Source organism: Oncorhynchus mykiss, chromosome 1 (assembly GCF_013265735.2).
Source record: "Oncorhynchus mykiss isolate Arlee chromosome 1, USDA_OmykA_1.1, whole genome shotgun sequence".
In the NCBI taxonomy this organism is placed as follows: Eukaryota; Metazoa; Chordata; class Actinopteri; order Salmoniformes; family Salmonidae; genus Oncorhynchus; species Oncorhynchus mykiss.
The window spans coordinates 62,223,369-62,295,457 of NC_048565.1; positions in this window are offsets into that span (position 1 = coordinate 62,223,369).

A 72,089-nucleotide genomic window follows, 5' to 3' on the forward strand; every position below is an offset into this window, starting at 1 on the left:
TGATTCAAGCTCGGAGGACTAAGCCATTTTATGTGGCTAAGATCTTTCAGAGGAGCATTTCTTCCAGAGAGGCCAGGTTGGAAATCCAACAGCTGCGCTATTGGAAATAATTTACTCGGTCTGGGCTCATCTTTAGTGAAGTTCTCTGTCATTCCGATGGCTCAATTAAAGCTCTGTTAATCACCACCCTTGAATACCGCAATGGAAAATGATCAACCCATGTAGACTGTACTCTTCTGATCTGAGATAAGCTTTTTAAAATGACCCGGAAGATTAAGTGCAAAGTGCATTCTACATTACGCAGAAGGAAACTATTCACACCTTCATCTGTGCACACATAAACACACGTGCCCAGGCGCTCTCTCTCTCTCTCTCTCTCTCTCTCTCTCTCTCTCTCTCTCTCTCTCTCTCTCTCTCTCTCTCTCTCTCTCTCTCTCTCTCTCTCTCTCTCTCTCTCTTTTCACACACATAGTAAGTGAATATGAGAAAGGGGTCGGACGCCCATCCCCCCTCCGTCAACCTTGCCACAACCCCAAACTCCTGAACTCACTTGTACATTTTAGGCCCCGATAATAAACCAACATCTGCAGAACTTACAAGTGCTTTACCAGAGTTAATTGAGTAAATTGAAGCAAGCTGCAGCGCAGTGGTGATCTATGATCCCCGGTTGAGGGCCCAGAAGGGAGACAACAGATTTACTGCGAGGACAGTGGGCGGCCTTTTGTTCAGGCCCTGGTTCATGGGAAGTTTGAGGTCAGCTGGGATTAAAATATCCCCAAGAACAAATGGTGTAATTTGAGTGTAATATAAGGAGCCCTGTGCCAGTTTCTACCAGGGATTCCAGGTGTGATTTATTAGATTTTAAGCCCCATGTCCCTTTTTCACTCCCTGTCTGTCCGTCCGGCCCCCCGTCCATCCGTCCGTCCTATTATTTAGGATTTATAGATAACAGGAATATTGGCCCTTATTAATGGATCCTTTAGTTCTGGATGACATAACCGAAACAGAGGGAGTCGTGCAATATGAACACAAACCAATACCAAGAGGTGAAAAGTCAGGCAGCCTCCAATCTGGGTGACGACGCTACTAGAGACTCCTCTAACTTTCACCTTGAGAGTCTCAGTGAGATTGCAGTGCTTCACTCTTCTGAAACTACAAAGGAAAAGAAGTACGGGGTCATAACTAGGCACATTGGTGACTGGGATTGGGGGATTGACCCCTTTGCGGGAGTTTCTCAGGAGCACTGAGCCAGCTGGCCAAGGTGGAGGTGGTGCTGTCGTGCGGTGATTACATTAAATTGAGCGTTCAGAAGAACCACTCAACCCACTGGCCAAAAACTGGTTAAATCAACGTTTTTTTCCACGTCATAACTATGTGACGACGTTGAATCAACATAAAGTTAATTGCGTATTTTTTTCACGTGACTTTTAACTTAAACCCAATGTCATGGTGACATTTTTTGTTGATTTCATGTTGAATTCACATTCGTTGACAAATGTAAATCAAATATAAATGTTGAACTAATGTCTGTGCCCAGTGGGAAGGACCCTGGCAAAACGTGGAGATGTGATTGACAATGATAGAGCAAAAAATACGTATGTGTGCTGAAAGAACCAGTGTGCACAAATACTACTCAAAATCCCCTCAATTGTTTATTTACTCTCCTCAGCCCACTGTTGGTATTTATGTTTAGGACATTCATTCATCCTTGTCTGTTTTTACATCAGGAGATTCATTGCGGCTAAATTACATTACACACACCAGTGCGTTTACTTTTACGTTGGTTAAAATGTCAAATTATTTGTATTTTTGTGCCTCTGCAAACCCAAATAATCTTTATATTTCCTGTCTCTTGTGTAATATTATGAAGTAGCCTCCATGACATCTGTAAATGCAGTGTGTATAGACATCTACACCAGATAATCACCACTCATTAAGTGGTGATATAGCAACGGTTGATTAATCCAAAATGAATGCAGCTCCTCTCCCTCCAAGGGTTAACGGGAACACACACATCTAACAGAGAAAAGGAAAGACAACAGTGTCATCCCGTACAAAATAATCAAATTACAAAATCACACACACACACACACACACAAAACCCCATCTGTCTAATAAGGGCAGACACAAGCCTAAATTGCAACGTATGCTAACATCCTCGAAGATGATTAAACAGTTATGTCAAATTTGGCTTTATTCCCAGCTCGATTTTACTTCCAGATCTTTTGCATGTTTCTCATCGTTTAATGTGAAGGCACAAAAGGATCATTATCTCGCACCAAATGAGAGGCTGTGTAGGCTGCGCCAATCAACTCCCCCCCATGCGTGGATGCTAAAGATAATTAACCACGTTGTATCATTGGGAGGTTAGCTACACCGTCTCTTCAACCCTTTCACACTCTCACTGAACAACCAGCCTACCTCTGACTCTGTACACAGGGCCACACAAATGGAGAGAGAGAGAGAGAGAGAGAGAGAGAGGGAGAGAGAGAGAGAGAGAGAGAGATAGAGAGAGAGAGAGAGAGGGAGAGAGAGAGAGAGGGAGAGAGAGAGAGAGAGAGAGAGAGAGAGAGAGAGAGAGAGAGAGAGAGAGAGAGGGAGAGAGAGAGAGAGAGAGGGGGATAGATAAAGGGAGAGGTGGGTGGAGACAGGAGGAAGAAATAGCGGGCCAAACTCGTTTTCCGCTTGAGGGGTTAGCTGCAGAGAATGCTCCTCCACTAGGTAAATGATTAAGGGGGGGAGAAACCTTTGCTGCTTTGCCATTATGTACTTCAAAGGTCTCCAAAGGCAGGTTAAATGAAAAGCAAATGTGTTACCCTGCTGCTCAAATACCTAAAATGTTTTAGCAGGTGCAAGCAATGAAGAGGTGGGCAGTGACAGCAGTGCCGTGGCTGCACCTTGCTTGGGAAAGCCTCCAGGACCCTCCTCCTCTTTAGATGGAGAGAGAGTGAGGGAACCAGGGGAGGAAGATACTGACTGGTGTCCTGTGGCTTCCAAGTTTCTGTTGAATGTTCGCACCACTCTAGCTGACCTTTGGCTAGACTCAGGTGAGGTGAGGCAGCAAGTGCTCTACAATATAGTGTTGAACTCAATGAAGTAGTCAATGAAGAGCATTCATTTATTGTTAACAAACTATAGTTTTGGCAAGTTGGTGCATGACACAAGTCATTTTTCCAAGAATTGTTAACAGACATGTTATTTAACTTGTATCACAATTACAGTGGGTCAGAAGTTTACATACACTAAGTTGACTGTGCCTTTAAACAGCTTGGAAAATTCCAGAAAATTATGTCATGGTTTTAGAAGCTTATGATAGGCTAATTGACGTAATTTGAGTCAATTGGAGGCGTACCTGTGGATTTATTTCAAGACCTTCCTTCAAACTCAGTGCCGCTTTGCTTGACATCATGGGAAAATCTAAATAAATCCGCCAAGACCTCCAATTTTTTTTTTTTTTTTAGATCTCCACAAGTCTGGTTCATCCTTGGAAGCAATTTCAAAATGCCTGAAGGTACCACGTTCATCTGTACAAACAATACTACGCAAGTATAAACACCATGGGACCACGCAGCCATCACATCGCTCAGGAAGGAGACGCATTCTGTCTCCTAGAGATAAACGTATTTTGGTGTGAAAACTGCAAATCAATCCCAGAACAACAGCAAAGGACCCTGTGAAGATGCTGGAGGAAACAGGTACAAAGTATCTATATCCACGGTAAAACGAGTCCCATATTGACATAACCTGAAAGGCCGCTCAGCAAGGAAGAAGCCACTGCTCCAAAACCGCCATAAAAAAGCCAGACTATGGTTTGCAACTGCACATGGGGACAAAGATCGTACTTCTTGGAGAAATGTCCTCTGGTCAGATGAAACAAAAATAGAACTGTTTGGCCATAATGACCATCGTTATGTTTGGCAGAAAAAGGGGGATGCTTGCAAGCCGAAGAACACCATCCCAAACATGAGGCACGGGGGTCGCAGCATCATGTTGTGGGGGGTGCTTTGCTGCAGGAAGGACTGGTGCACTTCACAAAATAGATGGCATCATGAGGAACGACAAATATGTGGATATATTGAAGCAACATCTCAAGACATCAGTCAGGAAGTTCAAGCTTGTTCGCAAATGGGTCTTCCAAATGGACAATGACCCCAAGCATCCTTCCAAAGTTGTGGCAAAATGGCTTAAGGACAAGAAAGTCAAGGTATTGGAGTGCCATGACAAAGCCCTGACCTCAATCCTTTAGAAAATGTGTGGGCAGAACTGAAAAAGTGTGTGCGAGCAAGGAGGCCTACAAACCTGATCCAGTTAAACCAGCTCTGTCAGGAGGAATGGGCAAAAATTCACTCAACTTATTGTGGGAAGCTTGTGGAAGGCTACCTGAAACGCTTGACCCAAGTTAAACAATGTATAGGCAATGCTACCAAATACTAATTGAGTGTATGTTAACTTCTGACCCACTGGGAATGTGATGAAAGAAATTAAAGCTAAAATAAATCACTCTGTCTACTATTATTCTGACATTTCACATTCTTAAAATAAAGTGGTGACCCTAACTGACCTAAGACAGGGAATTTTTACTCAGATTAAATATCAGGAATTGTGAAAAACTGAGTTTAAATGTATTTGGCTAAGATGTATGTAAACTTCCGACTTCAACTGTAGGTGTTCCTTTTGCCTAGGTGTGAAAGAGGCGGTGTGCAGTGCGATTGAGATTGCGTAATCTGTGGATCTTTTGGGGCAGTATGCGAATTGGAGTAGGTCTAGGGTTTCAAGGATGATGGTGTTGATGTGAGTCATGTCCAGACTTTCAAAGCACTTCATGGCTACCGACGTGAGTGCTGCGAGGCGGTAGTCATTTAGGCAGGTTACCTTCGCTTTCTTGAGCGCAGGGACTATGGTGGTCCGACTGAAACATAGGTAGTACAGACTCGGTCAGGAAGAGGTTGAAAATGTCAGTGAAGACACTTACCAGTTGGTCCGTGCATGCTCTGAGTACATGTCTTGGTAATCCGTCTGGCCCGTGGCTTTGTACTGGTAATCCGTCTGGCCCCGCGGCTTTGTTGACCTGTTTAAAGGTCTTGCTCACATCGGCTATGGAGAGCGTGAGCACACAGTTGTTCGGAACAGTTGGTGCTCTCATGCATGCTTCAGTATTGCTTGAGCATAAAAGGCATTTAGCTCATCTGGTAGGTTTGCTTCACAGGGCAGCACGCGGCTGGGGTTCCCTTTGTAGTTTGTAGTAGTTTGCAAGCCCTCCCACATCCTACGAGCGTCAGTGCCAGTGTAGTAGAATTCAATCTTAGTCCTGTATTGACGCTTTGCCTGTTTGATGGATCATCTGAGGTCATAGCACGATTTCTTATAAGAGTCCGGATTAGTGTCCCGTTCCTTGAAAGTGGCAGCTCTAGTCTTTAGCTCGGTGCGGATGTTGCCTGCTTCTGGTTGGGGTATGTACGTACGGTCACTGTGGGGACGACATCGTCATCCCAACCGATCCAACCAGGTTCAACCATATTCAACATTCTCTTTTAGAAACAGGAAGCAATATTATTTTAATTTCATGAAGTTAAATTCCACATTTGAAATCTCTACAAAATATGATGTTTTTTCTTATTTGAAAAGTGAAATGGATCTGAAAATGTTATTTTAATATCAATTAGGATGTCACATGACATACATAGATACAAATAAAAGCAGAAATCATACGTTATGTTTGCCTAGCAGTTCACCAACAGTTGGCACTGCTTGTCAAGTCTAACTCAAGTCCATCTTATTTTGCCTTTTCCATATCAGCATCATTCATTACATGATCACACTATTAATATGACCACACTGTTAATGCTAATTACAGTTCTCCTGCTGACAAAGCTCAGTAATTACAGTTTCACAAAATCTCATCATAGGTGTCGAAAACAACACATTTGTATGCATCAGGTCAGAAGGGCACTTTCTTCCTTCAGAATGTTTACATTATCAGAGGTCCATTCATGTGGATGGCTGAACCTATTTTTGTCTCAGTCTTTCACACTGTACATAGATCTTTCTACTGTGTTATTGACTGCACGTTTGTTAATGTGTAACTCTGTGTTTGATGTTTTTTGTCGCACTGCTTTATATATATATAATCGAATAATAAAATTCACATACAGTCCATACACATTAACTCTCATGGTAAGCTGTGCACTTTGCGAGGATGTTGACGGTAAAATTCTGACAAACAAATATTCTCCTTGCGATACATGCTGCTGCAGGTCAGAGTAAAGTTGGATCACTGAATCTGTCTGCATACGATGAATAAGAGAAGGAGGATGCGGCCAAGGCTGCTCTTTGTTTAACTTCCCTTCCTCGTAGTCTGTCTGCCATTTGTAAATCCACATCCGAGCAGGACAGGTGTTGATTAATCCTCTCGACATTTCCCCCAGACATTCTTTCACTCTTATTGACATTCTTACTGCCACCAAGCGAACACAGGGAAATGAAAGAGCTGCCCTGGTATTTTGGAAGCTCCTCAGTAGTCCAACTTACGCGGGCTAGCTGCTGTGATGGCCTACATTATGGAGTTTATGGGCTGTGGTGTGTGTGTGTGTGTGTGTGTGTGTGTGTGTGTGTGTGTGTGTGTGCGTGTGCGTGCGCGTGCGCGTGCGCGTGCGCGTGCATGCGTGTGTGCGTGTGTGGTGTGTGTGTGTGTGTGTGTGTGTGTGTGTGTGTGTGTGTGTGTGTGTGTGTGCGTGTGTGTCTGTAGGGGGTGGGGCTGCTCTCTCCTGCACGATGGGAGAGGAGTAAAATAGCTGCCCCTGTCTGGCTTCGCCACATGCCAATCTCGTCATTACCTCTTTACACGTTACAGTGTGTCTGTCAGACATGATCCAGCATCACTAGATCTAATGTTTCCATTCAGTGTAATAACACATTTTGCACAAGCAAATTTAAATAATACTGCAGTGGGCTAAATCAGGTTCACACAGAGTGTTTCTTGGTAGTCTTAAACAAATCTACTTTGAAACAAAAGTATAAACCTCACAAACATAATTTAAAAAAAGAAGACACCTTTTCCATGTCAGATATGAAATGTATTCAATTTTGAGTTTGCATCCCAGTATTACACTTTATATACATATACATACTGAAATATTACAAAAATATTAAAAAGGCTTGACATAGAAACATCATAACATTCCACTCACGAGGCCACTAGATTTGGTCATTTGACAACAATGAAAATAGACGCAAGACACAGAAGAACAAGAAAATATCAGAGGAAAAGCACATCAGTGACAAGTTGGGATTGTAGTCACAATCTGGATGTTTTATTGCCTGAGGAGGAGATCAATCTGTGTCTGCCAACCAGCATCTTCATGCACACAGACCCATTTTGTGCCAATGATGAATGTACAGACCTGCTGAGCCACAGGGTGCTGGCTTAAACATGACACTGTACACATTTACAAACATGCAGCTTTTCAGTTGTTACTTTATTTGGTAGGCAGCATAAGAGGTCATAACTGTGGACACAGTATTTGTGAATCCTCTCGGAAATCCCGCAATGTGTATGGGATGGATGGTTGCTTGTGTTTGTGTGTCTGAGTGTGTGTCTGCGTCTGTGTCTGTGTGTGTGTGTCTGTGTCTGTCTGTGTGCGTGTCTGTGTGCGTGTGCGTGTCTGTGTCTGTGTGTCTGTGCGCGTGCCCGTGCGCGTCTGTGTGTGTGTGTGTCTGTGTGTGTGTGTGTGTGTGTCTGTGTGTGTGTGTCTGTGTGCGTGTGTGTGTCTGTGTGTGTGTGTGTGTCTGTGTGCGTGTGTTCGTGTGTGTGTGTCTGTGTGCGTGTGTGTGTGTGTGTGTGTGTGTGTGTGTGTGTGTGTGTGTGTGTGTGTGTGTGTGTGTGTGTGTGTGTGTGTCTGTGTGTGTGTGTCTGTGTGTGCGTGTCTGTGTGTGTGTGTCTGTATGTGCGTGTGTGTGTGTGTGTGTGTGTGTGTGTGTGTGTGTGTGTCTGTGTGTGTGTCTGTGTGTGTGTGTCTGTGTCTGTGTCTGTGTCTGTGTCTGTGTCTGTGTGTGTGTGTGTGTGTGTGTGTGTGTCTGTGTGTGTCTGTGTGTGTGTGTGTGTGTGTGTGTGTCTGTGTGTGCGTGTGTGTGTGCGTGCGTGTGTGTGTGTGTGTGTGTGTGTGTGTGTGTGTTTGTGTCTGTGTGCGTGTGTGTGTGTGCGGGACTGGCACAGCAGTGATGAGCAGCAATGTGTGCTGCCGTTGTGAATTTACTGTAACTGTGATATGCCTGACTGTGGTTGACTCCACACAGGAGCTGAAATTCATTTCATGGTGGTGGTTCAGCAACAGATAAATCCTTCTGTTCATTACAAAATAAATACATGAGGGGGAAAGAAAAAGATCTGTCAACACATTTTTTATATAACATTTTTTTTCTGTCTCATTACGATTTCCGAGCTGTGTTTTCTCCCCAAATTCAGATGGAACATTGGGCTCCAACTAATTTAAAAAGTTGGATTGCATGTTGAACTTACGCGGAGTACTTAAATGTCCAATGCAGCCGTTTTTAGCTCAGTATCAAAACAAATGTTGGCTAACAATTAAGTACCTTACTGTGATTATTTACCATTAAAATGCAATTTCTCAATTAAGAATGTTGCTAGGACTGTCTGGGACTGGTCTGAGTGGGGAGTGGAAAACTGTAAACGCGCTGTTATTGGCAGAGAGATTTTGGAACTGTCTTTCTTATTGATCTATTAACTAATTTATCGCCTGGTGCTGTCACCATCAGGCCAAAACTCCATCCCACCAAAACAGGCTGAAATTTCAGGCTGTCTTTTCTAACAGCTCTTCCACTAAAAGAGAATTATCATAATTTTCACAATTTCACAGTATTATTCCAACCGTATAGTGTAGAAATGTATATAAAACACAGGAAAATCACATTTTGACTACACTAGGCCTTTAATGCTATAGTTTCTTGTTATTTATGTCTCTGGTATTCTAGTTGGGAGCTACCTATTAGCATGTTATGTTGTATATACCTGTATGCACTGGGCTTCTGACAATGGTTATTGGGGAATGTGGATTTTAGTTTGACAATAAATGAATCGCAAACAACAAACAAAAGTGCCATCCCATGAGCATGTGCAAAATCTCAATTTAAGTAGAATGTAAGGCACTGTTTCGAATGTTAAGATGTTTATGAAAGCGCAATGGAAAACCTAGATGATTTCTGTTTCACACTGCTGGAATCATGTCGCAAGGTTGACTTGTGAAGATCTATTGGACTCCCTCCTCCCCAAGATTGCTAGCGCAGTGTTCAGTCTGACAGTTCAAGACTATTTTGAGAGGGATCGATTATATTTCATTCCTGGGAAAATTGTGTGCAGTTGGAAAGAGTTGCAGCTCGGGGCGGAATATTATGCAAAGAGGCAGCAACCTAACCAAAGTGTTTTTTCTAGGGTCAGGTTAGGAGTTGATGGAGTAGTGTGAGGAATCTTGGCTTCTGCACTTATCTGGTGTGTGGAGCGTGGGGCACTTCCCTCCCTCTCTCCTTCGTTTGTCCTCTATCTCTGGAACCAAACTTATCAAAATAATGTGGAATAAGATCATTTTTTTGGCTTGCGCCTGACAAACTGATATAAATTTCAATCTTTCTCTGACAGAAGTTTTAGTTTTGCCAAGAGTGCAAAAAAAAGGCAAGAGGGTGGGGGTGGGGGGGGGTGGGGTGGGGGTACACACTTCTTCTGAACAAAAGCGAAAATGCTACCATGGGAAAAGAGTAGTTGGCTGGAAAGACTGTGTTCTTGAACCACATCGTGTTCTAACAGACATGATTGTGACTTGAGTGACTTGACATTCTTTACTAATTACATCTACTACTGCCAACATGTTGCCTCTCCATTACTGGTCCACGAATCAGCAACTGTACAATGTATTTAAATCACTATTATATAGTGTTTACATAAGATCATTATTACCACCTGTTGTGAACTCCAGTTCGCAGCATGGTGAGAATATTTGGTGAATTGGATCCAGGCCCTCTCTAACATGATACAGATTCAATGTGTTTGAGACTGGGTCTCTTCAGAGCTCGCACGAGCTCAGAATACCAAAACCGAGCTAAACCTGCCGAGGTGGCTAACCCGTCTGGCTGGGATGCCGGTCCATGGTGTGTGCCATCTCCCCGGCCTGGTCCAGTTTGGCACCGGGCACAGTGAGGGGGAATCTTGCACCCTCATTACACCTCAGCCACTCTAATTACAACCTGCTCAAGAGCTGTTATTCTACACCTCACGGTGACAATGACAGCGCCTCCTTTTAGAGGCCTGCTCCTCTGGCTTTGTGTACCGAGACGACCGGGGGGCGAAGTCCGTGGCGCAACACAACACTCCTGTAAATAAATGAAGGCACTCCTGTCTCCTGGAAAGGGGCCTCAGCAGGGAATGACGCCAGGTAAAGACGGTGTCATTTTTACATCGGTATGTATTAGTAGTGGTATTTGCAGTATTACAGAAGTAGTAGTAGCTGCTGCTGCTACTGATGATGATGACAATGATGACGATGGTGACGATGATATAGTTCATTCTTTCAGAGGCTAGTTAAACCAGTGCCACTCTGTGTGACCCCTAAAGTGAGTCATACAACGGAGAAATCCATTTGCACAGCAGCAAGCAAGGAATATTCCCAGTAGACGTGTTCCATGGTGTCCCATCACACACCCATTATTGTTTGAGATCCTATGTTATGCTGACAAATCCTCTTGTGGCAGCAATCACCTAAGCGTCTCCCATGGAAGGGATGTACTTATTTCTCCACTTATTTCAGAATTTATTGTGTTCATCACTAATCCAAAGATGGTTTTTTTATGTAATACCCGCCATCTAATCATTTTTAGCATACCAGGGGCTTGTTAGACAAGATATAACAGAATGTAATTGTTTTGTCAATTGATCGTGTAGAAAAACCTAGATAACTCCTGGAATAGGAAACAAAATCAATGACACGCAATTAGAATCAGACAAATTCACTCATACGCTACCAAATCTACGATAGATAATTCTATGATAAAGTAACAGATAATAAATGTCACTTTCTATTTTGAATTTTACAAAATGCATACGCAGCTCACATGAATTCTAAGAAATAAATGTGTGTTTAAGCACATTGTCCAGTAAATATAGTACTGGAGAACTATAGCGTGAAGCGGTCCTTGCTGAACCTAAACATATTACACAGCATAATGTTTTTTTATGGGAGACCACATTAGGCTGCTCAGCTCTTAAAAGGTTTATGACGACCATTTAGCATCACTAGAGCGAAGCTTAACATGGCCATGTCAAGATAACATGCAAGCATTGGTGTTGTTTTCATTGGCTGTCAGTATAGATTTTACAGTGGCTGGAGGGAAGAGGGGCATATGCGCTTAAGATGCTCCTGCAAGGGCTGTCACTGCCTGAAAGGGAGGATAGGGACAGCAGCCTCAAAAATAGAACAGGAAAAAGGAAAGAGTCTTCTTGTCAAAAAAAGATGACGAGGAAGTGTACAAGACAGAAGATAACCCATAGGAACACAATTACTAGAACAGGCATCCCCATTCAAGTCAATGTAGCCATGACAAATTGCCATAGTCTACTGGAGTTTTCCATTCTAGTAGTTATATTTCTATTCAATAACTACAGGAGAGTAAGATATGGGCTGCATTCTATTTCAGAAAATTGTTCCTTCCCTTTTGTCTTTATTTACTTTCCTTTGTAGCTTTGATGAGAAAGGACAGGCCCGAAACTAGGTGGAGCTATTGTTTACATCTACCCAGGCATTTGACATTTGTGAAGGGGAGTGTACAAGAGCAGAAGGGGAGTGTACAAGAGGGGAAGGGACAATGTTTTGGAAATAAATGCTGCCTAAGAGAGAGGAACACGAGTAAATAGAGGAAGGGTGTGGGGGACTGTGTAAGAATAAGATGGTATGAGGAGCTAGTATGAGGTCTGTCCTAAAGCGTTAGGAAGTGGACTCTTAGACTTAGACTATGAGTTTAGGCTTGGATATAGCCTAAGAGTAAACATAGGGCATTTTCTCTGCAGTATTAGTATCTAATAAGTGGCCCTTAAGTCCCCTGAAGATGACACCCAACAGAAAATAATATCTGGGTAGATTGTGTTGCAGTAATGCTGAGTTGAGATTTGTGGACTAAATTATCTCTTTGCTTCTATCTCCCCTATCATCCATGCATACATGATAAACGAGGGATGGGGTTTGCCAGAGATGAGTAATCTGATTTCAGTGCGCTTCTCGCCTCTCTCGCTTTCATCCACTCCCCTCACCCCACAACACAATTGTCAGATGGCCTAGGCAGCTTAGTCAACCCTTCGCTATAGGCCAGGATATAATTGCTGTATTAATTGGTGTTGTCCAGGCTAGACAGAATATAAGAGATCCCACTGGGACTAATAATTAATGTTTTTTTTCCCTCTCTTTCTCTCTCCTTTCCCGCTCCTTCTCTTCCTCTCCCCTCCTCCCTTTTTACCCTCCCCCTCGCCCTCTCTCCCTGTGTCTACCATGGTATCATTAAGAAAGGGCTTCTTCCAAGAATCGGGTAGTTAGATGTCGGAGAGTCTCATTAGAGTATTTTTAGATAAGACATGGGCAACAAGAGTATTGCCCGTGCTCATTATGTTTATTTTGATACTGTAATCTTGTGCTTTAGGAGAGGAAATGATACGTGCGTATCATGTTAGCCCTAGCAGTTCACAGTTGTCTACAGGGATGAGGCGGTCTGATAAGGCCTGCTGTAGGAGCCTGAACTAAAATGAAACTATGCAGCCGTGATGGGAGCTTGAATCGACTGGACTGTGGACCGGCCAGTTTCAAAGCACTACTGCCAAGGAAACCTGCTGTATGATACAGCCGACCTTACAACTTCACGTCAGATCCTCGTCCTTTAGTGGCCTCAGCTGTGGGTTCAATGCTTCTGTTCCTCAATGGTTTTCACATCAGGTCTAGCTACTGTGCACAGGCTGTTCTGGTTTTTACAAATAGTAGGCCCGCGACTAGATTGCCTGTCTATAGAGAGTGGTTGAGATACCGCTGTCCTTGCTGGTGTGAAGCTTCTTCATTTTCTTAGGTAAGGATCCAGCCGGGTGAATGGGCAACGTGGAGCTATAAGCTCTGTAGAGTTGACTGCCAGGCAAACGTTATGAAACACATGCAGTAGAGGAGCTCGGAGCATTTTTATACAGGAAAGGGACGATGACGTACGGTGTTATGTCGTACCTTGTCTAAAAGCCCAGTAACTGACTTCACAGTGTTAGTGACTACATCATAGTATGCCCTCCAATAGCGAAATGATAATAACAAGAGACAGCAGGCATGGTTATCGTACTTGTTACTCGTATAGCTGTGTTGCTCAAAACTGTCTGTCTCGCGAATTAAAAGGCAGCATGGAACCCGCTTCTTGGTTGAACATAGGATATGGAAGTACCACTGGTTTGGGTTCACAACCACACTTGCGTTTTCTACAACTACCCCAGCCTAAAGCCAGCATTAGCAATGGATCAAAGTCCTTGCAGGGCTACCCGATTTATTGAAATGTTACATTTGTCTGACATAAGGAAATACAATACAAAGTTAGGAGGACATGATTCAGCATACCTTCGCAGCTATTGTAGTTTCCGAAATGGAAGACTTTACAATTAACAAGCTTCTCTGCAAGTCAATTGAGGTTATATTTGGCAAGTCAGAGAGACGGTGACTTAAATGTCTTCCCTGATGTCCTCTCCCATTTACTATACACGGTATTGTACCCACAGCCATAATAAGACAGAATCCAAGCCCAGCCACAAACAACTCCACTGTAACAACGTGCTGAGGGAATTGGCCCTGAGGAACACAGGTAAGCGAAGCTCTTCTTTAAGAAACAGGCGGGGAATTAGGAGCTTGTTCAGGCCCTACTTTGTTAACCATCTTGACGGGGTTATTTGGCCATCTGGTTTAATTACAGGTACTGACACACTCCAAAGCTAATGCTTAGGTGTCACCCATATAGAGGTGCAAATTAGTTTCCACTTGAGAGGACCGGGGTTGTGCCACAAATCAAAATAATGGCATTGATCGCCCCCAAGCTATAGCACATTCAACTGAAGTGACCGCGCTAATCAATTTCTAGAGTTTCCTCCTTTTTATTCCATGTTTGGTCATCCAGATACCCCCTATTCAGTTGTATTGCTTCATAAGCATGAACATAATACTGTGGATAGGATTATAGCGTGACTTTTTAGGACATGAGAAAGGGAATTACATTTCAGTGTACAAAACTGTAGAACAAATATATATATATATATAAAGATCAGACATAATGAACTTTGCGTCCCTTCCCAGTGTCCACACCATGTGAAAATCTATACAAGTAGTAAGAAGTAAGTGACTCACTTGCCTCCACGTTACATGTGTACACATGTACACAGTGTAGGACAGAATGTTGCCGCCCCGCTTGGTATTTCAGAGGCAAAGGTTTATGAAGCCCATTGGGCAAAAGGAAAGAGCTGCATTCCCAACATGCCTTGTTTTCCAACACACTGGCAGTTACCTTAATCATGGCCTTGGATTGTAGTGAATGCTTGGTATAATTTCAAATGGAGTTGTAACCTCACCTGCGTTCAGGTCTAAAAATGAACCAGTCATTAGCGGATGAACAGGCTGTCCTTTCTTCCAGCTCTTCTGTCATTCAGATAAACAAGCCTGAGTGCTGACATACGATCCCTACAACACACACAACCTGTCCTAAAGGACCGAGGGGACCAATGGTAATTAGGGAGGAGTCACATGGAGGCATCAGTGCCACATGCCACATTATGCAATATTCTACACTCTAGACATGAATCTCACTTTTAAATCTATACAAAATGAATAAAAATATGAATATATTACTAGACTGTATATGGTCTCATTTACCAACTTCAATTGGAATTGAAATGGGCCTTTCTACTTTGCACTATAAGGTACCAACCAGGGTCTCACTTTAGATTAACAACAACTTTAAAGGCTTTATGGAGCCATCATAAACCCTTTTAAAAGGCATTCCTATATGCTTCACAATTTATTTATAAGCACATTTCCTGTTATACAAAGGCCTAAGTATTAAGTAGGCCTTATAAAGAGTATATAAGGCTTTGATTTAAGAAAGCTGAACTGAAATTGAAATGAAAAATATGTGCCTTTTCATATGGGTTCCTAAATAGTCTGTCATTATCCAAGCAGAACGGTGTCTTACTGATCTTTTCCTGCAGAAGGCTGGTGTGCTGTCAACCGCGCAACCCAGGCAATAACTGTCATTAATTAGTCTGATAAATTACGTTCAAAACAATGACATGTTTAAATAGTCCAATTTAGCTCAAATCCTAAATGAGATATTACATCAAAAGCCAGCCATTTCTTCCCTTTTCCCCATTTGAAAAGGCATACTTCCTTCCTGAAAGCATTTTAAAGGTTACGATTTCCTCAGATGATAAAGCGGTACCTTTTAATGAAATTCTAATTAGTAATTTCATGGACTTTGTTACTTACCATATCTGATAAGTGCACATTTTCACAGCCCTGCTTTAATTAAGAACACTTACAGTACAGTTTCAAAAAATTCCCCTTTCAGAGATCGAGCAAATGTGTTGGGAACCTACTTTGTAAACAACGAATACCACAATTTTGGAGTATTAATTAAGTTTAATTGTACTTTACTTTTTTCGCTCCACATTTAGTTTGCTGTTCTTTTATGCTTTTTGCCATTGTGCATGAAAAAAAACATATAATTAATAGTCTTGTTCCTCGTCATCTGAAGTAAATCAGTTCTATAAAGATTAGACTGTATCTTCTTTTAAATGTCACAAAGGAATAAAGTTTAATACACTTTTAATTCTTAGTCACCTGATTTCACCAGACCGTATGTCTGTCTACACTCAGAGTGTGGGTTTTTATTCACTGTTCCCTTATGATATCATAGGTCCTTAGCTTTACATGTGTTCACATTTTATCAAAATGATTATGTACTCGTCTGTAGTAGATGGTTTAAAACTGTTGACCAGAGCTCCAAGAAAACGTCATCTGATTTCACTTCCATTCAAATCATTTTACACTCGAGATATAATCCTAGGTTCTTGAATTTGAACTTTGGCCCTGAGTATGAACTGGACTGGAATTAGTATAAATGTTCAACAGGCCTCTATGTGGGAGTCTTTTCCTCACAATGTAGTGCTTTTGACACAGACTTCACCCAGCAGTCCCAGAGTCGGCCCCAGAGAGGGCCCCTGTGGAACCTCTCAGGTCCCTAACCACAGAAGTGTTTCCACGGTGGCAAACTGTTTCAGTCTGACTGACATCCTAGTGTTGGAGAACACATTTAACCATGCACAAAGCGTGACAGACCACCTCAACCCCTACCTCCTTGCCCCATCCCTCCTTTTTAAACATGGAGTCCACCTTGTCAAGTCACATGCCGGACCCGTAATTTGGACTAATAATTACCAGACATCACTACAATGAAACATCAGTGTCTGAACTTCTTTGGGCCAAACTGAATTTTAATACATTTGGAAAAGGTTGGCCGGAGGCAGGAACCCTGCACACTGGGAAAAGGAGTGCACATATGGAAGCACTTTAGGAAGTGATAAATGATTTGAAATCCACAGCGTCCCCCAGAATGGAAATTAGGGCAAACAGGTGTTAAATGGGAACCACTGGTGCATTTTTAATCGGGAAAGAAAACGTCCTAGGTCTTTGGGGCCAGATGTTGGGGGGCTGGGGATGTGGATGGGCTGGGGCGTTGGTGAGTGTTCATGGCCTGAGGTGGGTGATGTGTGGAGGCCCTATGTGCATGACCTCTCCGCTGTGAAATAACAGATCACTTGTGTCAGCTGTACTCCTATAGAGAAAGAGAGCCTTTCCTTTTGCCCGTCCGGTGACCACACTGCACCTCTGCTATTCCAAGACAAGACAGCTTAAACTGTAAACATATCACTAATGCCTTTATGCATTCTAACGATAATATTTGTAAACTAATTTATAGATATTTTTCAAAATGGTGTTTTAGGGCTGAGGCAATATAATAACATCTGAATGTCAGCTACAGAATGTTTCCAACACTTCTGGCAGTATTACACATTTTATTGGTCCATAACATGGATAATTTACATAAATTGAGCTTTTATCTATCGGGGTCAGGAAATGGTTAAGCATAACATCCATCAGAAGTGTATTTTTTCCCATCAGTACCTTTACAAAAAAAAATGCACTTGAAAAAAACGTGAGAAAAAAAATGGACACGTGTGAACAAATCATGTGAAACATTTCAGTTGTACAATTGAAGTCGATGGTTTACAATCACCTTAGCCAATTACATTTAAACTCAGTTCTTCACAATTTCTGACATTTAATCAGAGTAAAAATTCCCTGCCTTAGGTCAGTTAGGATCACCACTTTATTTTAAGAATGTGAAATGTCAGAATAATAGTAAAGAGAATGATTTATTTCAGCTTTTGTTTCTTTCATCACATTCCCAGTGGGTCAGACGTTTACCTACACTCAATTAGTATTTGGTAACTTTGCCTTTAAATTGTTTAACTTGGGTCAAACGTTTTGGGTAGCCTTCCACAAGTTTCCCAGAATAAGTTGGGTGAATTTTGGCACATTCATCCTGACACAGCTGCTGTAACTGAGTCAGGTTTGTAGGCCTCCTTGCTCACACAAGCTTTTTTTAGTTCTGCCCACAAATGTTCTATAGGCTTGAGGTCAGGGCTTTGTGATGGCCACTCCAATACCTTGACTTTGTTGTCCTTAAGCCATTTTGCCACAACTTTGGAAGTATGCTTGGGGTCATTGTCCATTTGGAAGACCTATTTGCGACCAAGCTTTAACTTCCTGACTTATGTCTTGAGATGTTGCCTCAATATATCCACATCATTTTCCGTTCTCATGATGCCATCTATTTTTGTGAAGTGCTCCAGTCCCTCCTGCAACAAAGCACCCCCACAACATGATGTTGCGACCCCCGTGCTTCAAGGTTGGGATGGTGTTCTTCGGCTTGCAATCTTCCCCTTTTTCCTCCAAACATAACGATGGTCATTATGACCAAACAGTTATATTTTTGTTTCATCAGACCAGAGGACATTTCTACAAAAAGTACGATATTTGTCCCCATGTGCAATTGCAGACCGTAGTCTAGTTTTTTTATGGAGGTTTTGGAGCAGTGGCTTCTTCCTTGCTGAGCGTCCTTTCAGGTTATGTCGATATAGGACTCGTTTTACTGTGGATACAGATACTTTTGTACCTGTTTCCTACAGCATCTTCACAAGGTCCTTTGCTGTTGTTCTGGGACTGATTTGCACTTTTTGCACCACAGTACGTTCATCTCTAGGAGACAGAATGCGTCTCCTTCCTGAGCGGTATGACAGCTGTGTAGTTCCATGGTGTTTATACTTGCATACTATTGTTTGTACAGATGAATGTGTACCTTCAGGCGTTTGGAAATTGCTTCCAAGGATGAACCAGACTTGTGGAGGTCTACAATTGTTTTTCTGAGGTCTTGGCTGATTTCTTTTGATTTTCCCATGATGTCAAGCAAAACGGCACTGAGTTTGAAGGTAGGCCTCAAATACATCCACAGGTACATCTCCAATTGACTCAAATGTTGTCAATTAGCCTATCAGAAGCTTCTAAAGCCATGACATCATTTTCTGGAATTTTCCAAGCTGTTTAAAGGTTCAGTCAACTTACTGTATGTAAACTTCTGACCCACTGGATTTGTGACGCAGTGAATTATAAGTGAGATAATCTGTCTGTAAACAATTATTGGAAAAGTGATTTGTGTCATGCACAAAGTAGATTTCCTAACAGACTTGCCAAAACTATAGTTTGTTAACAGGACATTTGTGGAGTTGTCAAACAAGTTGTCATGACTCCAACCTAAGTGTATGTAAACTTCCGACTTCAACTGTACATTTCAAAAAAATAATATTCACGCAAAATTTACACGAGTCAGATACGTGGTTTTTGGACACATGAAGTTTCACAACATTTAACATGTGATATTATATGTTTCTCTTGTCAAATTATACATGCTTATCAAATTTAACTGTAATTTAAGATTTTTTCACCATGTGCGACTGCAAGTGAGGTGAGGTGAAAACATGTTTTTCTTCTCTCATGTGAAAAGGTTGTGTTAACATGTGAACTCAAAATTGTATACATGTGAAAATAGTGTTTCAGCCAGGAGTCAAACTTGACCATTATCTGTGATTGAATTCACTTAATTCTCTGTTCACCCAAGGAAGCCATTTTGGATCTGATGAGTCATTTACATTGTCGGAGATAGTGAATGAATAAAATAAAGGCAAATGCAACCGGCTCTACAGAAAACAACTCCAATACAAGTGGAAAGAAGAGGAAAATCGAATAATGTCTCATTGTTGGAGGCACAATAAATTGTCTCTAATTTTGGACAGAGTATACTAAGCAATATGTTCTGTTTCTCTCTACCTCCCATTCCGTCCTTCCTCTGTCAATCTCACATTCACTATTGATTTCATGTAAAGTTTCTTAGACGCAGCTGAATTTTCCACTTGTTTTCACTTGAAACACTCTCAGGTTCTTTTGTCCCAGCTGCCTAAACAAGAGGAGAGGACATTAAAGCACCTTTTGATGCTGGGAGTGATGTTGATGCTTTCCATTCCGCTTTGTCCTTAAAGGATCCCACAGTACCTCCCTGTGGTACTATGGTAGTTTATAATAAGATGAAATTCTGGATGGAAATGGACAGCTGAGACTATGTTGCAATTCAAATGAATTGACATCACACCTGTACAATGGCATGGTGCCTAGATGGAGTTTACTGTAATCCTATCTTTATTCCAAAATTATATATATATTTTTTTAACTTTGCTCCGACTTAAGTGACCCCTCTTCTACTATAGCCACTCCATGGGTACACTGTTAAAATAGAAAGACTCAATACACCATCCTTTTGTAGTAAAACCATTAAAAGTAGCTGAGGAGTAAATTAATGTAAACCCAATGTAAGTGTTATGATACACATAATGTATTTCGAAACAACATTGAAGTACTCTGAAACACCCAAAGTGGTTCATCAATCTGAATGTTGGTGTTTGTAAGGGAGTGTTCTGAAAACACTTTTTGGAGTTGTTTATTTTATAGTAGTTTTTTTGTTTTAAATTGCAAATGGTTAACAGCATAAATATAGATTAAAGATGATAGATGATGATAGATTGTTAGATGATAGATTTTCAGTACATATTTTGATAAAAATTTGAATGAAGACACTGGGAATTGAATACTTTTCCTGGGGTAGACTTTGGAACTAGTTATAGGCTGAAGTTGCCAGGCCCATTGTGAGATTATAAATTAGGTTACAATCAAAATGTTTAGGGCTATGTAAGTTATTGCAGAGGTGACATGAGGTAACATGTGTAGAGTGGGCCTTCATCACTGGTATTCATGTGAGGAGATGGATGTGAGCCCAGGTCTTCTGCTTGTCAAAACAAGGCCGTAGTCCACTCACCCAGTCTTCAGGACTAAACTCTTGTGCTGAGCCATGAAGACAAAACGTGAAATCTTTTTTCATGTCCTTTGTTTGAGCATAAAACTGTGCATGTGACCTTTTGGAATTACAGATTAGTTTATAAACTGCATATAAGAGCAGGGAAGATACAATAAGAGTAGGGACTCCCATTTACAATATTTGGAAAGTCCACAAGGGATCTAATTCTGCACTAGACCGGATTCAAAACACCATCATAGTGTTTTCGAAGCTTTGAGAGAAGAAACAACACCAAAGAGAAGGGATTCAATTCTGCACCACACAGGACTGGAAACAGCATAATAGTGTTTTTAACCTTATCCGGGTTAGTGCTCCCAGTCTCTGGCAAGGTGTAGCACAACTTTTGATTGTGTCGTTTTACAACACACCCATGTCATGTTTCAGAACACCTCAGGATGAATGTTTCAGTACACCTTAAATACGCCCCAGTACCCTCACAACAATGGGTTTAAATACTCAAGCAAAGTTAACGTTCAGCCTCCTTTAAGGTGGTGGCAGATCAGTTTCCACTCGTTTGAGTGTTGCAAAGCACTTTTAACAGTGTATGCTATAGACCAGCATTGTTTTGCCACAACGACATTGCTTTCTGGGAGTCTAATTGGCTGTTCCATTAATAACACGGACAAACTAATTTAGCAGAACCTGTCCTCTTTAAAACCGCGGGAACAAAGAGGAGGAGGGTGGAAATCAATCTTCTCTTTGTGCCTGAGCCGCTGACCCGTTAGCGCTTTGAAGATTGTTGCTATAAAAAAAAGCAGCATCTGAGAAGTTATTTAACTACAAACAGAGTCCTACCTTCCCCATTCCAGCTGCATAATCAGGCATAATAAGTGGCTGCAAAGGTCCACTTAATGTATTTCTAACACTGGAGACCTGCTAATCCTGTCAAGGGAATGAGATGGAGGGAGAAACGTGTTGGAAGCCCCGGCTGGGCATGGAGCTGAGCGTTTAACTCCATGACCATGCAGGCAAATGCTTGTGCGGGCTTTTCACACAAAAAGAGAAAGGAGAGGGGTGGAATAAGCCCCAGCTTCATATTTCAGCCCAAAGTGGGGATCCATTTTTTTTTTTGTTGTGTGTGGCCATCGAGGAACAGTGGAAAGGACAACAACAGCAGGCAGTAACAGCCTGTCTCAGTAGGCTGAAGCCTCATAAAGCTGAACCATTATCTCAGTCTTTATGGGCCTTTAAATAGAAAGCCCTACACATCAGGTGTGTGTGTGTGTGTGTGTGTGTTTTGCTAGGTGGACATCAGCCCCTTCCTCGTTCATGAATGGAGTACGTATGGCTGCAGACCACTGCGTGTCGTTTTTTTGACTGTTTTTTTTTTGCGATAAATGTTTAATTTTCCAATAAGACACAACTTAACCTATCCTTTAAAACATCACACTTTTTGGGTTTGCTCTAACACAACTTTAATGTTTGCTAATGTATTGTGTATGCCTGATGGAGTTGTCCAATACAACATTAGCACATGATGTTGTTTGTGGCTGGTCATTATGTTTATTGGCCGTCTGCTTGGAGTCCGCTCCAAATCCAGGCTTTTTAAAGCAATATTTGGCCTTTTCAAATGTGAAAGAAAAGATGTTGCATTACAGAAGAGGCCTATCAAAATCACTTGTGATATATGAAGTGCAATTATGCTCCGACAATTCAGGACAGATTGTATAGTATCCTACTTTTGATCCAAACGAAATGATTGAAATGACAACTTAGCATACTATCAAACATGCCCAATGAAAGATGAATAGCCGTTGAAATAATCACAAAAGCAAGCAAAGCCAGAGAAAACACAAAAGGGAGGGAAAAACAAACAAAGACTCCCCCCCAAAAACAACTACAACACTCAAACTCATCAGATATCACATTCCCTCGACTGTATTTGTGCAATTTGCCAAAACACCTTTTTGGAGGTCTTTAACCCGTATAATTTTTTTGAAGTGATTACGAACGCCCAAGGAGACCCCAAATAACATATTTCAACCAAAAAAAGAAGAATTGACAGGATTTTGCTATAAAAACTAATCTATGCAAATGTCACAATGCCCAATGTTACGAACATTTCAAGTGACTACACTTCAACAAAAATGTATATTTTTCTTGGAAAATTTGCTCTGAACATCTTATGAGTGTTTTGCATACATACCATTTCAGAAAATCCTATTTTTTCCACCGTAAGACACCATTTGGAGGAGCAGAATTTTCGTGTTTACCATCGGTGATGTCCGCCATTTTCAGCGCCAATCTCCGATAGTGTAATTATAAAGATCGGCCACCAGATGGTGCAAAAAGTGTTTATTAGGATCTCTTCTTGAAGATAGCCGTTTATGTATTGATCGCGTAAAGACACTTTAAGCCAGGTGTTTAAAGACACTGTGATGTATATGTAACATCAGGCTTTAAAGGGTTAAAATGCAGCAGCCCCATTAACAGCTCAAGCATATATTCTCATCTCCATAATGAGGTATTAATTAAACAAGGGGCATCTATTGCCCTCACTAACAGCCTCATAAACAATTGACAGGAGATTTTAGATTTTTGACACCATTAAACAAATCAATATTGGGTTTTGCAGACGAGTACTCTGGCCGGCTCTCCCTAGTCTTTGCCAATCAGCCGTGCTGAATACTAATAAGGGAATTAACTGCCTCATATTCCGTATGTGTCCCATCAAACAGATCCTTATCATGGGGGAGCTGAACGTGTCATTTGCATGGAAGAAGACTCTGCTTTGTAGGTACAGATTTCACAATATGTCACTCATTATGTACCCCCGCACTTCTTCCTTTCTCTCCTTTCTCTCCTTTCTCCCTTGTTTTCCCCCATCTCTCTCTTCTAACCACCCTATTCCATACATAGACACATGCGCACACACTCTCCCGCTCACACACGCACGCACGCAGGTACGCACATGCACACACACCCTCACAGCCACCACCGCAGTACAACACATAGTGGACATTCAGCAACCACTACAGTGCTGCAGGGGGGGGACCCTTGAAGATGCATCTTAAGGCATCCACAGAGAATACGTAGACAGACGGAGCCGATGGAGCGTGTTACAATGTCATTCTTCGTCACAAAAGAGGTGGCTCCTTGTAATATGCTCCGGTATTCAATGCAGTTTTCTTCTACCTGGAGATTGAAACACAACATAATCATTCCTCCCGCTGCTGTGGGGGCAGCGTTGTCTCTTGGTTCCTTGATCTGATCTGTAGGCTATATAGGCTATTAATAAAAAATAGCCTATTTTGTATTGATACCCAAATATAATCTCAGAGACTCTTCAAACAATAAGCCAAACAACATTGTAGCCTCATAGAATACTCCAACCCACATTTATTTTGTTTAGAAGTGATAACATTATTCTAGGCTAAAACAGATAGATGTGCTATTTTTTTCCCCATGACAAATAATTATGGCATTCTATTTTTAGAGCGAATACAATGAAGCAGCATATTAAATTAGGATAATGTTGTAGTTTACACTTGCAAGTATAAGAATATTTGCCAGGGCATGTTATTTAATCTCACATGGAGATGTGGGAATCTAAAAGGCTAGCTAGCTAGCGGTGCTAAGCCAACTTGCTAGCAAGGGAAGACAAGACAAGAAACCATTTTGCTTTCACCGCGGCAAAGAAAACCAAGAATCAACCCAAAAAAGTATTTTGCTAAGGAAGTAATAACTAGTGATTACAGGCTATTGTGAAATGGTAGATCCTGCTGTAGCCAACTAGCTAGCCATGTGGGAAGCTAAAAATAAAAGGTGTCCGCTACTCCAATTATCCCACTCCTGCAACGTGCACACACGCTGTAACCTTTACAGTAATGGGTTACCTATCATGCCAGCGCTGTGTTCATGATTTTTCATTTATTTTCCCCAGGCACCTTGTTTTTCTAATGAAGTCTGTGTTTCCTTTGCGGTGTTTCTGCCTGTGTGTTGAGACAGGCAACCTCGCCTGGCGTTCTGCTCCTTTTGATTGTTGCAGTAATCTCATTTGATAAATATTGCTCTTCGGGTACTTAATGATGTTTGCTGTTCAAATCACAATGGTGAGCCTTCCAAGCCTGCCTTTCTTGTCAGGTATAATACCGTTTGAAAGAGTGTCAGATGCTATGTTGTATGGGGTAAAAACCATAGTATGTGTAAAATACAGGCACTTAGCTGACAGCTATAGGAGCCAGTGCCTCTCATTTTTGATGGTCTTTCTTGACAGATTTGAACCAGCGCCCTAAGGATGGCTATCAGAAACACAGGTTATTCCGGTCATATTTTTCAGGATGTGTCAACGATACAAACAACAACCATCCACATAATTGTGGGTAAGTTCGCAGTTTATTTTCATTGTCGATCAAATCATCACTGCGACATACAACAATATCTCAAAGAAGAAACAGAAGTTTACTCGAATTATTATTAATATAAACATGTTCTCCCCTGATCATAGAATCATATATTTTCTCCAGGCTTAAGTTTCACCAGGTGAACCCCAGAGTGCCAATCAAATTTAGTCCCTCTGACTGATCAGCCCAGTGGAATAAGGGACAGTGGACGGCCTGTTGTCTTTGTGCTGTGTGTGTGGCCGTGGGGCGGCAAGTTAATGTGGGAGATTGACTCTTAATTGCGGGTGGGGGAATGATCATCTTTTCTCATTAATGAGACGCAGCGAGAGACTGGAGATTTTCTCATCACACAAATACGTCTCCTCCAGCAGTCAGGTTAAGTGCAGTTAGATTATTGACGGGAACTTCCGGAACATATCATTTCTCGTGCACTGCGTCTTAAATTGTTGAACTTGGGGAGACAAGGTGGGGGGTTAGAGTCAGGTAGGGGTTAAGGGGTGGGCCTCTGAAGTGAAGCAGTCACATGTGTGATATGAGGCCAGAAGGGTCTAAACCTTCAGTCCATAGTGAAACCTCTTCATAGAGCCTAACGAGGCAGATGAGAAGGCCATTTATGATATCAGGTTTCAATTGCGTTTTGTCCGTCCTTCAGATCAAAAGGCAATCTTAATTTGAGTGCTGCTCCAATAGAAAATGAGTCCTATTCTAATGAATACAGATGATGTGGGTGAAGTAGAGAGAGAGCGAGAGGGAGAGAAGGAGTGGGGATGAGAATGGAATAGTGCAGGGCTGTCTGGAGGTGGGGGTTGACCTCTGTCTAAGGAAACGACCATTGCCTCCTCATGATGCATAACCGTGAGAGATTAAGGAGCACAAAGCAGCAGACTTTTTTTGGTGGAGCACTAAAATGTGCTCCTCTGGGGCTCATTGAAAAATGATTGCCGATTAAGTAGTTGAAGTCTGCCAAAGACCAGTGTGCGTTTTTAGTGGGATGGCGATGAAACTCTATCTTTCCTGCTTATGCAGGCAATTTTCCCTCTCCTTTTCCCCCCACTAACTGTACCATGATGTGTGTTCTCTTGTCACACCTGGAGTGGAGGTTGCCAAACTCATTTCACCTCTTGGACCTCGGCTTGACTCAAAGCCAGACAACCAAAAGTGATAAGGCTGAATTAAGCTGCTACTCTCCTGTGGGAATGTTATTATACCGCCAAGAGAGAGGCATTGATTTCCCTATGAGAACAACAGGTAATGTTGTGTAAAATAACTGAGCCCCTCTAAATGGCAGCTAATACTGAGCGTATGAAGATAAAATTATGTTTATGGAAATAGAAAGGATTAAGTACCATACCCGCCAAGGTCCATTTAAATATAAACAATTGGGTCATAGCACGTTTTGAGCACCAAATCAAATCAAAACCATCATACTGTAATAACCCTCCTGTCTACTATGTTCCACTATGTAACCACAAACAACCGTGGGAATAAGTATATTTTTGTCATTTATTTAAAGTTTTATTTTCTGAAGTGTACTGTAAAAAAAATAATTTGGTCTGGAGACAATTTAGACAGGGATGACCAGCCCAGCTTCGTGTTTCCCTGATTGCACCTCAATTCCCTGTGATTTCAGCCTTGAAACTACAGTTCTCCCCGATATATGATCATATTACACTCATTTGTTTTCATTATTGCATCAAAGAGGAACTGGTTGTGAGGCGGCCATTTTCCTCTGCACCACAACGCTTCCAGGCCCGAGGAACAAATGCGATTGTGAAGTCACTTCAGGGTTACTTAAACAATAAGGAATCTGCAATTTAATAAAAGGTTACAATCACATTATTATGTTACGACCTAAAGTCTGAAAAAGCCACTGAAATTCTAGGGGGTGGAAAAATCCCCTATGGCCCCCTTAAAGCTGGTTGTGCCACACTGTGGAACTTTTATGAAATAAAAGACAAACCTCTAATTCCTGTCATGTCTAGACCAACGCAATTACAAGAAACATTTTGCAAACACACTCAAAAAATACTATTTTCCTCCTCAGAATGACTACGTGTTGGTTAAAGACATTGAGGTTTTGTTTAACAGCTGTAAAAGGAGCTCAGCGGGGTATGTTAAGTAGTCTGTGCCGTGACTCAGAGGAGCTGGAGAGCAAGGGGTGAAGGGAGTTTCTGGCCCCAGTGGACAGGTGGAGGTAAGTTGAGAGCCGTACCACCCAAGGGGAGGATGAACTTGAGACGTGTCCCTCACCGTCCTGTCGAGTTGGAGGTCAGCAGACTGCCTTCGCTGATCAGCCAATCCGCCCCAATCAGAGGCCAAGGCTACCCCTTTTTCACCAGATGAAGTGGAACCAACCACGAGGCCAGGTCAGTCACAATTAGGACTCATAAAATATAATCAAAACCTCAAAAGCCGGGCTGCAGTAACTCGGGTGGTCAGAGGAGGAACAGAGAAGATCTTTGTACGGCGAGAAATATTACTCATGCGTTAAACAGACACACCTTGTTCCAATGACTGAGATGTGTCTCTCACTCTTTCCATCACAAGTGAACTCACCGTCTTCGCCAGCTGGAATCCCCTCACATTGATACTTAAATTTTTGGGGGGTATAAATTTACATCACAAGTATACACTGGTGAAAGGGAGAAAATGTATACACTTCAAGTCTTCAATTGATCAATGTTATGATATATTCACTAAGATTTAAGGATGCGAAGATAACTGTCTGAAATCACACAGGTTGTTTGTTTTTCCACGAGCATCTCTATCTTAGGTTATTGTTTTTTTTTTTTTTTTCGAAATCCGGTAATTAAGGCAGCCGCAAATGTGTATTTCTGTTGTCTGAGGCCTTAGGCCAGGATTAGCAGTATTTAGCATTGTAGAATGTACCCCCCCCCCACCCCCCGCCACCCCACCCCACCCTCCAATAGGATAAATGAAAACAGGGTAAGAAGGAGAAAAAGAGCATGTGGTCTTATAACCTACACAGTGAAATTGCAGACATTTTGTAAGCATGTGTTATATACAGTAGGTCAAAAGTTCTGATGTCATACAAACCTAATGGGCAGGGCAGTCCACTTTTGCTATATAAATGTGAATTCATTACTCGTTTATAGACGAAAGTCAACATGAATATCAGACACACTAATAATTTGCTGGCACATTTTGACCTAGAAACCAAGGAATGGATATACGTATTGGCCATTTTAAATGTGTAGCGTACCTAGAGTGTCTGCCCCTCCCTGTAGGAATAATGTCAGCTCTCATCACTGAGTCTAAGATTAGCTAGACTTTGGCCAACTGACGTTAACTATCTGATCCGATCTAGCACATAACATTCTGAGAATCATATGTTTCTCAGAGCGTGGTGAGAGAATTGCTTTCCTGTGGTTGTTTTGCATACAACCTTCCCACAACTTTCTTAGTAATGGTGCAGGATAGTTGCTTGGCTTTGGAACATTCTAAGGACATTTGAGGAACTTGACAAAAAACATTATTTTTATTACTTTAACAGAATGTTTCCCAAAAGTTCAGACATGGTTACATTTAATTAAAATGTTGGTAATGTTCTAGGAACAATCTCCAACTGGTTTGATATTGGGAATGTTCTTAATTAGTTCAGAGAATGTTAAGACACAACATTCTTCTGTGGGAATTTCAGTACTTCAGCATAACGTTTCCTACAGGTTTCCTCATGGTTCTATTTAAAGTCATGTTCTCAAATTTTTCAAGAATGTTTAGGAAAAACGTTCTTCTGTGGGCATTTCAGCACTTCAGCATAACGGTTCCTACAGGTTTCCTCATGGTCCTATTTAAAGTCACGTTCTGTCATTTTTTCAGAGAAAGTTCAAACTTTCCAATAAAAACCACAGGGAAACTTTTGTGACGTTCATACAACGTTATAACAATTCTAAGAAAACGTTCCATAAAAAAACTACAAGAAAACGTTTGTAGCATTCAGAAAACGTACTAAGAATGTTATTTAAAAACATATACGTTCCATTCTCAACACCAACAAAACTCTTTCTATCCTCTATCTTGCTAAATGTGTCGAGGTGTGTTGGCCACACCTGATCTTAATGAGTGCTTGTTTCTTTTGAAATGGGGTCTGTTTGAATTGACAAAAACGAACAGCTTTGTATGCATAACAAAAATAACATTGCCTGGTAGCTCCATCTTAGTTGTGCAGTGGACTAATTCCATGGTTAGAGAACAGAAGATTATAGGTTTGAATCTCACTGATGCCATGTCACAATTGAAAAGCAATGTGTTTCCCTGATTAATTCCCTAGGAAATATATTTCCATGTGTCCTATCTGCGCTTAGACTTTTTAAAAAGTTAACCCAAAATAAGCTTGCAGTGTTATTAAAAGTCTTATTGGGCCTGTGTGGACACAGTTGGTAGAGCATGGCACTTGCAATGCCAGGGTTGTGGGTTCGATTTCCACGGGGGACCGGTACGCATGAAAATGTATGCACTCACTGATGTAATTCGCTCTGGATAAGAGTGTCTGCTAAATTACGAAAATGTTATTAAAACATTGAATCAAAGTTTTAAGGGTCCTCAGCGCATAAATAAAACATCACAGGAAAACTGTAAAGGAACCAGAGTAAAATGTCCTCTCAACCTCCCTGCAACCTAAAAAATAAGCATTCCCAGAACAGGTACATTTTTTACTTCTGTTCTCAGAATGTTTAAGAATGTTACATTTTACAGGAAACATATGGCTTCTTTCCCACAACCAATTGGAAACCAAAAACATACATTCCCACAACTTCCAAGGAACCAAATGTGCTAGCTGGGATATCACTTCTTCAACCTTTACAACATAAAGACTGATTGAAGCTAAAAAGGGATTTACAATTTCCTATTTTATTTCATCAAAGCCAACTCACATACAACTCAAACACGTAACCTTTACTCAACATAACAATTTTCTTCTTACACCTGGTTGGGTTGTCAGCTTGACACAAAAATTGACGGATGATGCCAAAAGGTATTTGGAAACGCCTTGGGTTTCTGACACTCATTACGTTGGGATTACAAGGAGACGTCAGGCTTGAACATATTTCTCATTTCTAAAGTATACCTCGAACAAAGATTTACATTATAGGCCAGGAATCCTCAGGCACCCACCAGGCCTTGTTTACCCAGGGCACTGCCCATGGGTGACATCTCAACTCCTAACGTTATTAAACCTGCCTATCATCTGTCAGGTCCCATCCTCGACTCAACAACAAACAAACCGTGAGCTGTCGACGTATGACCGACCTGCGACATGAACCTTTCATAAGTTTACACACAATACACTGACGTACACTTCAGAGGAAATCTGTAGTGTGCATAGACAGTGCCTTTGAACGCTGATCAAGGGATCATTTTTTATTTAGCTGGTAATTAGGTTGATTAGCTTGTAACGGGAATATATTGCGTCACAGAGAGTACATTGACTTATTTTCTATTTCCATGTAGTGGGTCCTACAAATTAAACTCCTGGGCCCAAAAAAATGTACTCTCGGACGACAACATAGCAGATACTAGCAGATACAGATAGCAGATAAAGAGAACGACGATGTATCCAGCTTGGTTCAGGTATATATTAGTGCACTTCAAACCATGGCTGCTGAGGGTCTGTATGTGGTAGTGTTGTGAGATCTCTGTGACATAGTTGAATGAGAAAGCCCCCCCCCCCCCTCCTGTGTCTGTGTCTTCGAGGCTCCTGCTCCCCTCAGAAGGTAGGATATTGATGCAGATTTGTTACATTCTTTCCCCAAGTTCGCCTGCAACTAACCACCGCGTTTCACTTTCTTGTTTTTCTTTTTTTCCGCCCTTTTGAACTGCGGAAATGCCACAAAGAGCAGGAATATCTGCCCAGGGGTCAGTGGTTGGACGATGGGGGAGGGGGATCTTGCTCGGCTGGAGGTGGGGCACTGAGTCGCTCATCTGCCTGGAGTTCTGAGATGGATGGGAAATGGAGGGAGGAGGAGTGTGGGAGTTTAGGCAGCGCTAGACCTTGGTATGCCCTGATGGTCACGTACAATCACAGGGAATCCATGTGTGAGCTGATAGAGCAGGTCATATGTGACCAGGAATGAACGGGAATTCATTATCTTAAGGAACAAGGGAGGGTGCTGACTGAGACCAGGCCTAATGCAGCACCTATACTTCAGACAGGGTTCTAATAGGACCATTTAGGACTTCCAACCTGTTATTCATGTCCATTTACAATTCATGGTTGTTATGTTAATTTAGAATCTGCTATTGAAAGTAAACTCTAACTTCACATATTTTATCCTAGTGATTAAATAATGGACCTCTACTGCCTTCTGGTTGTGCGCATGTGTCAAATAATGGAATAACGGAAAACATATACAAAATCGTACCATTTAAGTCAGCCTGATGGATTTAGGCACCATGGTATTAAAAAGGCTATTATGACCCTTCATTGTATGATACAGTGTATCATCTCTGTCCAAATGTTCAAATAGTCAAATCAGGGAACGTGTGTAGAAAGCTGATGGGAAATATTTAAGAGACTAGTAGCTGTGACTTTTTACGGGTGGATGTGTTCCGTAAATAAGATGTGCATTTTGGGCCGTAACCAATGCGTTGAAATGACTATTGTGCGAAAGGACTTGCATATCACAGTTTCAGAAATTGGGACAGTCCCATTTGTTTTATTCCCCATTTGTTCTAAATAGTTTCACCTCTATAAATGCATGAAACCTGGCCGTATCGTGAACCTGCTAAGGTATGAGAGTGAGTGTGTCTGAGGCTAAGTTAATTTCCCCTCATACACTCCTCCACCTTAGCAATGTCATAAGCTATTTTCTGCTCCACTGCAAATCCTAATTGATCGCTCTCAATCTTAGCTTTACATTGCATGGGGAGATGACATCATTTGATACCGATCATTTCGTGCAGCGCTTGCACTGTCTAGGCAAAAAGCAGATGTACACATAAACACAGAGTGGATAAATGTTTAGACCGTCATTATTTGAATTCAAACATTTTAAGGCTGACTTACCTCTAGGAGAGAGTGCCAGTCATTGTTGCATTGCGCTTCGGCAACTGTTCTGTGAAGGCCTCTAATGCTCACATGCTTCAGGGGAGTAAGTCAAATGTGAAGAGACAATAGTGTAATTTGTGAGATAAGTAGAGATAAGGCCTTGCTGTCAATCCTTTTGCACCTAGGACTGTAGCAGTGGATTATGTATGTATCCTATCCATTGACTGTTGTACTTTTGTAGCTCAATGTCACCTTTTGCCTCATTGATGAAGCAGGGACCTTTTTGTTCATATTCACCTGTCAATCAAAACAAATATTAGCAGTCATTGGAGTAAAAGGGAAAGTTCTGTCGAAATAAAGAGGTTGGTGTGTTGCGCAGAAAGGTACTGTGTGATGCGGACATACCCGTAGGAATTTGGATTGATTTACCCTCATCATGGCAGCACTCTCTTTTAACAGCACAATTATAACTCCAACGTACATCAGTCACTCTCATGTTTTATTGTCGCTCATTCTTTCAGGGTACAACAGCAGCATCCCAGCAGGCCCAGGCCCAGTGCCCTAACCCCTAGTCCTTTCCTGCCTCCTTCTCCTCTCACAAGTTGTCCTCGAGCGCTTACTAATAAACAACAGGTCAGCACCTGTGACGGCAGGTGATTTATTTGACCCTAAACAGCCATGAAGAGAGGGAGGGGCATAGAGCCAGCAGACACACTAGCTAGCTGCAGCCCTGGAGGCCTGGAAGTCAACGCCCTCACTGTAAACCACTTACCTCTTACTTTGTTCTGCTTCTCATGTGACTGTTTTCTTTATTTCCTCAGCTAAAAGATGGCTGAATCATTTCCTTTTATCCCCATGAGGTCATAAAAAGCCTGAGGATGATATAATCATGTCTATCGAGGGGGTGCGGTTGGCTGATGTCCCCAGCGTGTGACGTCACTGAACGTGGGTCCGGCCCCCTATTTGGCTCAAGACCACGGGCTTTAGGCCCCCTTGCAGGGAACAGCGGGCCACCATGCAGCAGATCAATGGCCGAGGATTAGCGCATGTTACCCCTGCGTCTGTCCATTGGATTGAGCTGATCAGACAACGCACAGTGCAGGATGTTGTCCAAGGACCTAACGAGAGTAGAATTATTGAGTAACAGGAAATTGAAAAAATTCCTGCAATGCAGATCAAAGCAATTCTGTCGCAATCTGGCCCCTCTCTGAACTCCGGCCACTGAGGTTTCTTTTTTTGTTGTTTTAATATGGGGACTATTGGTGTTTCAGACACTGCAGTACAGGCATGATGCTCTCATGTTGGTTTCCAGTCAGCAAATATCTTGTTTGTTATTAGTTAATAGAGTGCTCAATCAGTTTGATCTCTGCAGCTGTATTCTCTACCATAATAAAGATGTTACACTGTGTGGAGCCCAGGCTTCAAGTTACATTAGTTAAGCCTTATAATCAGAATAACTATCTGTATAGTGAGCAATGGGGGGGGGGGGGGGCCCAAGTCAGCTTAGTATTAAATGCTAACATGGCACTGGTTTTGGCTGTGTTAGCCGTCTAACAGTTTTCAACACATGGAACATTTGGAAGTCAGCTAGTGCAGTGAGAGGAACAATTACTATTAGAGCAAGACTACTAATAGTCTGGCCTAATGGTCTCGCTAAGGTAATTGTAAGGGTAATGGCAATGTAAGTACCTTTTTTGTATTAAAACAGGGCCTTCCCTACAGCAGCATATTAATACATGTGAAGTCATGCAGAACTATTACCTGAGTGTTGGGAAGTTAACCACCATCACATACCCGTCCAGAGTTAAAAACATGAATAGTAACGTATTTATACAGTAAGTTACCGGCCAATGTCATTTCAAAGTGAAACTAGCATAGCCCAAAGAGACCACAGAGGGAGGCACAGTGGCGGTTAAGGTTGTGGTGATTACCTGAACAAGTAAGCTAAGCAAACGTTGATACGTCAAAGCAAGTCCGTTTCGGTCCAGCTTTAAGCAGCTGTCGATGAAAAGTGAAGGGAGGTATCAAGCTGTGACCACACGGCCGCCAACCCGCCAGAACCTTGAGACTCAGTAACCCAGACGTAGACTAGCGCTAAACGAGTGTGTAAAATATGACCAAACAGAGGAAAAATTACAGGTGCTTTACTTTAATATTTCAACCGCATGTGGGAATGTTTAACACGGCACTGTTAATGTGGCCCCGCCTGGCTCTTCTCGATAACAGGACTGCTGGAGCTGGAGCGGGAGGTCACTGGGTGGCTGAGAACATTTATGCCCATTAGTCAAATACCATTTGCGGGTTTGTTAAAACTTCAACAAGACTTAGAGCCGTGCTGTTCTGTGGAGGTTTGTGAATCGCTCCCTGTTCTCTATGAGCTTTATTGTGTCACGGCTCTGGGGCCTGCACAGGTAATGAGGCAGGACTTGAAAACACATCTAGTCATGGATACCACCACCGTATAGCAGACGTACTGAATACTGACTGAACACCATTTCTGTTTCTGGGCTCCATTCACTTATACTGTATGGTTATGAATCAACCCCACAGAATGAACTCCGGTAGTGCCCAACTTTCTTCTCAAATATTACACAGAGGTAACCTGCAGTCCTGTTTTTCTCTCTCTCTCTTTCACTAGAGTAGCGAGTTGATTGGAGTGTGTTTTTTTTTGTTTGAAGAGTGTAAATCTGCCAGTTCTGAGGCTCTTTCATTCACCCTCTTTGCTCACCTGAGGGATGGTTCAAAGGGTGACTCTCTGACATGGTGTGTGATCACTCTCTCCTTTATCTGCCTCCCCACATTAGCACGTAAATAAGTCTGCACTTTAGGTTCGTACGAGCTGCAGCGTGCTCAGTGCAAACAGGAGCGCCGCCGTTATCATTATTGGACAGATTTCTGACATTCTAACACTTCAGTTTCATTAGCATTCAAACGGGCTGTGTATTTGACACTGTTTATGTTTAGAGGATTTTTGGTATGCTAAGTTACCTAAGTAATGCACCTCAGTTGGTATGACTAGAATGAGTTTTCATGGGTGTGCAGCCCTCTATTAAAGTACAATTGCTACCAACAATACTCAGTAAAATCTATATTACACCAGTGTTCTACTCCTGACATTCTGAAATGAGTATGTTTTTTAGGCCATATTACAGCTAATGCTATTTCTAACGGGTCTGTTTCAGTAGCGTGCGTGCCCAGGCCTGCGGTGGGGTGACTGCGAGGTCCTGAAACGCCATTGTGATTCAAGCGGAGCTTATCACATGGGAGAGAACTGGCAGCCTCTTAGAAGGTATTATACGTGCTCTCGCTCTCTTTCCTTCTGTCTGACAGGAGTCCTTGGGATGAAAGGGAAAAAAGCACTGGAAAAAGAGACATCGTTTCCCCACATGGAGAAGTCTTTGTTTCTATTCTCTCCATCCCAAGTCTCTCCAGGAATCCTCATTTCCGCCATTCACCCACCTATCCATAGATAAAAGATGGCTGAAGGGGGGGTATTTTCTCAATGGGGACAGCTTGTAACCAGTCTGCAGAAGGGGAGTTCCACAAAGCCCAAGAGTGAGTGGAGGTTGGAACCCAGCTTTCAGACCTCTTTGAATTTGCTCGCACTGTATAGGGATGTTGGCTATAGAGGAATTTTCAAGCAGTCTAATCAGACAGTTAGCTGCAGACAGGTGCCTTGGCTGAGGCCTGATGAAAAGAAGAAACAAAATAAATCTGGATTGCTGCACTCATATGAAAACTGATAATGGAAGGGGGTGATGATACCACAATGTCTATGAGTCCATTTCAATCCAGGACCCCCCTTTTTATCCCTGCGTTGGTTTGTTCAGGGCTCTGCTAATTAAGCCTGTGTTCTTTTGGGGGGTGGCGCTTGGTTATGTCCTGGTTCAGAGAATGCCAGACTTGGCAGCTGGTGTTCCTAAAGCGGGTGCTTGGCATTAAGACGAGGGAGGGGAGAGTCCATGCCAGTCCCTGGGGAGTGGGAGGTGTTAACTTCTAATGGCTTTCTCCGCCACAGCCCTGACATCTGCAGGGCTCCCAGAAAAGAGAGAGAGAGGTTTTTGAAAAATTAATGGAGCTGAATGCATCTCACAGCGAAGAGAGGGCTGGATTAATCAGCACATTAAGGGCTAGAAATAATTATGGGAGCTGACAAGGTGCAGAGGTGCCAGTGCCAGCTCCTTTCAGGAATGCATTTTAAAAAGCAGTTTAAAAAGCCTTCAGATGTTGGCATTATCTTGCGTGACCAAATTAGGGGCAAATGAGAAAAGTTTATCTGGCATTTTGGAGTATTGGAAGAGCTTAGGCTTTCTAAATTATACAGTGTGTGTGTGCGTGTGTGCGCGTGTGTGTGTGTGTGTGTGTGTGTGTGTGTGTGTGTGTGTGTGTGTGTGTGTGTGTGTGTGTGTGTGTGTGTGCGCGCGCGCGGAGTGGGGGAAGGGATGTCGGCACAGAGAATTGTGTATAAATCCTATTTCCCTGAAAGAAAAAAACATAGGTTTCAGTAGATTAAAAGTGGGTGGTTTGTTTTTCTCTGAGGGTCGGTATAAAACTTAAAGGAGGATTAATTCAAATGGGTGCTTGAAACTATCATACTATTTGTACAAATGAAAAGTGGATGTCTTAACACCCAGAAAGAGCCAGACGGTAAACTGATTATAGTTGACCACCCATGAAAAGCATGAAGAGGGGAAAAAAGAAATGATTTAATAACCAGCATGTTTTTCTGCCTTTCAGGATTAATCTCCTATAATTTTTTCCAGGAAAGTGATTGGGCATGTGTTCTGCCTGTCACTGACACTTCTCATTTGTGTGATGATGGCTGTTTCCATCTAAACAGAATCAAGGTGATGTACACCATGGCATTGATAAGACTTAGTGAAATATCAAACTTTAAGGTATTGGCATAATTTCTATATTATTGGATCGCATCGCTTAGCTTCCTTTATTTGTCACAGTGGTGAGCATTAGTTGAGAAACAGCTGTTACAATATCTCTCAGTCCTCTTGGTCCCCTCTATAATCAGGGACCTGTGCTATTGGGGCGGCAGGGTAGCCTAGTGGTTAGAGTGTTGGACTTGTAACTGAAAGGTTGCAAGTTCAAATCCTTGTGCTGACAAGGTACAAATCTGTTGTTCTGCCCCTGAACAAGGTAGTTAACCCATTGTCATTGAAAATATGAATTTGTTCTTAACTGACTTGCCTAGTTAAATAAAGGTAAAAAATCTGCAAAATCCAAAACATTGTCTGCAAAATCCAAAACATTGTATATCAATCAATGTTTTTCAGTGTTGTGAATAGGGTTGCACATTTTGGGGGATATTCAGAGATGGAAACTTTCCGTCGGAATTAACGGAAATATATGGGAATAAACAGAAATATGTGGGAATTAATATTAATACCATTTAAATGTAGATGTTTTTTGCATTGGATATATTTACCATGTCATATGGAGACAGAAACTTTTTTTTTTCATAAGTAGACATAATTGCAAATTATTAAATCCTTCCAATAGAAATGAAAAATCAATTTTGTTACAAATTGAACTTGAACTAAATGAGTTGACTCTTCACATGAGATGATTTCACTGAACAACAAAAGGGAATTTTGAATGATCCCCAATGATCCATCGCATCTCCCAAAAACGTTTTCAACATACATCTGTAAAATGATGGTCTACAAACTTAAGCTTTGGTTGTCTTCCTCTCAGGCTTCCATGTCTTCTCCCTGGACCTCCTCAATGTCCATCTCTTGAACATCAGACTATGAGGCCTCATCTTCACTGTCACTTTCCAACCTTGTTGAGGATGGCTCGTTGTCCTGATGGCCACCAATTTTTCAACCCTTGTATTGGTAAGCCTGTTGCGTGCTTTGGTGTGTGTGTTCCCAAACAAGGACCAGTTGCGCTCTGAGGCAGCTGATGTTGGTGGGATTTGGAGGATGATGGAGGCAACAGGGGAAAGAGCCTCAGATCCACAAAGTCCCTTCCACCAGGTGGCTGATGAGATATGTTGGCATGACTGCCATATTGCATCTCCATCCCAAAGCCCTTGCTTGGAAGTGTACTTGACCAGACTTCTAAGAACCTTGCCCTCATCCAGGCCAAGGTGGCGAGACATGGTAGTGATGACACCATGGGCCTTGTTGATCTCTGCACCAGACAGGATGCTCTTGCCAGCATACTTGGGGTCCAACATGTACGCTGGGGCGTGTATGGGCTTCAGACAGAAGTCTTCACACTTTTTGATGTATTTCCGAACTGCAGTTTTCTCTGCTTGGAGCAACAGTGACGTGGGCAGGGCAGTACGGATTTCTTCTCTTACATTTGCAATCAGAGTCTGAACATCAGACAGGATGGCATTGTCTCCCTCAATCCAATCAACGGCTACTGCTATAGGTTTCAGGAGTTTCAGGCTGCTTACCACTCTCTCCCAAAATACATCATCCAGGAGCATCCTCTTGATGGGGCTGTCCATATCTGCAGACTGTGATATGGCCATTTCTTGGAGAGACTCCTTTCCATCCAGGAGACTGTCAAACATGATGACAACACCACCCCAATGGGTGTTTCTGGGCAGCTTCAATGTGGTGCTCTTATTCTTCTCACTTTGCTTGGTGAGGTAGATTGCTGCTATATCTTGATGACCCTTCACATATCTAACCATTTCCTTGGCTCTCTTGTAGAGTGTATCCATTGTTTTCAGTGCCATGATGTCCTTGAGGAGCAGATTCAATGCATGAGCAGCACAGCCAATGGGCGTGATGTGAGGGTAGGACTCTTCCACTTTAGGCCAAGAAGCCTTCATGTTCGCAGCATTGTCTGTCACCAGTGCAAATACCTTCTGTGGTCAAAGGTCATTGATGACTGACTTCAGCTCATCTGCAATGTAGAAACCGGTGTGTCTGTTGTTCCTTATGTCTGTGCTCTTGTAGAATACCGGTTGAGGGGTGTAGATTATGTAGTTCATTATTCCTTGCCCATGAACATTTGACCACCCATCAGAGAAGATTGCAATACAGTCTGCTTTCTCTATGATTTGCTTGACCTTCACTTGAACTCTGTTGAACTCTGCATCCAGCAAATGAGTAGATAAAATATGTCTGGTTGGAGGGGTGTATGCTGGGTGAAGAACAGTCAGAAATCTATTCCAATACACATTGCCTGTGAGCATCAGAGGTGAACCAGTTTCACACACAGCTTGAACCAAGACATTCATTAGCATTTCTCTGACTACGTTCCTCCATTGAGTCAAAAAAACTTCTGATTCCTGGAGGACCGTGAGCTGTTGCTATCCATAAGGTGTCGGATTCATAATTTTCACCTCGAATAGAAGTAGAGGGACTTTTGTCAGAGGTTGCTTGTTGTGAGCACTGAGGGAACTTTATGCACTTGGTCAGATGATTCTGCATCTTTGTTGCATTCTTCACATGTGATTTGGCACAGTATTTGCAAATGTACACAGCTTTTCCTTCTACATTAGCTGCAGTGAAATGTCTCCACACATCAGATAGTGCCCATGGCATTTTCCTACAACGATCAGAAAAAATGAGTAAAAAAAAACAAATACAATTCCATATACAGATAAAGAGTTAAGCAGTTAGATTAAACAACACCTTTGTAAGATAAATGTTTTAAAAAGAAACATGTATGGTGAATTAACACTCCTCAGTTAGTAGGTTCAAGCCAGCTAAAACCCACATGGTAGCAAAAACTAACTAGCAGAAATTGTTAACAGATTAGAAATGATTTAAACACACTTTGCTGTGGGCCACTATTTACTAGTTAACAAAAAATAATGTATGTCATATAACATATATTCACCCCACCTACTATTGTAATCAAAACTTACCAGAAAGCATTTAGTCCTTGGCTCAGACAGTGTAGTAGATTTGGCTCAATTGCATCTCATTAGTGTGCAACATCTTGAGAATCAGCTGTACGTGTGATGGAAGAATGCACCGTGCATGCAGAGGGTTGCAATTCCCTTTCATTGGGGTTAGTTTAACCAAAATATTCCACAAGACCTAGAATTGCCTTATGTGTATACCACAAAAAAAAGGTTCACTGTTATAAGCTAACTTTTTTGAAGAATTTAAGAAAAATTCCCCAAATATCCGGGCTTAACTTCCCATGAAAAATGTCTGTATAAATTCCGGAAATTTACCCGGAAAGTTTCCGACTCTTTGCAACCCTAGGTGTGAATCAGAAAATCAGACCTAAACAAACATCTGACCTTCATAAACCCGTTTCTTGCTGGATTGTTCTCAGTGTTAGAGAACTATGAAGTACGATATGGCATGGATTGCTTGTTACAACTCAATTTCTCTCGGACTGACGAGAGAATGTATTTCCGTTACTCATAGAGAGATGCAAATCCCTTTTCACCTCTATCATCAACAAAGCTATGAGAGATCAATGATGTAACACTCACAACGTGTTGTCATTTTTGAATGAACTGAAGAAATACAACTTGTACTGCATGCATTTAGAATACGCCTGAATTGATTACAGGTCATGATGTTTACATCGTTATAACAATATGAAAACAATAGCTTTGAAGAGGGCCAGTGAAAGACATCAAAAGATGAATGCTTGTGTGGAATGCCAAACGTTTGACTTGGACGTTTGATCTTCAAAGGCCCTGGATCAGATATGCAACTGTAAGGTTCTGTATTTATTTTCATAGACAACCTTGTGTTCTGTTTCGTTGTGTTCTTGAACGTAGCCCTGTTTCTTTGTGTTCTTGAACGTAGCCCTGTCTTTCATTTTTGTTCATTGATTTCACCTGTGTTAGTAATTCACTTTGCACATTCTTCCACTGCAAATCTACCATTCCAGTGTTTTACTTGTGATATTGTATTTACTTCGCCACCATGGCCTTTTTTTTGCCTTTACCTCCCTTATCTCACCTCATTTGCTCACATTGTATATAGACTTATTTTTCTACTGTATTATTGACTGTATGTTTGTTTTACTCCATGTGTAACTCTGTGTTGTATGTGTCGAACTGCCTTGCTTTATCTTGGCCAGGTCACAATTGTAAATGAGAACTTGTTCTCAACTTGCCTACCTGGTTAAATAAAGGTGAGATAAATAAATAAAATAAAAAATTCACCTGATGTCATCAACTCCTTATTTTAGTTCAGTTGATTCTGTTTGTGGGCTTGTGGAGTATTGTTTGTTTTGACTCTACTAAGCCTTTTCCTAGCTCGTTTGTGAGAGCCAGTTATAGCCTTCAGTCCTAGTTTTAATTCACCTGCCTGTTTGCCTACCTGCGTATGACCATTGCCTGCCTGTGACCCCGATTCCTGCCTTCTGCAAAGGCGAAATAAACACCTGCCGTGCTCTGCGTGTGAATCTACACCTTTTTCTTCCTGAGTATTCATCACAGTAACCTTGGATGGAGATCTCCATTATGGCTGTGATTCTATTTAAACACAACTGCTTGCCAGGTAATGTCAGCGTGCCTATATGACCAATCTAGGCTATGCAGTAACAGTACAAGAGTCAAACTTTGGCCGCTGTACAAACTCTGAGAAGGAGCAATTCCATTATTCAATATTTCTAAGATAATCTTGTCATAAATAATTGCAGAAGGGGTTGGTTCTACCGGTAATTCTGCACATTATTGTCCAAAGTGTAATTCTTCTTTCTCTTACCATTCTACCCAATGTTTGTCCATGACCATATCATTTTACACACCATGAAATTGATTCAAATGGCATGATTTACGGATGTAATCACATTTCGTAAATGTGATTTAACTAGTTCTACAGTTGTTCTATTGGAAAAGGTAATACTGAAAAGGTTCCTAAATTGAAAAAATAAATGGGAAGGAAACAAGCTTAATTGCCTTGAAATGAGAGAGACTCGTAGGCTGCGTTTAGACAGGCAGCCCAAATCTGATCCTTTTTCTAATAATTGTTCGGATATTTTCACATCAGGTCTTTTTCAGAGCTGATCTGATTTGTCAAAATACCAATTAGTAAAGAAAAATATCAGAATTGGGCTGCCTGTCTTACTGTAGCCATGTTATATGGTTTGGATACTAGGAACTGAAAATAAATGATAGGGGAAAAGCTAGCAAAATGTTTATTAGGAAATATAATTGATTTAGGGACATAGATTGTAGATAAGAATGAGTTCATATTGCATGTGATAGAAATTATATAGCTAGATTACCATTCAAAATGTATAACAAGACTAGAGTATAATAGAATGCAGAATAGCCTATTTTGTCAAATGGGAGTACCCTACTCTTGTGTGAGGGAGAGAATGTGTGTGTGTGTGTGTGTGTGTGTGTGTGTGTGTGTGTGTGTGTGTGTGTGTGTGTGTGTGTGTGTGTGTGTGTGTGTGTGTGTGTGTGTGTGTGTGTGTGTCTTTCACCAATCATAGCCTGTGGGTGTAATACTTACATTTTCACATTTGCGAAATCGGACAGGATATACATTTGCTTACATTTACCTGGAATTCAAATTTCCCCAAATCCACGTGTGCATGATTGTATTTCTCAGACCTCATCTGAGCCCTGCTGCTTGAGGGTCTTGGTCGGGTCAGAGCTTTATTCTACATTACAGAGACTAAACTAGTCTGATTCCTATTCTTTTTGTGCATTAAATGCTCATCGCAGTTATAAATACTGATGAATATGTTCTCACCTGCAGTGCTGATGGTTAGACGGTGAACATTGTTTTCAGAGGCAGCTGGGAAAGAAAGTGTTACGAAACTTTAACACACGAAAGACTAAATAATTTAACCCAATTCCCCCTTCGTCAAACAACACCATTTCTAATTGAAGCAACTTCACAAAGGGGAGTTACAAAATAAATCCATGGCTACTCATTAAGGCCTGCCATACCTACTATGAGAACTCTGTCTGGGGGATATTGTGTACCCACCCCAACCCCTCAGCTCTCTACGCCCGGGGGACACTTAGCCAGGGTTTGCTGTTTGAACTCACCTCTACCTCCTCTGTAAAGATGGCTAATCAGATGAGAGGCAAAAAAAAAAAAATGGCTGTTATTTATAGACCCCTTTAAAGACCTGTTTTTTTACTGCCAACCACCTCCTCACCCTCGCGCGCGTGCACGCACATGACCACACAGCAGTCAGTAAGTTGGTTGCTGTTCTTGTACTACTCATTTTAGGAGGAGGAGAGTACATGGGGCTCCGTTTTACTACTTCCCCTCCGGGCCGTGGTCATTGTGATGACAACAGACCAGAAGAGAACAAATGGATCCAATTGACTATATTCACCACCTGGTGTGTTAGTCGCCAGGCGTTTAATGAACTCTGAAGCCATGGCAGTGATCCTTCTTATCCCTATTAAATTACTATTCATCCCGTTTTTACACATACTTAGTCATTAGGTGATTGCAGCAATGGGAGTTTTGAGCAGGGAAGAAATAGAAATCTAGATTCATTTTTTTGTTGTTGTTGCAAGTCCACACAAATGATGCCGTTTTAATAGAGTCGACGTCCACTGAATGGACACCAGTATAACTGGCGCTGTGGAGTAGGTTACAGAGCAGTAACAGGTTGAATATCACAACCTCCCAATCCAAAGTAGAGCCATGTAACCAACTTGAGACCAGGTTGAACTGTTCAATCACATAGCGAGTCTTGTGACGGTGCATTTCATTTTGTGTTTGACATGCGACAGATCACTCGAAAAGTTGCTTGGTTCCCAAAAGGGCGACAAAAAACTGTTGATTGGCAATTTTTTAACATTTTATTTGTACCTTTATTTAACTAGGCAAGTCAGTTAAGAACAAATTCTTATTTTCAATGATGGTCTAGGAACAGTGGGCAGATGGCCTAGGAACAGTGCCTGTTCCGGGGCAGATTTGTACCTTGTCAGCTCAGGGGTTTGAACTTGCAACCTTCCGGTTACTAGTCCAACACTTTAACCACTAGGCTACCCTGCCACCCCTATACAATCAGTATAGGCTACTCAAAAGGATTGCAATGTCTGACTAAAGTGACTATGTAGGACTGAGTTCAGGGGCCATGGACTGGCACCTCTGCTGGCATCTGCCACGCAGCACTGCATCTGGCATGGGTGGCTAGGGGTGCTGATGATAGGAGGGTGGTGAGGCAATTAACCAATCACAGTCTAATTAGGGAGAGCTGAGAGAAAGACCCGCTCCTGGTATTTTTAATGAGGTAACTGCGGGAACCAGGAGGCTCAGGGATACAGACCGCAATGTCGACTCACAGCCGTTTAATGACACCCCTAATCCCTGCAGGGACGGCGCCACCGCCACCGCCACACACAATTGGCTTCCCCTCCATGTGGCGATATATCCCAGCAACACGTTTTTGATCGCACCCTGTGACACCAGTTAGCAGTCCCGCAGCGTTGGACAATAGGACCTAATACACTTTTGAAAAATGACACGTGTGAATCACGAGTGTTCTTTGGGGTGGTAATTTGGTCCGTTAAAATAACTGACCTCAATCAGACACTTCCAGATCATTCTTGTTACCATTGTCTTTCTTCAAAAGGTTAATGAGCTGAGAACTTTGACTTGTTGTGGCAGGAGGTGTAGAAGTTGTCTCGCCATCACCTACAGCCACCTAGAGTGGTGAAGCCCTGCGTTATTAGTGCATCACATGATAACTGGATTTTCTGAACAAAGATGATGTAATTGTAAAGATAACAAAAAGAAGAGCAAGCCATGGCAGCCAATGCACATTTTTTTGGTGTGTTTTCAGTGCGTGTGGATGTACTGAACTCCAAGCGCTAAGGATGCTTGTAGCAGTAATGCACTTATTTATTCATCCAATAGAAAGTGTTTAGTGTCATTCAAATAAAACTATCCTTTATTCACTTTAATACACAAGCTTGTGTGGTTAAAAAGCTATCTTAATTAACTTCAACCCAAAGCTAAACTGGTCTGTATAGTGAATAGCTTGAAACAGGCTAGCGTTTTTGCAAATAGTGTTCGATTGAATTCTAAACTTTATTCAAAGCTAATGCTTTACAAAACAGGTGGCAGACATTTATTTTTTGCATAGTCATTCAGAAACTATTCAGGCCCCTTAAATTTGTCCACATTTTGTTACGCTAGTTTTATTCTAAAATGGATTCAAAAAATGTTTTCCCTCATCAATCTACAGTACACACAACACCCCGTATTGACAAAGCAATTTTTTACATATTTTTTTTGCAAATATATCACATTTACATAAGTATTCAGACCCTTTACTCAGTACTTTGTTGAAGCACCTTTGGCAGTGATTACAGCCTCGAGTCTTCTTGGGTATGACGATACAAGCTTGGCACACCTGTATTTGGAGAGTTTCTCCCATTCTTCTCTGCAAATTCTCTCAAGCTCTGTCAGGTTGGATGGGGAGCGTCCCTGCACAGCTATTTTCAGGTCTCTCCAGAGATGTTCGATTGGGTTCAAGTCCAGGCTCTGGCTGGAACACTCAAGGACATTTAGAGACTTGTCCTGAAGCCACTCCTGCATTGTCTTGAATGTGTGCTTAGGGTCTGTGTCCTGTTGGAAGATGAACCAGTCTGAGTGCTCTGGAGCAGTTTTTCATCAAGTATCTCTCTCTACTTTGCTCCGTTCATCTTTTCCTCGATCCTGACTAGTCTCCCAGTCCCTGCCAATGAAAAACATCCCCCACAGCATGATTCTGCCACCACCATGCTTCACCGTAGGGATAGTGCCAGGTATCCTCCAGACGTGACACTTGGCATTCAGGCCAAAGAATTCAATCTTGATTTCATTAGACCAGAGAATCTTGTTTCTCATGGTTTGTAACAGGTTTGAAGGTAAGACCCAGGTGCAGACAATCAGGGCAGGCAGAGGTCAGTAATCCAGAGTAGTGGGGTAAAGGTACAGGACGGCAGGTAGGCTTAGGGTCAGGTCAGGCAGAGGTCGGTAATCCAGAGTAGTGGGAAAAAGGGACAGGACGGTAGACAGGCTCAGGGTCAGGGCAGGCAGAGGTCGGTCATATAGAGTTGTGGGGCAAGGGTACAGGACGGTAGGCAGGGTCAGGTCAGGCAGAAAGGTCAAAACCGGGGTAAACTAGGAAACAGACACTATAATAGACAGGACAGGAGCAAGGGAAACAATGCTGGTAGGTCTGAATGAACCAAATGAACTGGCAACAGACAAACAGAGAACACAGGTATAAATACATAAGGGATAATGGGGAAGATGGATGACACCTGGAGGGGGGTGGAGACAATCACAAAGACAGGTGAAACAGATCAGGGTGTGACAATCCTTTAAGTGCCTTTTGGCAAACTCCAAGTGGGCTGTCACGTGGCTTTTACTGAGGAGTGGCTTCCATCTGGCCACTCTACCATAAGGGCCTGATTGGTGAAGTGCTGCAGAGATGGTTGTCCTTCTGGATTGTTCTTCCATCTCCACAGAGGAACTCTGGAGCTCTGTCAGAGTGACCATCAGGTTCTTGGTCACCTCCCTGATCAAGGCCCTTCTCCCCTGATTGCTCAGTTTGGCGGTTTTCCCAGCCCTAGGATGAGTCTTGGTGGTTCCAAACTTCTTCCATTTAAGATTGATGGAGGCCACTGTCTTCTTGGGGACCTTCAATGCTGCAGACATTTTTGCCTTGACTCAATCCTGTTTTGGAGCTCTACGGACAATTCCTTTGACCTCATGGCTTGGTTTTTGCTCTGACATGCACTGTCAACTGTGGGGCCTTATATAGACAGGTGTGTGCCTTTCCAAATCATGTCCAATCAATTGGATTTACAACAAGTGGACTCTGATCAAGTTGTAGCATCATCTCAAGGACGATCAATGGAAACAGGATGCACCTGAGCTCAATTTCGAGTCTCATATCAAAGGGTCTGAATACTTGCGTAAAAAAACTTTCTAAAACCCTGTTTTCACGTTGTTGTCATTATGGTTTTTTTTTTTTTTTCATTTAATCCACTTTAGAATACGGCTGTAACGTAACAACATGTGGAAAAAGTGAAGGGGTCTGAGTACTTTCCGAATGCAGTGTTTATGACATGACAGCTTTTGCAAAGTGGGTTCAGTCCTGTATTTCTTCTCACATGTATCCTACAAGTGCCTCAAGCCTCATCTAACAATGCCAACATGCATGTGTTTTAGCGCAATCATCAAAGACATTGATTCCCAAACCCCTTTTTTGTTTAGTTCTCTTGTTTATATTCTAACAGTCCCTAATTAGAATGAGTGGGAGAACTTGGATGGCTTGAATTCTTGATCCTCTCCCCAGACTCAAACTCAACAGGCCTTGGTGTGCAGAAGAACATATGGGAAAGGATTTTCAAGTATAAATTCATAAACACGAGAATCCAAAAACCGCACATTCCATTCTTGAGTTTGGTGGTCTGAAGAAGAGAGTACTTGTCGCCATCCCATTTGGCACCAACCCGATTCTGAGAAGTTATGCATTTAGCAGGGAATCTCCAAGCAAATACATAGTCATCAAGAGCGACACCTCAATATGCTTTAAGTGATCGGTTTTAACTGATCATAGTTCAGCCGAGATCTACAGACCTAAACAAGGAGGACTCAAAGCACAACCCTTTTCCAAATCAGTCAGCTTTGCCTTTGTCTGGAAAATATGCTCATTTTCCTTGTCTGGGTAATAATTTACAGATTTGTTCTCTCACAGAGAATTTTCAAACTGAGATAAGTAACTACTTTAGTCTTAGCAAGACATCGGGGCTATACAGAACAAGTCTTTGTTCCTGCATATGCTCTTGTTTAGAAGCAGTTTCCTATACCTGAGATTCCAACATGTTCTATGGAAAGACCACTCTCTATTGGGGGTCAAGACTGATACCAAAGATAGCAAATGATTGAGAACAGACATATGGAACAGACACATTCTATGATTTTTTGGGTTAATTTTTTTCTTCGAGGTTCCAAGACATCTCTACAAACTGCTTCTACACTATACAGACAAACAGACAAATACCTCTTTCTCTCTCCCCTATCTCCCCTCTGTCCCACACACACACACACACACACACACACACACACACACACACACACACACACACACACACACACACACACACACACACACACACACACACACACACACACTTCTCCTTTCTCACCATCTTTCACTCTGAGCCTCTGATCCAGATGTGCTGTGCTCCCGGCGCAGTCTGAGCTGCCAGCTGAGGCGAGAGCGTTACCCTGGCGAGGAGAGACAAGGCGAGATGAAAGAGACAGAGAGAGAGAGAGAAAGAGAGAGAGAGAGAGAGAGAGAGAGGACGGATCCTTTTCTCCCTGACGTCTTTATTGGGAATCCAGACTAGGAGCTCGTCATGAGGCTAGGAGATCCAGCCTATTGAGGCCCTCGCTCCAGGAAGCTGACCCCAAAATGTGTTTATATCCTGTTTAACATCAGAGAGGGCCCCCTGCTCACTTACTGTGTCATTACTGACACATGCCTCATGCTCGTCCCTCTTCTAAAAGTAGGTGGAAAACGCAGTGAAAATCCCTCTGAGTTTATACAGCTCATAACTAACTGTAAATTACTCTTTGTGATATTGTAATGGTCAGTGGTAGAATGTCAGTGGTAGAATAAGTGGGAGTTGAGTGTATTCACTGCAGGCCAACGTGTTTGTATCAGAGTGTTTTATGATTCCAGGTACGAGGGGTTTTATCATTTTTGCCTTATCAGCCCAGTGTAAGCCCATGATGATGGAACGGAGGAGTTTTTTAGTGAAGAGGCAGTCCAAGGAGGGCAAACCTCTAAGGGTGGCTCCTCATATGTCTATCCAAGAGGATTATGGGGATTTGATGTATATTCACCTATCTGAATGAAATAGAGGTCGCCGGGAATCAAATACTGTATATAAGGCAATGGGAAAGAAAAAATGCTGAGTTTGGTATGCATTTGAGAATTGTGTTTTATTAAATGAATAAAGCCTTCAGATTTAAAAAATAAACGGCCATTTTTGCATTCCTAACACAAAGGCAATTTGTATTGTATTCAAATAGAGACAGAACAAGTCAAGAGACAGGGCCATGTTCACCCACTCATCACATTCTGAATCCCTGTAGGCTTTATGCTGTGGCAGTGAGAAGTGCATATGATGAACCGCCAATGAAAACAGATATAGGGTGAAGCTCTTGCTCTCTGATGCCCCATCACTCTTGACAAATGGACCACTCGCAGAAAGCCCTTCTTTGAGTGAGTTGTAACTTTCGGCAGCCCCTCGCAGGTGTGGGTGATCTTTCATCCCCCCCCCCCCCCTCTTTCTTTTCCTCCCTCCTCCACCTCACCCTACTATCTCTGGCATGCATCAAAAGCGAACGTACCGCCCCAGGTTCAGATTAACTCCACTCTGACAGACCAAAGAGCCTCCCCTCCTCCTGCCCCTTTTCACCTCAACTCACGCATCTCCTACAACAGGGGAAATTAGGGCTAGTTTAGCAGATCTTACAGCACCACTAAACACCGCCCCAGATCGCTGACTGATTGCCTGGCTGGCTCAATCCCATTGTCCCCCTCCTTCACTTATCTTTGCCTCTGGCCAAAAGCAGCTTCTCTAGGCCTGCTCCTATCCTCTACCATATTCTCTCTCTCTCTCTCTCCTTCTCTCTGTCAATCTCTCTCACTAACACACACACGCCCCCTCTTTTTCCACCCTCTCTCTCCAACTTGTCCAGAGAAAATATATAACACAGTTTATTGTTGAGTTAACAGGCTCCACAGTGTGAATAGATAGCATCAGCTCAGAGACTTGCCATGACACAATGTTTGCTTTGTGGTTTTCCAAAGCGACAGACTCCGTTAATGTTTACTTTAATTGTGAATTAAAAGAGACCTCATGCTCTGTTTATCACAAACTGTTAGCTATTGGAAAACTTCTTCATGGGTTAGTTTTTAGCTGTTACAAATTTACCAGGACAGTTTTTGCTCTGTGTCCCCAAGTGGGCCTGATCCCCCATGATTTCAATATGTGCCTTTAAATATCCAAATGAAGATACATTTGGTTAATTTTGATATTCAGGGAGATCGTTTGAAAGTGTGTTACTCTCAATTACTATAGGAGCGCTCATGATTGTTTAGTGTGGATTAATTGCTTAAGGAGAGAGTTCCATTATAGAATTAAAACTCATCTCTTAAGACGTCTATTAAATTGTAACAACGTTTCTAATTATTACTGTCGGGGCAATTACAGATGTTCAACCTTTACCAAACGGTTTAAACCCCTTTGCTTGGGTGAGACCTATCATTTGTCTCTCTTGTCAGCTTCCTGTTTTGCTGAGCGACTCCCCTGACCTGGCAAACCTTCTGCTCCCAAAAGCACTTTCCCTTTCCCCATTCTGAGTGAGGTCGGGAGGGTGGGGGTGGGCTAACTCAATCTGACCCATTGCTCAGGTCAGTGAGCTGCTCACTGGGTCTATCCAAACACAGAGGTTTGTTTTGCTAAATCTGTGGAAAGAAGAAGTACCCTCTTAAATCAATGCTTTGCTCACTGCACCGCACATGCAAGGCAAAGGCTGGCACAACACTAGCCAGATCCTGCAAGCATTCCTCTCACCATGGAGGAAGAGAGGTTAGGATACGCAGGATACGCAATCGGGACAAATCTATCTCATGGGTATATACAGTGTATTGACGTATATTCATTTCCATATAATTGTTTTATGTATACCATGTCACGTTACATTTGATTTTTTAAATATGTGGCTACGTGCCTCGGCACTTACAGTACATTAACAAGAATTCACTGGTCCTGTACAAGTTCATTTATGCATATGTGTGTATTTATTCAAATCCATAACCATTTCATAGCTACAGTGGGAGGAGATTAGATGGCACACTGCAGTGGGTTGTGAGCCCATTGTCGCCAGATGTTGAGTTATCTCAGGTTTGACATGGGAGAGTGTATCTCTGCTGTTCAGTTGTCACTCGATCTGAAGAGGAATGTAGAAACAACACCGATGCATTGTTCCTGTTTGAGTGAGTGTTTGTAATGGCAAGAAGAGAAATGATTTCATTACCTGGATGAGGCATTTAAACAGCTTTGAAGTAGTTGTGAGACTTTCTGTGCACTAAATTGCCTTGTTACGTAAAGGCCAGATGCATTTCAGATTGCAAAGGTGAATTGTCATTTAGATGTAATTTTATGGCCGGCCGAAGGCACATTTGTGAATGAACAAAGTCTAGCGACAGGTACTTTGCGTCCACTGAGACAGTGTAATGTAATGCCCCTTTACCAGACATTGGAATGGAATTTAAATGGGACTGTTTTGTCCTGTATCTCAAGCACATGTTTTGGATATTTTACCTTCCAACCTGCATAAATGCCCTCAATTAAATGTTAACCTAAATAATGACATTAACAGTTGTATGCGGCTTCTGATTAACAACTGGTCACTGGTGAAAGGGCTCTTGTTGTGACAGTAAACAAAGGCTTTAATTCTAGATAATGGTTTACTCCGTGCCTTGCTCAGGGAGATGCAATGGCCAGTCTCAGTTGCTTAATTACCACCCTAATTTGTATTAGCGCTGGCTATCCTCTCAGGGATAATTATGTATCTAGTGTGTGGGAGAGCTTAATGAGGTTAAACCTAAGTCTTTAAATAAAATAAGGGTTCAGCAGCCTCACTCTGGGGGGAAAAAAAACGTCCACTCCAGTTTTGTTACTAATATTTATTGTCTTCTTGATGTTTATGGGGCTTTTAAAGTGGTGCGAGGCATCTCCGTGAGTCCATTTTCAACATCGGGCAACAGGAGCACTAGCTACCTGAAGGCCACACGTTAAGGGCAGAAGGCCACGGGGTTGTGCTGAGCCTCTTAAAGATGACACTTCCTTTGCTAGTGGCATTTCAGGGCTCTCGCTGAGTGCACTGGCCCTACACGTGATAAAAATCAAAGAATGGTCTTATCAGATCCATGTCGTCCTCCTATATTCACTGTGCCATTGCTTCCTCCTGTGACATTTCCAAGGAACACAGACCACTTAGCGACGTGCAACAAAAGTCAAAGTACGGTGAAACTAATCCTGTTTGGTAGATGTTGATAGCACTGATAAGGGCTCTCGCCTGGGTCTCGATATCTGGATTTTTCACACGTTATCATAAAAATGCAATATCTGTCTCTCTCTCTCTTTCTTTATCCTCTTGTATGTAAATGATACCTAACCTGTAACATACTACTCATTCATTTCCCCTTGTGATCAAACATAGTAGGCTACATGGCTAAAAATCCTCCATTTAATAACTAAACCCCAACCACCTGGGTGCTTGGTTGCTCGGCACCTAAGTTGTTTTTTACTGAGGGTAAGGAAGGAAAACCATCTCATCTGTGACTGGGGGGATTTCTTAGTGAGAAAAAGATAATTGCTACCCATAGGCCACAGAGGGTTGATTTACAACTGCTAATATTTAGGATTCCTTGAGCCGTTCTTCAGCTTCTTTATCTCCCAACCCTGCCTGTGGCGCTGAGGAGAGAGGGGTCACGGTGGACGATGAGGGATGGGCTCGGCAAACTCTCCACTCAGAGACTAATGTGTGAGGAAGCAGCTAGCTTCCACACAGCAACAGTGTAGGTCAGTTCAGAGCTGACAAGCGCCTGCTGTTCTTAGCCAGCCCTGCACACAACCTGTCTAGATCTATGCCTCTCTGTTTTGGAAGGAGATACTCCCTCTTCTCCACACCAGTTTCCCTTGCAGAGTAGAAGACTACTAGAGTAGGCGGAGACCAATGTTACAATGCTCTTAACATGATGCAGGTTAGTGTTTTTCATCATTGTTCTGGAGGCAGCTCTACGGAGTGGTCACTATCCGGCACAGCCACAAGGTCAAACAATTGGGTTTTAAACCTGAAACTAACCTTAACCCTAACCTTAACCATGCTGCTAACCCTAATGCCTAACCCTTACCATAAATTAAGACCAAAAAGCACATTTTTGATTTCATGAATTTTTACAATATAGACAATTTTGACTTTGCAGCTGGCTTATCTAACCATAAATTGCTCAGTTCTGCCTCCAGGACAAGAGTCATGATAATAAACTTCAATCTGCATGTGATATCAAGAATACATATTGCGTCATACAACATGGACTTCACGCAACATTCAAAGCCTGAGCTCTACCCAGACTCACCCTAGCCATCTCTACATTAGCACATGACCCTGTTCTCATTGGCCTGGTTCTTAACCTGCGTAACAGGTTTGAGAGTTTTTAGTGACAACATGACATTTTCCCCCGTCAGAGTAGATTATAAGAGTAGCTAGACAGCAGGTGTGCGTATGTGTGCAAACAAGCTTGTGAGTGTGTGTGTGTTTGTTTAAACGTTTATGTTTGTCCTCATCCAGGTCAATACTATGTTGGTAATGTTGATTATACACTGAACAAAAATATAAACGCAACATGTAAAGTGTTGGTCCCATGTTTCATGAGCTGAAATAAAAGATCCCAGAAATTTGCCAGATGCACAAAAAGCTTATTTCTCAAAAATGTTGTGCACAAATTTGTTTTCATCCCTATTATTGAGCATTTCTCTTTTGCCAAGATAATCCATCCACCTGACAGGTGTGGCATATCAAGAAGCTAATTAAACAGCATGATCATTATACATTTGCACCTTGTGCTGGGAACAATAAAAGGCCACTCTAAAATGTGCAGTTTTGTCACACAACACAATGCCAAGTTTTGTTGGGAGCATGCAATTGGCATGCTGACTGCAGGAATGTCCACCAGAGCTGTTACCAGAGAATTGAATGTTAATTTCTCGACCATAAGCAACCTCTAATGTCGTTTTAGATAATTTGGCAGTACGTCCAACTGGCCTCACAACCACAGACCACGTGTAACCATGCCAGCCCAGGACTTCCACATCCGGCTTCTTCACCTGCGGGATTGTCTGACACCAGAAACCCAAACAGCTGATGAAACTGTGGGTTGGCACAACTGAAGAATTTCTGCACAAACTGTCAGAAACCCTCTCAGGGAAGCTCACCTGCGTGCTCGTAGTCCTCACCGGGGTCTTGACCTGACTGCAGTTCGGCGTAGTAACCAACTTCAGTGGGCAAATGCTCACCTTCGATGGCTACTGGCACGCTGCAGAAGTCTGCTCTTCACGGATAAATCAACAGCCTGATCAACTCTATGCGAAGGAGATATGGTGCGCTGCATGAGGCAAATGGTGGTCATATCAGATACTGACTGGTTTTCTGATCCACGCCCCTACCTTTTTTAAAAGGTTTCTGTGACTAACATATGCATTTCCAGTCATATGAAATCCATAGATTAGGGCCTAATGAATTTATTTAAATTGACTGATTTCCTTATATGAACTGTAACTCAATAAACTCTTCGAAATTGTTGTATGTTGTGTTCATATTTTTGTTCTGTGTAGTACCTGAACAAAGGTACATCATTTTGGGGGGAGGGAAGCATGGTTGGAGGCGAAACAGGAAATGAAACGCCTTGGCCTGTCTGTCCATGCTTATCCTGAAGCTGACCGGGAGGCAGGAGGGCAACAGTGAGCGTGCTCAGCTGTGAGGTCATGGGTTCAAAACCCAGGTGTTGTGCATTGCAGCAGGACACTTCCAGTCTAAACAGTGCAAATGATTTAGTGGAATGCAAAGGCGAACTCAGGATTAACGAGGCCTGGCCTAATAATAAGCAGTTGTTTTTTTTACTGTATCTGTGAGAGACATCAATTTGGCCACCCTATGTAAATAGAGGCAATATGTCCCCATCTATCTCCTGTGTGGTCATTTAGGCTGTTATATTGGTGTCCTCAAAGGTAATACAATTGGTCAGAGAAGTCCAGTAGAACCCTACATGGCAGTCAACTGCCCTCAGGCCATAAATAGCTCGAGCCATTTGTCCTGGTTTGAAATACAGAATCAAGGTTGACATAACATGCATATGTACAGTAGACCTGTATAGTGTAATAGAGTACAATAAAGAAGCTTAAGAAAATGTCTGCAATCAATATCGTTATTTTGAAAATAATTATCAATATAGGTCTTATGAGAAACATTATTTGATTTCCAAAATGAAGATATGTGAGAGAAATGAAACGCTGATAGTAAAATAAATGTGTGTTCCCTGGAACGCACCGGCCTTTCTTTTTGATGCCATTTCCATTTATTCTTTTTTTCTTTCACTCTCAGAGATGTCACTTTGTCAGAAAAAAATGTATTCCTGCATATCCCAGCTTTTAATAATAATCATTTTTCTGCCAGTGCCGAAACCTTATGGAGGGATAATCTGAGATAAATATGGTTAATTGAGGCCAGGTGAACTTTCTTTATCAGCACCACAGTCAACCAATCTGAAGTAAACGTGATAATTAGAATAGAGCTGTCTTCCCTGTTAGAATACTGAGTTGCCTGTCTTTCTGCTGTTCACAGGGTTCCACCCATAGTCTACCAATCTTATAATAGGAGATCACAACACACGCATGTGTGAAACACCTTTTTACATCCTTCTTTATGATGAGTTTATATACATTGGCTATCTCGGTAAGCATCTTCATATTAATTATTCACACACAGAAGGAAAAATGGCTGAAAAGTTCTGGATGACAATGCAGTTGCAGATGCTTAGGATTCAGTTCTTACACAATAGTGATTTAAGAAAATCCAAGTCTTCCTATTCCATTACTACAGCATCCCTATTAGGAAGTCATCAGCTGACTTCCTAGTAAGGATTCCATACATAACAGCCTTTCTCAGATGCCAAAAAAGTACTACAACTTTTTTTTTTTTACAACGCTTTGATGAAACACCAGATATTAGGCAAATGGAAAACTTGTCGAAACAGTAAATCTCTCCTTTCACTCAGAAAGTATTTACACTGCAATATATTTACGAGAGTTTAGAGAGAGAAAATACTGGTGTATACTCATATTGCTGTACTGCAAAGCTGCACATTTTTCACGTCTTCCATCCCTGTTGGAAGCGTACGAGACAGCCACTAGAATTACCCCCCTCCGAGCAGAAGTAAGTCAACAGAATTGTCGCGGCAAGCCAAATGCTTGTAGCCCTTTCCTGCAGTCAAATGACCTAGTGGCCTCATGGGTAGAATGTTATTCAAATGTTTCATAATTTCATAATTAATTAACATTAAACTAATTTAAACGCCTAAAATCCGGTGTTTCTTTGTCAAACGGTTTTGTTTTATTTCAGTCTTCTGTGATGTATATAAATTGTAATGTTGGGATGCAAACTCAAAATGTAATACATTTCAACTTTACATCTGACATGGTACAAGTGTCTTCTTTTTTTTAAGCTCATAACCATGTGTGTGACGTGTGTACTTTTGTTTCAAAGTAGATTTGTTTCAGACTACCAAGAAACACCCTATTTTATCCCACTGCAGTAAAAGGCTGAACAAAAAAATCTTAATAGCAATGTATTTTCTTTATATTTGGGACTTGTTTTATAGAGTTTTTACCTGAAATTGCAGTAATAGCCTGTTACATTCTGAAATTGTCACAGTAGCGTAAAGAAAAATCTAAGAAAGCTGGTTATTTGAAGGCAACAGCAAGCACGATCAACTTTCCAATGAATTAACCACATTTTCATTCACAATTAGCTTTTTGCTCATGTAATGATTTACCTGATATTGGTCAAATCAAGTCTGGTTTGTTCTAATATGATATAACAATTTGCTTTTATGTAATGTAATGTAAACACCATCTAGCTATGGTTTAGCTAACATTAGCCAATGTTAGCATTCCGCTAACTAGTAGGTGATAGGGCCTCATCTATGATCTGAGGAGGATGTAGAAATAATTTTGTTTATCTTGACACCTAGCTCAAATATAAAATACACTGTACGAATAAATTACTGTACTTTTATATTTGTATGAGAAAAACGACACTGGACTAGGTGCAAATTGGAAACCGCATATCCTGAGGCAGCATTTATTGTAGCTGGGAAATCTGAGGAAAACGTTACCAACATTCTATGAACACATCTCCTGTGCATCACTTGCATCACGGACTCTGGATCACTGCTACTCTCCCTTCCAGGACGGCTACAAGGCCCTCTGCCCGGCCTCACTTCGGCAAATCAGATCATGCCTCCATTCTGCTCCTCCCCACCTGAAAGCAGGAAGCACCCATGGTAAAGACTGTTCAATGTTGGTCTGACCAATCTAAACACCTTTGCCCTTCTTCGAGGAAAACAAAATCGACCTACTAATGCGGGCCCCCCGCCTCTCATGATGACTGTGTGCTTTTGTTCTCCGTGGCCAACGTGAGTAAGTCAATTAAGCATGTTAACACTCGCAGGGCTGCCGGCCCAGATGGCACTCCAATCCGGGCCCTCAGAGCATATTCAATCTCTCTATAATCCCAGTCTGTTGTCTCCACTTCTTTAAGATGTCCACCATTGTTCCTGTACCCAAGAAAGTGAAGGTAACTGAACTAAATGACTATCGCCCGTAGCACTCACTTCTGTCATCATGAAGTGCTTTGAGAGATTAGTTAGGGACCATATCACCTCCACCTTACCCAACACCCTAGACCCACTACAATTTTCATACCGCCCCAACAGATCCACGGACGACGCTATCGCCATTGCACTGCACACTGCCCTATCCCACCTGGACAAGAGAAATACTTATGTAAGAATACTGTTCATCGACTACAGCTCAGTCTTCAACACCATAGCGCCCTACAAGCTCATCATTAAGCTCAGTGCAACACTACTGTAAATGTGCCCATGAAATGTGTGTGCTACCCTTTCTGGGGGCATATGTACAGCAGTGCTGCACAGTATACTGAAATGTCAGTAGTATCACAATAAAATCCTTTGCACATGAGATGCTCACACACAAGGATGCACGTTTTAGACAGAGGGTGCAGTCACTGAAACCTGCTGCAACCTTGCTGAGCCTGATAAAGAAGTGTTCAAAAAAAAATCTCATGTTGAACATTTTGTCAAATTGTAGTATTGCTTTACTCCCAAAGTTTCAGTATACTGTACAACACTACTGTAAATGTTCCCTGAAAGTGTATGTGCCTCTGCCACACACTTTTCAGGGGCACGTGTTTTTACCGGTACTATCGAATGTAGCAAGGTACTGTTCTCCTGCAACAAGGAAAACATGTTTGTCCGCTTATCTTAGTTGGAAGGGAAGTAGCTACCCCTTTCTCTTCGTCTCTGTGACCTTTACCTGAATATCACCCACCATCTTAACTGTGCATAATATTACCAGATCTGTGAGTTGTTTACAGAAAGGCAACAACCTGTCTGTCTGCTATGGGCAGCTCAGCAATGGGACCGACTGCGGCCACTGCGTTCATGGACACACCCACCTTTTGGAATGCAACGGCCATACTGTAGCTCTTCTTCGTCAGGTTCGGCAGCCGCTGATATCTGGTGACAATGTTTTTGATGTTGCCTGCTGAAGAAATAGAAAAGCGGAATAGAAGGGCAATGTACATTGTCCATGTCATCACCACTCTACTAAAATGTTTCAATATGTGCGACTCCTCCTCGCATGCAAAAGCAATCCAGACGGCTCATCGTGTTTGGCGGATTATCCTGCACTCATGGCATGTTGGGTTGCTGAATGTGGGCGTATCGTCAATGGGATTTTGTGCGAGACGTGAAAATTAAACCATATATAATATATGCAATTAAACAGACGTCATAATTTGAAATAATGTTGCCTACCTTTTTTTCATCATCCCGCCCAGTAGCTGTTTCAGAAATGCCTCAAGGTCTTCCACCCGAGCCTGGAGGATCTCTGCTTTATTCTTCCATTGAACCAACTCCTGGTTCATCAGCTTCCTTTTTTTCACTTGAACTGGAACAACATGAAAGATTAAAACACTGAACAAAAATATAAACGCGACATGTAAAGTGTTGGTCCCAGATCCCAGAAATGTTTGATGCGCACATAAAGAGGATTTCTTTCAGATTTTGTGCACAAATTTGTTTACATCTTATGGAGGATTTCTCCTTTGCCAAGTTAATCCATCCACCTGGCAGATGTAGCATACCAAGAACAGCATGATCATTACACAGGTGCACCTTGTGCTGGGGACAATAAAAGTCCACAATTCCACATTTGTCTCAAGTTTTGAGGGAACGTGCAATTGACATGCTGACTGCAGGAATGTCCACCAGAGCTGTTTCCAGATAAATGAATGTTCATTTTTCGACCATAAGCTGCCTCCTTCGATGTTTAAGAGAATTTGGCAGTACGTGCAACCGGCCTCACAACTGCAGACCAAGTGTATGGCGTCATATGGGCGAGCGGATTGCTGATGTCAACATTGTGAATAGAGTGCCCCGTGGTGGCGGTGCGGTTTTGGTATGGGCAGGCACAAGCTACGGACAACGAACACAGCTGCATTTTCTAAATTGTCATTTGAATGCACAGAGATACTGTGACAAGATCCTGAGGCCCATTGTCGTGCCATTCATCCACTGCAATCACCTCATGTTTCATCATGATAATGCACAGCCCCATGTCGCAAGGATCAGTACATAATTCCTGGATGCTGAAAATGTCCAAGTTCTTCCATGGCCTGCGTACTCACCAGACATGTCACCTGTTGAGCATGTTTGGGATGCTGTGGATCGACATGTACGACAGCGTGTTCCAGTTCCCGCCAATATCCAGCAACTAGCCATTGAAGATGAGTGGGAAAACATTCCAAAGGCCACAATCAACAGTCTCTATCAGATGTGTCATGCTGCATGAAACAAATAGTGGTCACACCAGATACTGACTGGTTTTCTGATACACGCCACTACGTTTTTTCAAGGTATCAGTTTCCCAGTCATGTGAAATCCATAGATTAGAGCCTAATGAATTTATTTAAATGAACTGATTTCCTTAAAGGAACTGTCAATTCTTTGAAATTGTTGCATGTTGCATTTATATTTTTGTTCAGTTTAGTTAGGGGAAAAATATAGAAGGGGAAAGTTCATAATGGCAGACATTATAGATTCAAGTGGCATATTTGTTCCAGACAATCTTTATGTTTTTTTATTTACTTTTTATTAACTATAGCACCACCGAGGGGGCAATGAGTGCCAAATTTGGTCATACTAACCTACTAACCATATCAATGACTAAAAAGAGAAGGTGTTTTACAATATGAACTCTTGAAAAGATATAAAGAATTCAGATAGGCTACCAACCAGCCAAAATACACGTTTTAACAATTGTTTTTCTGAGAGATTGACCACAAGGGAGAAGAAAAGAAGAAACCAGCTAAAAACAAGAAAAGTGTTTCTGACCCCTAACAAGACAGGATCTATCCATGGGTATTGCTGGGTAACTAGCTGAGATGCAGCCAGCTGCAATCCCACAGCACGGCCTGCCATTAAAACTGGCCTTTCTCTAAAAAAAGGAAAGGAATCTAGAAAAGAAGAAAGGGAAAGGGAGCTAGGAAAGGAGGAAAATAAGCTCAGAAAAGATAGGAGGATGGGAGCTATGGAAGGAAATTAAGAAAATGAGCTGGGAAGGGAAGCTAGGAAAGGAAAAAGTGAGCTAGGAAAGGAAATAAGGAAAGGAATGGAGGAAAGGGGAGGGAGATAGGAAATAAGGAAAGTGGGTTAGGAAAGGATGAAAGGAAGATCAGAAAGGATAAAAGGAAATTAGATGAGGAAAGGTAGTGAGGAAAGTAAAGTCGGAAAGGGAACAAGGGAACAAGAAAAGGGGGAAAGTAAAGGAGATAGAAAATTAAATAAGGAAAGGGAGCTATGAATGGGAAGTTATATAGGAAAGGAAGGAGAGGAATAACAAAGTAAAGGAAGCTAGGATAGGATGAAAGGCAAGGGATCAATGACATTAGGTAGGAAAGGAAGCTAAGAAAGGAGGAAAGGAAAGTTCATATGTATGTGGTAGGGATTAACCACCGTCAGTAGCATTGGTTTAAGTAAGAGGCCAGATTTTTTTGTGATAGGCCAATTAAAGTGACAGGCTATGCTGCAGTATTGGAGCTGGATTATATAGAGCTAAGAAGCTAATACCTCTAATCCAGGGCATCAATCAACTGTTCTGTCGCACGTGCAGCCCATCAACACCCTGGACCAAAGCTAGCTAGCTGGCTAATCGCTCTTAGTATAATTCGAAATATTTTAAGATAATACACTGCTATAACTAGCTTGGCTAACTAGCTATATAAAGTATGTGATCAGTAATATTAACTAGCTAGCCAGCTATAACACTGACATTTTGTTGTCCACATGTTTTGGGCAAGGGGCCCCTTTTGTGATAGTAAATTCATCAGGGACCCCCACATAGTCAGAACACAACTCGAGTGAGATATACAAAATAAAAAATAAAAACATACAACAAATTTTACTCTCACCTCGGCAGTGCGTGGCTGGATGAACCAAGTCTCGGGCCCTGCGAAATAACATTTTAACAACCTGTCTTTTGGCATCGGAGATCCATTTTTTCAGGTTTCAAGCTAATTCACTGCAATTCTACACATTTTGTCATGGGGAAGAGAGATTTGTGTTGTTGTTGCAGATTTAAAGCTACATTTAACTAGATTAATAATGTTACATTGTATGGTTTTACACCCTCTAAATGTATTCCATGGATCCCTTGTTCAAAACTTCTTTAATCTGTCTGCAACGTCATGCACGTTGGACGCGTCCATGAAATTGGAGTACGCAAATTCTACTCAAATCGTCCACCAATTACATTCAAAACCCTATCAATTTTTCCAACCTGGCCCTTTGCATGCATCCGATATAATGGGTTGTTTGGTTAGAATACTAATTACAATTACCACATTTTGTTGATGCTTTTTTTTAATGTTTTTTTATTTACTTTTTATTAACTATAGCGCAATGAGTGCCAAATTTGGTCATACTGACCTGCTAGCCATATCTGTGACTAAAAAGAGAAGGTGTTTTACAATCTGTACTCTTGAAAATATACAAAGAATTCAGATAGGCTACCAACCAGCCAAAATATACAACGTTTTAACAATGTTTCTTCTGAGAGATTGACCACAATGGAGACAAAAACAAGAAACTTAGCTAAAAACAACAAAAGGGTTTCTGACCCCTAACAAGACAGAATCTAAACATGGGTATTGCTGGGTAGCTAGCTGAGATGCATCTAGCTGTAATCTCACAGCAAGGCCTGTCATTAAAACTGTCCTTTCAATAAAAAAGGAAAGGAAGCAAGAAAAGGAGGAAAGGAAAGGGAGTTAGGAAAGGAGGAAAGGAAGCTCAGAAGTTACATTTTTTCAGATTTCAAGATAATTTCATATATTCTACACATTTTGTCATGGGGAAGAGAGGATTTTGTTGTTCTAAAGCTTAATTGTAGCTAGATTAATAATATTGCATTGTATTGTTTTACACCCTCTAAATTTATTCCATGGATCCCTTGTTCAACATTTCTTTAATCTGTCTGCAATGTCATGGACGTTGGTCGCATCTATAAAATTGGAGTACGCCAATTCTACTCAAACAGTGCGCCATTTCCATTCAAAACACGACACATTTTTCCAACCTGGCCCTTTGCATGCCTCAGATATAATGGGTTGTTTGGTTAAAATACTAATTTACATGATTTATGTCAAACAGAATAAAAACTTTACATTTATATTGAAAAACTGGCTTCAGAAGAAACGTCTGCTGAAAGGAAAAATGAAAAGCAAGAAATGGGGACTGAAGATGAAGATGGTGTTTTAACAGTGCACAGACAACTTCATCTGGCAAATCGTTGTTAGCTAGTGTTAGTGGTAGCCTATGAATCAACTGGAAGCAAATGTTTAGTAATATGTATTAATGCAGTAGCGGCTGTTTTTTTACTGAGTAGCTTATAATTCTCATTCCTATGTTGTTACAGCCCACTCGGACCCGGGTTGCCAGGTCAGGATACAAACCCACATTTCTGGATGTAAAGTTATTAGATTTGACACATCCTTGGAAATGTCTGATCATTTTATCATGAGATCAGCATGGGTTTTTGATGAGCGAGCTTTTAGCCTATATAATAAGGCTAGAACTAGAAGTGTAGTGGTCTGTCATGGTAGCCCATCATTATAATTTTTAGCCGACCATAAACCGGAAAACAAGCTGATATGTGAATAGGCCATCGCAGACCAGATCGGGCCCGAGAGGTGTGCTGCTGAGTAAATGACATATGAGCTTTGAATGTCTTTCGTAATAGTGACATCAAAGGCTCCTACTGTGACGGAGCTCTCCGTGGTTCTGCAGTAGCCGTTGAGTTCCGCCTCCCACCTCTGCCAAAGCCTACTGCGTAACTGGAATACGTGGCTCTGACCGAGGCTATTGACCACTGTTTCTATATGGTCTCTATTGCATATAGGCGACACCACTATGTGTAATCACACTAAATGGTAGAAAGTGGGTCTTTATCCCCTCTGTTGAAGTAGGCCTATGTACGTCTACGCTATAATTACTATTTACTTAAACTGGGAATGGCTTCACATTTCTGACTTTTGAATATGGATACAGCAAAAGAGGACCTGGCAACCATGTTTAGTTATGTAATAGAATGTTTGTTGTTTGATGATGTGGTTCATAAACAACTGATGTGATTCCCAGGGAATGCTGCCCGAATACCCTGCAGACGATTGAGGAGGAGCGTGAGGACTGGGTACATTTTCGACCCATCCGACTCGAGCCTGTTCCCGTGGATGCAATACATACAAAGGGAGGCTAGCCTCTGCGTTTTTTATTTGGTTATACAGCAGAAATTGTAGGTAAAGAACAGCTGCAGCTACACTTCCTTGCAGCCACAGCGCACTTTATCCCAATCAGCCCCATAATCCGTTATGAATAACGATGGCAAATGAGAGGTAAATGTTTGTAAAGAAAATTAAAAATAAATATCTTTGTATTTTCATTAGACAATAATGCATGTTATAAATTATTTATTACAAACTGGGTGATTCAAGCCATGAATGCTGATTGGTTGACAGCTGTGGTATATCAGACTGTATACCACAGGTATGAAAAAACGTTTATTTTTACTGCTCTTATTATGTTGGTAATCAGTTGATAATAGCAATAAGGCACCTCTGGGGTTTGTGGTATATGGCCAATATACAACGTCTAAGGCCTGTAGCCAGGCACTCCGCGTTGCCTTGTGCATAAGAACAGCCGTTAGCCGTGGAATATTGCCCATATACCTCACCCACTCGGGCCTTATTGCTTAATTATATGTCCTCAGAGACCCTTCTAATGCTATTTTTTTGTGTAAATATAATTATTGTACGATTTAGAGGTTTTGAAACCATACAAAATGCATGCATGTCTGAGATGTCTCTGACCCTTCACAGTATAGTTTGGCATCAATGTATGCAAGGAATTTACTTTCAATTCCACTTCAAGTGGACCTTCCCAAATCTGAACATGGTCCTACCTGATTGATCTGTTAGATTAACTGATGAATAATCTTCACAACACTACATTTCATTTTTATCACAAGAGTGAAGGCATGCGGCAAGTGAACATGCTGCAAGATGGGATTTTTAAGAACAGCACCACGCTCCACAGGATGGCAAAGAAACTTGGGAGTATCTGTCTGAAAAGCATGAAAAAAGCATCGGACAGAGAATGAGTTCATCCACAATTCTGCCACAAAAGAAAGGTATGTTTCATCCTGACATATAAAGTGATTCAAGAGAACTCCATCTATAACCCACTTTTTAATTTGAAAAACAGTTGTCCAGAGCTTAGATTCAAAGGCTGAATCTGCAATACAAGCATCACCAATTTGAACTTTTAATAATATACAGCTATTGATTCCTGAAGAATAAAACGTGCCTCCTGTCTCATGAGCTTAGATCTACTGTCTAACCCCATCAAAACCCCAAATATAATCTAGTTTGACTCCATTGTTTTAAACAATGCAATTGTAAACAACACTATATAGGCTCAAAACATTGTTAAAACTATACATTTTGATATCATGGACGGTCAGTCATTGCATCCATAGCTCGGTCTAAGAATTTGAGAGTGGCTCCGTCCCTCAGCTGTTTACCAAAACTGTGGTGGGGAATGGTAGTCAGTGATGAGCAGAGAGCATATGTAAGTCTCTCACGGGAGGGCTACATGCATGTGAAGGTCAACCACCGTTCGAATTATGTAGTCCCACTTACAGGTCTGCACACTTAGAATATCGAGAGGGCGTGGCAGACTTACAAGAACGAGATGCTGTGTCTATGTGGAAACCAATCAGAGGAGTCCCTAAAGGGGCAACTCTGCTTCATTGCGTGGGCATACTGGTGACACAAATATGATGTCCTTGGTAGGCTTTTTAAGGACATAAGGGATGTGAAGGACTGAGGCTGTGATCAATATGGTTGTGAAGCTAGACTTGTGCATCGCCCACATGAAGCACAAACCATGCACATACACAGTCGCTCTCTGGGTCACCATGATCACGTCGTTCTTCAACTGGTCATTCAGTCGTTCTTCAACTGGTCATTCAGTACAGCACTGTTTCCTTTGAATTAAACATTGCACACCATCCTGTTGGACCGAACGCACCGTGGCAATATTATGCACAGGAAAGATGGTGGGTGACATTTAACTAAAGGTCACAGAGATGAAGAGAAAGGGGGAGCTACTTCCCTCCTCGGGCAACGACCCAACTTGCACTGGCAGCCTTTAGCCATTAGGTCAAAAATGTCGATAGACTATCAGGTGGTTTTTGTTCATTATTAAAAGATTGATTAAAAAATTTGGCCTCTGGTGCATTTCTTTATCACCGACAGGAAAGACAAGTTTCAGCATAGTGATTGTTTATTTCCCCAGGTGCTCAAGTGTCAAAAAGTGATTTCAATCATCCCAAAAACATCTGCCCATTTAAATGTTAAGTGATTATTGCTTATTAACTTAACAGTCTTTAACTTTATTTAGATAGTCCCAATCCATATCTACAGAGGGTTACTATAATGTTAGTGAACTCACTGAACACGCTCATCGGTCGATACATGTTTGAATGTGAACTCTTTAGTCCGCAGACCGTCAACTGAGCTCAACTTGTGTTTCACTTTATTTGGATAATCCCAAAGTATATCTACGGGATAGTTACCAGAATGACAACAAATATGCTGTTAAATTGTAACCAGGTCTTGACTTGGACTGAAATAGGTGCCGGTAGTCATTTTGGGTGCTGGTACTGTTTATATTTAGGTGCAGGAGCTCCACAATAGTTTTTTTTTAGCTGAGATTCTGTAAGAGGAACAGGAGCTCAAGCAGTAGAACATTTGAGGTGGCGGTCCTCAGCTCCGGTGAGTTCCTGCCCAAGTCGAGCACTGGTTGTCACTGACATGCAGTTGAGATGCTGCTGATAGTCTCCTGGTTGTTTGTTGATCCTCTATAGATGGGCTTGGTATTTGTGCAAGTGAGGGGACATACTGTTGAGATATCACTGACAGGCTACTGATATGCCGTTGAAATGCTGCTGATCGCCTACAGACGGTTTGTTGAGCATAGATGGGCTACTGTGACATTAACGGTAAATGTTGAACTTCCCAGCACGGGTGTTGTGTTCCATTTTTCATATTCGCTCTCATATTCATCTCTGCTTTTCAGCCTATGTTATATCATAAATCCAATCTGTTCAAGTGTTTTAATACAAAAATGCTTCGTCATAGACACTTTAAGGGACCTTTTTTCGGTGACATTTTACAAGTGTTCATTTTAGTGGTAAACTCTGAGCAAGCAAACCTTTTTCACCCGGAATGAACTGCCTAGAGCTGCTGTCGCTGCAGGTGAAAATGAGAATTTCCTGGCCCCATGGCGAGGTCTGAAAGGGTGCTCTCCCTGGTCATACATACAGCCTCTGCTCTGATGAGATTGGACTGCCAACACCCCCAAGAAACCATGTTCTAATTACCCATTCAGCCTGACAGAATCTCCTTAATTACAACCTTCATTAGCTTACTGGACTTTGTTTTTCTCCAGAAAAGGGAGGGGGGGGGCAGGGGATGGGTTGAGCGGGTTGAGCCAAAGTGCAAAGCAGGGGAATAAAAGGGTTGGTGTTTTAGCACCTTTTTTTTCCCCCTTCTGTGCAGTTCTTTTTTTCTAAGGAAATGTTAAGACCTCATTCAGAGATCTAATTAGATTCATGGTGAGAATCAGACACATTTGAACTAGCCTCTGGAGTCCCCTGAAAGGACAGCAAGAGCCAGGGTAAGAGAGAGAGGCGCAGAGAATGAAACATAGCCACTGACGTTCACGTGTGAAGTGGTCTGATTTGCTCTGTCCTCGCCTTCGAATACAAAACAACCTCAAGCACATAGACCCTTTCGTCATTAAATACCACTCCTATAAACATATAAACCTGTGGGACGACTGTCAGCAAGCCTTGAATACGAGCGTTCCTTCCTCAATTTAAAGAAATAATCACACTTCTTAAAACTGCATTTTCGGTTAAGTAAGGATTTCACCGTGAGGTCTGTTGTATTCGGCACATGTGACGAATACAATTTGATTTGATTTGTTTGAACATTTCCTTCCCCTGATATGTGAGAACACAAATCAATCAAGTGTTCATGTTAGGTCTGTTTCTCGGTTAACTCATTTTACAAAACCACACATTTCAAAGATCCAAGCAGAAGACATATCAGTTTTTAAGATCTGTAATTTGTGATAACGGCATGACGGTCTGCTGTGAAAATGTACCTTTCAGAACCTTTCGAGACAACTGCTACAGCACTTTGGCTCAGGCGGCATTGAACAGATGCTCTCTAGGCCGTTGTCAACTGAGCTTCAAAGTCCTTGCTCTCAGACATCATAAGAACAGTGCAGCGACAAAGCGTAATACTTTTACCGTAAGCTTATATAAACCCTTGAAATGAGTTATGTTTGTTTGTAATTAGAGGCTCCTCTCGGAAACTCCACTTGAGATCATTAGCCATGCCTGTGTCCCTCTCCTTCAATGGCTAAGCCACGCAATGCAAAGTGGTGCTGTTGTGACTGTAAGCCTATATACGATAATGAAAGAGGTTAAAGTTTTGCCAGAATAATATATCTATTATGTGTTACATTACTGGCGGAAATGCAAGATGGGAATCAATCTTGAGTAATGATGAGTGAGAAAGTTACAGAGGCATAAATATCATAACCCCCCCCCCCCCCCTCAGGAAAAAAATGCAAACCTCCCCTGTTATGGTAATGGTCTTAGGGGTATGATATGTGTGCCTCTGTAACTTTCTCATTCATCGTTATTCACAATTCATTAAGGATTATCCATAGTCATGGTAGCATCCACATTAATGTAGAAGTGTTTAGAAACGTTATTTACAATAAAAGTGACTCCAAAATGACACAATACAATATTTGCCATTAATTTCTATTGGGCACAAAATAATCTGAAACACAACCAAAATAATCTGAAACACAACCAAAATAATCTGAAACACAACCAAAACAAACATCCATGAAGTTTGTAGAGTCACAAACTTAATGTAATCACTGCGTGCTAGGAATATGGGACCAAATACTAAACTTTTGACTACTTTGACACACCCTGATCTGTTTCACCTGTCCTTGTGCTTGTCTCCAACCGTTCCAGGTGTCTCCCATCTTCCCCATTATCCCCTGGGTACTTATATCTGTGTTTTCTGTCTGTCTGTGCCAGTTCGTCTTGTTTGTTCAAGCCTACCAGCGTTTTGTGTCTCAGCCCCTGCTTTTTCCAGTCTCTCATTTCATGTCCTCCTGGTTTTGACCCCTGCCTGTCCTGACCCTGAACCCGCCCGCCAGACCACTCTGCCTGTCCCTGAGCCTGTCTACCATCCTGTACCTTTGCTCTACCTCTGGATTACCGACATTTGCCTGACCCTGAGCCTGCCTGCCGTCCTGTACCGTGGCCTCTACCCTGGATTATCAACCCCTGCCTGCCTTGACCTGTCGTTTGCCTGCCCCTGTTACATTAAACATTGTTACTTCACACAGTCTGCACTTGGGTCTTACCTCGGTTCCTGATAAGTTAATTTTTCCCAAAACCTTTGGTCCCCTTAAATGGGGGGGGGGGGGGGGGGGGGGGGGGGTTCTGCTATCTACAAAAAGTGAAAATACCCTCAAATTAAAGCTGACAGTCTGCACTTTAACCTCATAGTTATTGTATGATTTCAAATCCAAAGTGCTGGAGTACAGAGCCAAAACAACAACAAAAAATTGGCACTGTCCCAATACTTTTAGAGCTCAATGTAGATACAGTGGAGGCATCCTACTCATAAGCATCCTTACTCTGTTGCCTCGTTCTGTGTCCTTGCTGAGGGACAAGGCAGGTATTGGTCCTACTTGTGTTAGGGGCTGTGTTCTTCTCACAGTGATCTATATTTGGAAGAAAGGGGTTTCCTGTGGCTGTTTACACATACAAACATAAAAAGTGACACTTTGGGCAGTGTAATGCTGACATGCAAAACATTGTAGTACTGTATCAACAGTGGACTAATGAAAAAAAAGCCAAAAGATCATTTTTGATTGGATTTTTCCTTTAAGTTAGCAAGAGTTAAAACTTCAGGGATGCTAAAATCCTGGATTTTAGTGGAGTAATCGTTTGGATATATTCCAATTCCAGGTTATATTTCATAGAACATGTGTTCTGCATATTTTGTATAGTCTAACTAAGTGTATTAGTTTGAGGTAAATCACAGACAAACATGTTACCACAACTCTAGTCAAGATATTATAAATAATTGTGCATTCATTTGCCAGAGACATGTGGGATGTGATTCTTGCAACAACAAAAAAATCCCAATGATCTGTCAAGGTATGAATAGGATATCCATTATCTTCCAAATTGATTTGATTGAGAGGCCAGAGATAGTGTTGGTGCTGTTTGCTGGTAATTATTACAGATTTCCCCCCAACCAATTGCTCCATTAAACTTTCCCTCCACTGGAACTATTGAGAAATTGGATGTCGACAAAAATACATCAGAATCGGAATAACAAACAATCAATCTAGTCAATCTAACAAACAATCTAGTCTTCACTTCATGGGATATTTTACATTTGGGTTGTGTTCAGTAAAATACTCAAAATACTAAATTACATATATTGTGAATTTACTGTAGAGATGTAGTTTTATGAATACTCTCCATTGGATTACAGTAATCATACAGAACAGTGTAATGTACTAACATTAGAAAACATTTCATTCTGCATGCCAGGAAAATACCTGGGCCCATATTCACATAGCGTCTCAGAGTAGGAGTACTGATCTAGGATCCTTCCCCCCCTCTCCATGTTGTAATCTTATCCATTATGATCCAAAAGTCCAAATTGATCCTAGATCAGCACTTGAGATGCTTTGTGAATATGGACCCTCACACTTGAGATGCTTTGTGAATATGGACCCTCACACTTGAGATGCTTTGTGAATATGGGCCCTGACCTTGTGTTGACCTGCTGCTCCTTGCAGAAGACTGTCGTCAGGAGAACTCGGTCATTATGGCAGCTTTCAATGCATCGTTCAACTGTCAAGACATCTTGCTCATGAACACATAATAGTTTAACAGACAGATCCCAGTCTGTTCTTGCTCTGCCGTCACCTTAATGAACCATATGTATAAGTCAGTCGCTACACACAACCTTCAGGAGAGTGATGACATAACATTTAAATAGGTGACAACGACCGAATTTCTACTATTTTTTTGGTGTATATAAATGTAATATTGAAGATACATTTGTTATAATATGAATGCTGTACACAATAGAATCTACAACAACTTACCCATATTTGACATTTCAGAATGCACAGTAGAGCAGTAGACCACACCTAAAATATAATATGCACACAATAACTACTCCTACCTCTTAATAATGAAGACTCGTTCGTGAAATTACTTTACTCCTGAACTTGGCAGCTGGCAAGAAACAAGTTGTTTTTTTATTCTTCCAAGTCAATCATTGAACTAATCAGTTATTCAACTAAATAAATGTATTAACCAATTAGCATGCCTCAACCTTGATTATAAAAAAACAAAGCCAACCAAATACCTGCATTCGTGAAGCTAAAATATTAGTGGTTACATTGGGCATCCCGGGACAGTCAGGCCACTCATTTCAATCACTTTCCCTCTCATGGTTTCTCCAGAACCCCAGAATTCTGCTTGTTTCCACGTCTGCACTGGGACGATTCGCTCCATCTGCATGAAACTGTGGTGAAAGTATCCAGCCCTCCCAACAGAGTATCCTCCAGCCAAAACCACTTACTCACTTGAATAGACCACTCTATCCAGATTTCCACCAGCCCGCATCGGCAATAGTGTGATGATTCCAACCATGGCCAGCCAACGCCATCCAGCTTCACCAGGTAATGCCAACGCCTCTTCATTCATATCCTCAGAGCAAACCAAGAAGCTAGCCCGTCTGGTTGAACCAGATCTAATTCCACATCAGTCTGCAAGCTACCACCCAGAACCACTTAGAGAGGGAGACACTGCCAAACTTGAATTGTGCGCACATAAGAAGTAACACAAACAAATTCCCTCAAATTCACCTGCCTGCCCATTTACCTCCATGGCCTCCCGACCTTAGCCACATTTGACATCTTATTTAAAGACACAATCCTGAAGCTGTTTACCTCACTTGCGAAATACCCAAATTAGAAATAACCTCTGTGATCTCCATCCTGCTAGCTACTATTTTGTGTCTGGGGGGATGTTTAGGCTTGGGCAACAATAAGGCCCAAGGCAGAGACAGTAAGAACACTGTATGTCCCAACCCTGCTCTTTCCTCTAGCCAGAACATTGGTTCATTGTGGGAAACAACCCGTCTGTCTAGAGAGATTATTAACCGAGTGACATTGTAGCACTTTGCTACAAAGAATGCAATAATTTCATATTAAACCTAAAATACATAAAATACATGATTTTACATGAAATTCCACATGTGAATTTATGTGAAAACAGGTGTTTTTTGAACACTTCACATGTGATCACGTGTTCAAGTGTAGTTGAATGTTATCATTTGTTGCTTTACATACGTTGTCACATGTTATCACATTAACTTCACTAAAGATCACATGGGTTCACATGAAAACATGTGTTTTTGGAACATGTGGCTTGTCATAAGGGTTCAAACACAGGCGAGAATTGTGCTGGTGTATAGCCAGGCCAAAAAGTGGATACGGCAGTGACGTTAAAGGTGACGTGCTTCCCATTTCCGACTCGTCCTCTCTGTCTCTGTCGCAACTGACGCCGGAACCCACTACAGACGTGTTAAGCTGGA